Source organism: Bison bison, unplaced genomic scaffold (assembly GCF_000754665.1).
Source record: "Bison bison bison isolate TAMUID 2011002044 unplaced genomic scaffold, Bison_UMD1.0 scf7180017864531, whole genome shotgun sequence".
Taxonomy (NCBI): domain Eukaryota; kingdom Metazoa; phylum Chordata; class Mammalia; order Artiodactyla; family Bovidae; genus Bison; species Bison bison.
This window is the reverse complement of record NW_011495081.1, coordinates 8,866,939-8,939,027: the sequence shown is the minus strand read 5'-3', so window position 1 is coordinate 8,939,027 and position 72,089 is coordinate 8,866,939. Positions and strand designations below refer to the sequence as shown.

General features: G+C 43.0%; 1 protein-coding gene across 1 annotated transcript; it reads right to left on the bottom strand.

Annotated features, from left to right (window-relative positions):
* Positions 1-25,757: 25,757 nt before the first annotated feature.
* Positions 25,758-69,726, bottom strand: EHF (ets homologous factor). Its single transcript, XM_010831842.1, has 9 exons — positions 69,507-69,726; positions 47,423-47,522; positions 43,378-43,623; positions 40,872-40,934; positions 37,521-37,589; positions 37,333-37,401; positions 31,879-31,941; positions 29,986-30,181; positions 25,758-29,882 (listed from the first exon to the last, which is right to left on the bottom strand). The coding sequence occupies exons 2-9, from the start codon at positions 47,517-47,519 to the stop codon at positions 29,783-29,785; spliced, it is 903 nt and encodes a 300-aa protein (XP_010830144.1). The 5' UTR covers positions 47,520-47,522; positions 69,507-69,726; the 3' UTR covers positions 25,758-29,782.
* Between the last annotated feature and the right edge of the window lie 2,363 nt (positions 69,727-72,089).

Genomic DNA, 72,089 nt, shown 5'->3' with positions numbered 1-72,089 from the left:
CTGGAAAAGGGAATGGCAAACCACTTCAATATTCTTGCCTTGAGAACCCCATGAACAGTATGAAAAGGAATATTACCAGGCACAAATAGGAATTATTTTATAAAATTGATTAGATCATCAGAAAATGAAAGCCGCCCATTTGTGTCCGAGTCTTTGCAACCCCATGGACTGTACAGTCCATGGAATTCTCCAGGCCAGAATACTGGAGTGTGTAGCTGTTCCCTTCTCCAGGGGATCTTCCCAACCCAGAGATGGAACCCAGGTCTCCAGAACTGCAGGCAGATTCTTTACCAGCTGAGCCACGAGGGAAGACCAAGAATACTGGAATGGGTAGCCTATCCCTTCTCCAGTGGATTTTCCCAACCCAGAAATTGAACTGGGGTCTCCTGCATTGCAGGTGGATTTTTTACCAGCTGACCTAGCAGGAAAGCTGGAAATCATCAGAGTTCAGTTCAGTTCAGTCACTCAGTCGTGTCTCTTTGCCACTACATGGACTGTAGCAAGTCAGGCTTACTTGTCCATCACCAATTCCCAGAGATCGCTCAAACTCATGTCCATCAAGTCGGTGATGCCATCCAACCATCTTATCCTCTGCCGTCCCCTTCTCTTTCTGCCTTCAATCTTTCCCAGAATCAGGGTCTTTTCCAATGAGTCAGTTGTTCTTCATATCAGGTGGCCAAAGTATTGGAGTTTCAGCTTTAGCATCAGTCTTTCCAGTGAATATTCAGGACTGATTTCCTAGAAGACCTAAATAATGTTATCAAACTAACCTGAACTAACTGGGATTTATAGAACAACAGCAAAATATACTTTTTTAAAAAATATTCATGAAACATTCACTAGACCACATTCCTGGTCAGAAATCTGCTTCATTTATTTTAAAGCATTGAAATTATACAGAGGTTGTTTTTGAACAAAATGGAGTTAAATTGAAAATCATAATAAAAATATATGGATAATTTCAAGTTTGGAAATAAAGCATTTGGAAATTTTAAAATATATTTTAAATAATTGATGGGTCAAATAAGCTATCATAAAGGAAATTGGAAAATGTTTAACTGAGTAAAAATGACAACAAAATATATTAAGACCTGTAAGATAGAATTAAAGTAATGCTTAAAATGAAATTTTGGTGTCTCAGAAGATAAAGAATCTGCCTGCAGTGCAGGATACCTGGGTTTAATCCCTGGGTGGGGAAGATAACCCTGGAGAAGAGAATGGCAACCCACTCCAGTATTCATGCCTGGAAAATTCCATGGACAGAGGAGCCTGGTGGGCTACAGTTCATGGGGTTCCAAAGAGTTAGACTTGACTGAGTGACTAACACTTTCACTTTCACTAAAATGAAATTTACATTATTAAATGCTTACATAAAAAGGAGAAAGACCCGCTATTTGTCTAAGTTTTCAAATTAAGAAGATAGAGAATAAGAGTAAATTAAACCCAAAATAGCAAGAAGGAAGGAAATAATAACAATAAGACAGAAATCAATGAAATAGAAAAATGACAAACAATAGAGAACATCATGAAATCAAAATCTGAGTCTTTTGAAAAGATTAATAAATTTGGCAAATCTGTACTGATCAAGGCAAAAGAGAAAAAGTATAGATTATCAATATCAAGAATGCAAGATGGATATCACTGCAACTCCTACAGACATTAAAAATATAACAAGTTCATATAATAACCAACTGTAACAATAAATTTTAAACTAATCTAAAGCTACCAAAAGCATCTCAAGAAGAAAGTTTAAAATCTTTACAGTCCTGTAACTATCAAATAAGATTACTTTATAATTTAAAATGTACCCACATTTAAAATCCAGGCCCAGATGGCTTCATTGCTATATTCCAACATTTAATTAAGAAAGTATATCAACCAAAAAGCATGTTTCAGAAGGGCTTCCCTGGTGGCTCAGATGGTAAAGAATTTGCCTGCGATGTGGGATACCCAGGTTCAGTCCTTGGATCGGGAAGATCCCCTGGAGAAGGAAATGGAAACCCACTCCAGTATTCTTGCCTGAGAAATTCCATGGACAGAGGAACCTGATGGGCTACAGTCCATGAGGTTGCAAAGAGTCAACATGACTGAGTGACTAACACATTAATTCATAAGCATGTTTCAGAAAACAGACGAGGAGAAACTACTTCTCAATTCATTTTATGAAGCCAGCAGTACTATAATTTCAAATAGCTATTTCAAAGAGGAAAAGAGAGCAAAAGCAACAGATAAGTATTTCTTGTGAACATAGATGAAAAATCCTCGACAAAATTCTAACAGATTGAATTCAGCAATCTATAAAAAAGATAGTATATTATGACTATATGTGATTTATTCCAGAAAAAAAAAAAACACGATGCTATAGAAATGTGTCCATTTACATAGAAGTACATTGGCAAAGAGACTGGAGGAAAATATCAGGCCATAAAGAGTATCTCTTAAAGGGGAAAATATATAAATGTGTACAAACAGAAAAGAATCTCAGTGACTTCCATATGTTTGATGGAACTGTCTGATTCAAGACCAGAACAATGACTTTCCATATAAAAGTAAGTATTGGAAAGACACTGTAAAACTCAACAATAAGATGTACTAGAAACAACAAATGTAAAGTTATGAGTGTTGGTTAAAGTCAAAGATGAACTTGGTTTGGATCCTGAAGCACATAGTAACAGCTGAGTCTGTTCCTGGGAGGTAAAAGGAGCAAAAAGTTTCATCTAATAAGTATCACAGTACTGCATAATCCACAGATGGTTGAATCCAAGGATACAGAACTTGGGATAAAGAAAGTCGACTGTAGAATTAAATGTGGATTTTCCACTGTGTAGGAAATCAGTGCTCCTAACCCCTGAGTTGTTCAGGGTCAACTGTAGTTAGAAATATTGAATATAAAAAATAAATACAGTCACAAAGGAAAGAAATGCAAAAGATAGAATCAACTCTAAGTTAACACAAAGAGAGTGTCAGTTAACTATACTGTGCTGGGAAGCTCATCGAAAACATAGCGTAAAGAGACAAAGATCTGAAAAATTAAGAGAGGAGATAAGAGACATGAAAGATAGGTTGTCAAGCCTCCAAAGAGGAGAGAGAAAGAGGTAATAGTAGAGAAGCAATATTTGAAAGAATAAGAGCTAAGAATTTTCTATGATTGGAGAAGAAACTGAATCTTCACATTTGAGATTTGAATGTCAAGCAGGATAAATAAAGATAAATCTACCCTGTAGGCAAAATGTAGTAAAACTGTATAACATTAATGATAACTAAGAATATTAAAAGCTACTGAAAAAAACCAGTCTACAGCAATATTGATTTCCAGAAACAAAAGGGTAATTTCTTCCCACTAATAAGGAAAAATACCATTAATTTAAAATTTTATAAACAGTTAACAATTAGTTGAGTGAAAGCTAAATTAAGACATTTTTAGACACAAAAGTACCAAGAGAAACTACCTCACCAACCTCAAGAACTATTAAAAGATATGTTTCATCAAGAAGAAAAGCAAACTCATAGAAAGAAGGTCATTGACAAACACAAAACTTATAAAATATGTCAATAAATTTAATTAACTAATAACTTTTATTTTAAAATTGTATTTTTCTTATTTTAGAAGGTAAAAATAAAACTTCACACAACACAAACAAGATGAGGACTATGCAGTGGATAAACTTAAGGCATGCTTAGTTCTGAGTCTTGTGTATGAAAAAGCAGACATATAAGGCATTGATAAACTTTGGACTGTCAGAAAAAATTCACAGTTGTGTTTGTATGGCAAGTTGTAATTCTATTCAACAAAGTTTTTGCTTCTTGTGAGATTTCCCTGCCTTTAAAATAATAATACTTCTCTGAATTACTGACATTAGGCTTGGTCATTAGACTTCTTTGACCATTGCAATGTATTTGGTAATACTATACATTACTTCCAGAATCTTTCAGAACCATTGTGTACTCCATGACTTCTTTTCCCTCTACTTTCAAACTGGCATTGCCAGATAAACTGCAGGCTAGCCCATTAAATTTGATCTTCAGAAAAATAACCTACAAATTTTAGTATATGTCCCATACAGTATTTATGACATGCTTACACTAAAAAATTACTCATTGCTATCTGAAATTCAAATTTAACGGACATAAACATCCTTCCCCCAAATTAACTCAAAATGTGTCACAGAACTAAATGTAAAACACAAAACTGTAAAATTCCTTGAAGATAATGTAGAAGAAAACCTAGACAACCTTGGGTGTGGTAATGACTTTTTAAATGCAAGATCAAGGACCTGATTTGTGAAAGAAATAATAAGTTGGACTTCATTAAAATTTAAAACTTCTGCTCTGAAAAAAAAAAGAAAACCAGTGTCAAGAGACTACAAAGACAAGACAGACATTGGGAGAAAACATTCGTAAAAGACATTTCTGATAAAGGACTGTTATCCAAAATATACACAGAACTCTTAACAACAAATAACCTGATTTTTTAAAATATAAATTTGTTTTAATTGAAGGTTAATTACTTTACAATACTGTATTGGTTTTGCCATACATCAACATGAATAACCTGATTTTAAAGTAAATCAAAGATCTTAACAAGCATCTCACCAAAGAAGACACACAAATGACAACTAAACATATGAAAAGATGCTCTACATAATATGACATTAGGAGAACGCAAACCAAAACAATGAGATGTCACTACATATCTGTTGGAATGGCCAACATCCAGAACACTGACACCACCAGACGCTGACGAGTCTATGGAGCAACAGGAATTTCCATATGTAGAGCTGATCCACATTATCATACAGCAGACACTAACAGAACATTGTGAAGCAATTATACGCCAATAAAAAAATGTTTGAAAAAAAGTTGGCCAAGATTAAAGTGAGGGAGAGGAATGAATAGGCAAGCAAGAGACTTTTAAGGTCATGAAAATGCTCTGTATGATAATGAATATCATGAATATATGTTATTATACGTTTGTCCAAACCCATAGAATGTACAGCACCAAGAGTGAATCTGAAGGTAAATAATAGACTTTGAGTGATTATGATGCATCAATATAACAAATGTACCACTCTGGAGGGGATTGTTGATAACAGGGGAAGCTGTACATGTGTAGGAGCAGGAAATATATGGAAAATCTCTGTACTGCCCTCTCAATTTTGCTGTGAACCTAAAACTGCTCTAAAAATATTGTCTTTTTAAAAAACAAAAAAAGCATATACTGATTATAGATACATAGATACTTGCAAAGTTATACCCACAAATGGTTTCTATCCAGCATGTTATTTAAAATGCTTACAAATCAATAAGAAAAATTATCAATGCAATGAAGTATGTTCAAATGAACTGTCAATTCACAGGAAAGAAAACTTGAATAATAATAAATATATGAAAATGTACTCAACCTCATTAACATTTGTGGAATGCAAATTATAACAAAAATGAGATATAGTTTCACATCCCTCATATTCATGAAAATTCAAAATTTTCAAAATATATATTCAAAATTCAAAAAATATATATATGTAAAATATCAATTACAGAATGATACAGACAGCATAAAGCCATCTATATAAAATTTTAAATTGTGCAAAATTCGCTACTTGCAGCTTAGAGATGGATACATAGATAGCAAAAGTATTAAATTCAGCATGAGAATTAAGGAGAGTGGTTATCTTTCAGAAGAGAAAGAAGCTAATAGAATATGGGGTAGGTACCCAGGGGATTCCATTTGTATCTGTCCATGTAATTCTTTATTTCTCAAATAGAAAAAGCCTATATGCTTCTTTATATTTGAAATATTTCAATGACTTAAAAATTTAGAAGGAAAAGTAAAATCAAGGAATTGACAGTGCTTCTCTCTGAGTATATGAATTTATTTTATTGTTGTTTTAGGATTTCTCGTTTTCATTGTTGTTCAAAGAAGGAAATTCTTTTTTTTTCCTGAATATTAAATAACTAGGCTTTTCTCCAACCTGAATATTTTGGATGTGTATGTGAGCATATGTATGTGTGTGTGTGTGTGTGTGTGTGTGTGTATCTATATATATACACACATACATATACATGTGTGTATGTGTGATGTAACATATGTATATATGTGTGTATGTGTGATACTACACATATTTCTTAATAGTAACTATGACAACACAATTGGAGACATTTTTTTTCTCCATCAGTTTTCTGGAATGCTTGGTGGAAAAGGGTTTTTCTGGGCCATGCAGATGGTAACCTCACAAAGGTCGTGGCATGTGCAGAATGGCCTCACCCATGGTGGTTTCCAGGGTTTGGACGAGAACCAGTTTCTGGCTATTTCACCATCTCAGGAGAGGTGAGAGGTGTTGCTCTGAGACACCCAGTCAGCACCGCTTCTACCTGAGAGGCCCTGCCCAGCCTTGAAATCATTTCTGAAACTAATGAGATCAGCAGCTTTTCACGAAACCATGAGTCACCTGTTGGTGAAGATTTCCAGGAGCCTGAGGAGTGCCTTCAAGTGCTGGCTTCGCCAGATGTGGGAGAATCACCAACCCTCCCCAGCACCTAGCGCTGCATCCAGCCCATTGCCCACAGTCATGAGGTCACAGCTGCCAAAGAAGATGCCTTGGGTTTCAGGTGAAGACTGTAAGAGTAATGCAGTCCCAATAAAAATTCCAGTCAGATTGTTTTTCAGGAATTTTATCATTTAACACTTACATTAGCTCAAAACTAATTAAGACATTACTAATTTTAAGACACATTAGAAGACCAATAATAGAAACTGTATGGTATTCAACAGAAACAGACAAATCAGTCAGTGAAAGAGAAGGAAGTATGTCATATAAAGACAGATAGATAGATAGTCTGAAAGATTTATTGAGACACTTGCTTAATAAATAACATTGAGAAACTAGAAAATTGACTATTATAGGAAAAAATTCTAAAGCTAGATTACTAACCCCATTAATAAGGGTAGATTTTAGACAGATAAAAACCTCAGATGTGCAGATGACACCAACCTTATGGCAGAACATGAAGAAGAACTAAAGACCCTCTTGATGAAAGTGAAAGGAGAGAGTGAAAAAGTTGGCTTAAAACTCAACATTCAGAAAACGAAGATCATGGCATCTGGTCTCATCACTTCATGGGAAATAGATGGGGAAACAGTGGAAACAGTGTCAGACTTTATTTCTTTGGGCTCCCAAATCACTGCAAATGGTGATTGCAGCCATGAAATTAAAAGACGCTTGCTCCTTGGTAGAAAAGCTATGACAAACCTAAACGGCATATTAAAAAGCAGAGACATTACTTTGCCAACAAAAGTCCGTCTAGTCAAGGCTATGGTTTTTCCAATGGTCATGTATGGATGTGAGAGTTGGACTATAAAGAAAGCTGAGTGCCGAAGAACTGAGACTTTTGAACTTGGTGTTGGAGGAGACTCTTGAGAGTCCCTTGGATTGCAAAGAGATCCAACTAGTCCAGCCTAAAGGAGACCAGTCCTGAACATTCATTGAAAGGACTGATGCTGAAGCTGAAACTCCAATACTTTGGCTACCTCATTCGAAGAACTGACTCATTGGAAAAGACCCTGATGCTGGGAAAGATTGAAAGCAGGAGAAGGGGACGAGAGAGGATGAGACGGCTGGATGGCATCACCGACTCAATGGACATGAGTTTGAGTGAACTCTGGGAGTTGGTGATGGATAGGGAGGCCTGGCATGCTGCAGTCCATGGGGTCACAAAGAGTCAGACACGACTGAGTGACTGAACTGAACTGAAAAACCTAAATGTGAGCGCTAAAACTATAAAGTTAATAGAATAAACTGTAGAATATGGAGAGAATTTAAAGCACTATTATACCTATGCTACCCGCTCCAGTATTATTGGGCTCCACTGGTAAAGAATCAGCCTGAAATGTCGGAGACCTGGGTTTAATCCCTGGATTGGGAATATCCCCTGGAGCAAGGAAAGGCTACCCACTCCAGTATTCTGGCCTGGAGAATTCTATGGACTATATAATCCATTGGGTCACAAAGAGTCCCACACGACTGAGTGACTTTCACTTTCACTTCATTTTCATACCTAATGTAAAAAATAAAAAATTGAATGAGGTATATAATCAAACATAATTGACATAAAATAGAAATAATATACATAGTGTTAGTCGCTCAGTTATGTCTGACTCTATGATCCCATAGACTATAGCCTCTGTCCATGGACTTCTCCAGGCAAGGATACTAAAGTGAGTTGCCCTCTCCTTCTCCAGGGGATCTTCCCAACCCAAGGATTGAACCCAGGTGTCCCTCATTGTGGGCAGATTCTTCACTGTTTGAGACACCAGGGAAGCCGTACTATATAATCAAACATAATTTACATAAAATTGAAATAGTACACATACAGTATATATTTGAAGAACGCGTATTTTTTTAAAAACGTGAATGTGAACCACCACAAAAACACATAGATAGAATAGAATGGTTGTTCGTGGAAGTGGGTATGAAAAAAAAAGACAGTGAGTAAGTAAGTCAAGTAAAAAAGAAACCCTTGAAAGGCTACTAATAATTATGTCCCATAAACTGAAGAATGTGATTAACTCTGCAACTGAAGATACACTTGCCCTGTAAATGCTCATACTCTCATATGGAAAAAGATTCTACAAGCATTAAAGAAATTGTATATGTATTAAGGAATTCACGTGCTATCCAGCAGAGAAGAGACACTCATTATACAGATGCTCCTATTTAAGCCAGGCAGACCATAATAAAAGCCATCATATAGGATGTATTACAGCATAATAAAGAGTGTAAGTAAGTAAGTAAGTGTTAGTCACTCAGTCGTGTCTGACTCTGCGACCCCATGGACTGTAGCCCACCAGACTCCTCTGTCCATGAGATTTTCCAGGCAAGGATACTGGAGTGGGTTGCCATTTCCTTCTCCAGGGGATCTTCCCAACCCAAGGATCAAACCTGGGTCTCCTGCACTGCAGGCAGATTCTTTACTGACTGAGTGACTAACATCTATTTTTTTTTTTTTATGGACAAAAGATCTTAGATGTCTTCTTCTAGAAGTATATTAATGGAACAGTTTATTCAATAAAAATCTAAGCACAAATTACCAGAGGCAATGCATCACAGATGCATGTGTGGGAATTGATGGAACTGCATTAGGGTATTGCCATCTTCATCAGCACTTTGGATAATAAGTGACAGAAATGTGAGCCTATCTATCTTTTGCAGTATCAATAAACTTTTATTACTTACATTTATCTAAGTTTTTAGATTTTATGATTTTGTAGAAGAAAAAAGTACCCACAAAGAAAATGACCTTTCCTTTGCACTCTTTTCTCTCCCATCTCTAGAATTTCTCCCCCATCATCTTTTAATACTTTTCCTACTTTAATTAAATAAGAATAACCCTAAAGATTTGCTGGGCTTCCTTGGAAGCTCAGACACTAAAGAATCTGCCAGGAGTACAGGAGACTCAGGTTCAAACTCTTGGGTGGGAAGATCCCCTAGAGAAGGGAATGGCTACCCACTTAAGTATTCTTGCCTGGAGAATTCCTTGGACAGAGGAGCTTGGTGGGCTATAATCTGTGGGGTCACAAAGAGCTGGACACAACTGAGTGATTTTCACTTCACTCACTTCATTCACAATCCTAAAGGAAATCAACCCTGAATATTCTGTTGCTGTTGCTGAAGTTGAAGCTCCAATACTTTGGACACATACTGTGAAGAGCTGAATCATTGGGAAAGACCTTGATGATAGGAAAGATTCAAGGCAAAAGGAGAGGGAGGCAGCAGAGGATGAGATGGTTACATAGCATCGTCAACTCAATGGACATGAGTGTGAGCAAACTCTAGGAGATAGAGAAGGACAGAGGAGCCTGGCGTGCTGCAGTCCATGGGTTCGAAAAGAGTTAGACATGACTTAGTGACTAAACAATAATAACAACCTTATTTAAATGGTAAAAAGGTTGAAATAACAAAAATGCCCCCAAAATAGGGGACTAGCTAAGCCAATGATGTTTCCCATTTGATAGACTATTATAGACTCATGAAAATTATATTAAAGTAGAAGAGGAAGAATGAGCACTAAGGAGGTGCATTGTGGCTGGAAACACAGGTCCACAAGCAGAGCTCAGTTTCTCCCCATGAGTTGTTCTGGCTGGAATCTCTGGTGATTTGTCTCATCTGCACTGCAAGCATTATTTAATAAATTCCACACCTCTACCAATTCTTTAGGAATTCAGAATGGTTTTTGCTGACAATGGGAGGTCATGCAGGGAAAAATATTTTTTCAAAACTGGTTGGATGAGGGCATAGAGATTTGTAGAGGGGTCATAAGTAATTGGCATAGCACTACTTAATTTCATCTGTGTTAATTGTGTAAGATACTCCATTATTTTATGTATCATTAAGTAAGAAAAACACCGTCAATTTAACTATGACATAATGGAGTCCTGGTGCACTGGGACGACCCAGAGGGAGGGTACGGGGAGGGAGGAGGGAGGAGGGTTCAGGATGGGGAACACAGGTATACCTGTGGCGGATTCATTTTGATATTTGGCAAAACTAATACAATATTGTAAAGTTTAAAAATAAAATAAAATTAAAAAAAAAAAAACAATACAGCAGTCTGGAAAGCTGGGGTGTATGTCCCAACCCTTCTACTTCTAGCTGTGTGTCTGTGAACACATGAACTAACCTCTCTAAGCCTCAGTGTCAGCATTTGTAATAAGAAAACAGTAATAGGATCCACTGAGAAGTCTGTGTAGACATTAAACGAGAAGAAAACACAGTGTTTAGCATGGTGTCTAGAACATAATGAAACAATGGACTGGTTCCAAATTGGGAAAGGAGTACGTCAAGGCTGTATATTGTCACCCTGCTTATTTAACTGACATGCAGAGTACATCATGAGAAATGCTGGGCTGGATGAAGCACAAGCTGGAATCAAGATTGCCGGGAGAAATATCAATAACCTCATATATGCAGAAGACACCACCCTTATGGCAGAAAGCAAAGAGGAACTAAAGAGCCTCTTGATGGTGAAAGAGGAGAGTGAAAAAGCTGACTTAAAACTCAACATTCAGAAAACTAAGATCATGGCATCTCGTCCCATCACTTCATGGCAAATAGATGAGGAAAAAATGGAAATCGTGACAGACTTTACTTTCTTGGGCTCCAAAATTACTACAGATGGTGACTGCAGCCGTGAAATCATTGCTTGCTCCTTGGAAGAAAAGCTGTTACAAACCTAGATAGCATAAAAAGCAGAGACATTACTTTGTCAACAAAGGTCCGTCTAATCAAGGCTATGGTTTTTCCAGTGGTCATGTATGGATGTGAGAGTTGGACTATAAAGAAAGCTGAGTGCCAAAGAATTGATGCTTTTGAACTGTGGTGTTGGAGAAGACTCTTGAGAGTCCCTTGGACAGCAAGGAGATCAAACCAGTCAATCCTAAAGGAAATCAACCCTGAATATTCATTGGAAGGACTGATGCTGAAGCTGAAGCTCCAATACTTTGGTCACCTCATGCAAAGAACTGACTCATTTGAAAAGACCCTGATGCTGGGAAAGATTGAAGGCAGGAGGAGAAGGGGACAACAGAGGATGAGATGGTTGGATGGCATCACCAACTCAATGGACATGAATTTGAGCAAGTTCTGGGAGTTGGTGATGGACAGGGAAACCTGGCGTGCTGCAGTTCATGGGGTTGCAAAGAGTAGGACACGACAAGCAACTGAACTGAACTGAACTAGTACATACAGGCCATTGATACTTAAAATATATTAGAAATTTTAGGATGAATGAAAAGTTTGTAAGAATATAGAATGTGTTCACAGAGTTAGCATGCTCAGTCATGTCTGATTCTTTGTGATGCCATGGACTATAGCCAGCCAGGCTCTTCTGTCCATGGAATTCTTCAGCAAGAATACTGGAATAGTATTGCCTTCTCTAGAGGATCTTCCTGACCCAGGGATTGAACTTGGGTCTCCTGCATTGCTGGCAGATTCTTTACCATCTGAGCCACCAGGGAATCTCCAAAAGTTGGTAATAATATAGTATGTACTCATGGTATAATGTAGTGAAAAAGCAAGAGATAACATTACTATAATCTCAACTATTTATTTTTTAAGTAATGTATAGGAAAAATACTGCAAAGAAATATATCAAAATTTTCACATAAGTGTTAACATATATAACACACATTTGGAAGGTAAAACAATGGGTTATTTTTTCTTTTTTTTCCTTTTGTATTTTCCTGGCTTCCTAACTTCTCTATAAAATTAATTTTAATGGGAAAAAGGTATTTGATTACTTTTATGATTTATTCCTAGGTGCTTTTTTCATACTTGGGTACCACCATTGAATGAGGAAACAAATGCACCCTCAATGTGGCTACGAAGCATCAGTCCACCACTTCTTATTCTAGCCTGAGGACATTGCTGATTAAACAAAGCCTCCTGTGATTCTCGCCCTGAATTCTATTAATACCTGATATTTACAAGCCTTATAACAATAGTCCAGCTCTTTCCTTCTAATCAATTGAAATAGCACAAACTGGTAAAGCCTGTCTTCCGTCTCATGCATTATTCCTCCCCAGGATATTTATACATTAACTATTAACATATTTGATCACTAGGTCAAAACTTCAGGCTAAAGACAAAAAAGAAAAAATCAAGGTGGAATTTTAGGAGGCCAATTTTTGGGAAAGGAGATTTGGAAAGAAGGACCTTTCAACTGCAACACCTTCATTTTTCTTTTACCAAAAGACCATAGGCTTACCAGCAGAGCTTCATGTCCATAAACCTCTGGCAGGATTCCAGATTTTCCTAAGCAGTCCTACTATTGAATGTTCTACCATTTGTGCTGGTCAGGCACTGTGCTCCAACCTTGGTTTTACCTCTCAGATCCTGTGAACTCATCCCTTTTTATATTCCAGGCACCTGGCTCTTGGCAGATGTTAAATCAATTGGTTGCCCAGTGATCAATTTCTTCTAGCAAAAAGAAGACCTCTTCCCTTCCTAGCAAAGCCATAAATTTCCCCTCACTCTCAGACTTTGTGCCTCACCTCTTCAGACCTCTTCTACCAGGATGGCACAGCCCATCTGCCTCATGCGTGAACTAGACTAGTCCTCCCAGACGTGTCCTGGAGCCAGTTTCCCAGGAGATGAGAACAGGTGGTCAGGGCCATGCCATGCCCATGATGTGGAAAGCCACTGGAAATGACTGGTAAGTGAGTCATATAGCTGTGTCACTGTTTGTTTACAGAGACCAAAGCTACATTTGTCCCAAGCTTGTAGATTCAGAGAAGAAAAAAAATCTCAGGAAAAAACCAGAGGCTCATATTATTCCAAATTACCTGCAAAAGGCAGAGTGATAGGCGGCCTGCAGGTTGAGATAGGACAGCTCTTGAAATTCCACTGAAAGGCTGCACGCACCTGTCCCCAGGTGTCTTGGGTAGCTGACAGAGAGATGTTTCCCTATGAAAAGACTGAAGAAGAGATATTGTCTTTGATGTGCCCAGAGAAGGGGTTCTTGGACAGCCTTTGGAACTGTTGGTTGGTATAGCAGAGAAAACTTATGACTTGGTTTCAGAAAGCCTGCATTCAAGTTCTGCTTCTCTCACCTAATGATGGTATGATCTTGGGTGAGTCTCTTAATTTCCCTGAGTGTCAGTTTTGTCATCTGTAAGCTGGTGGCAGTAATTCCAGGGTGTTGAGATAATTCAGAGAGTTTACATGAATCTTCTGGCATATAGGAAGTGCTCAATGAATGTTTCATTCCTTATCCATTCTGTGGAAATTTAGGCTAGGAGAGATTCTATGATTTGCCAAAGGTCTCCCACATCAATGGTGAATGAATGACAGACCTCCATTTTCTGCCTGGAAAGTGGGAGAACTGGGACTCGAGTCTAGTTAGTTGCCTGTTTTAAAATCAAGGAATTTCCCTGGTGGTCTAGTGGTTGAAACTCTGTGTTTCTAATGCAAGGGTTTGGGTTTGATCCCTGGTTGGGGAACTACGATCCCAGATGCCATGCAATGTGGAAAATAATTACTTACAAAAATAAAATCAAATGCATTTTTCTGAAAATTCTTTTTGCCTTCTTGCCAGTCAATGCCAACTGGTGGAGGCCTAGTCAGAACCGAAGTTGAGGAGGGGAGCACAAGTTCTTAGGGCCGAGAGAGGAGAAAATCCAACAGGCAGAGCTCACTGAGAAAAGCCCTGAGTTCTGTGCTGCTGTCCTCCTCCTCAGCCAGTGAACCAGGTAGAGGTGGCACGTGGGAGGGTCCAGCCCAGAATCGTCACATGTGGGTGCTCCCTGCAGTCACCTGGCACTGCTGACCCAGGACCCTCTGACTGTAACAGCAACAGCCATACAACAACAGCTCCCACTTACTGACTGCTTCCTGTGTAGCCAGTCACAGGTAAAACATGTCCCTTCACAAGATTGTTGTGAAGACGCAATAAGGTACTGTCTACAACACTGGCCAGAGCAAGTGGTCTATAGTAAGTGTTCAATTAATGGTAGCTTTGGGCACTTTATATACAGTCCCCTTTCATCTTTCCAATGACTTTATAAATTGCTTATTATCAAACTCTCTGGGCTTTCCTGGTGGCTCAGACAGTAAAGAATCTGCTTGCAATTTGGGAGACTCAGGTATGATCCCTGGGTTGGGAAGATCCCCTGGAGAAGGGAATGGCAATCCACTCTAGCATTCTTGCCTGGAAAATTCCATGGACAGAGGAGCCTTGTGGGCTACAGTCTATGGGATTGCAAAGAGTCGGACATGATTGAGTGACTAACACTACCATTGAGGATATGGAGGCTTAGTGGATAAAGGAACTTGGTCACAGACAAAAAGCTGACCATCAGTAGAAATTAGGATTTAAAGTTGATATATCTGAGTCCAAAGCCTGTGCTTTTAACCATTAGGACATAGTAGCTCATAGGTCAGCTAGTGAAAGTTGTGAGTCACTGGATAGTCTCAGTGTAATGTTGCCAGAGTTCCCTCTTTCACAGGGGAAATTGTGCTGAGCCCTAAACAGCACAGCAGGAGGGAAGCAAATGCCCTGCCGGCTGGCTCCCTCCTCTGCATTGCAGGAGCCTCTCTGAGACTGAAGACTGGTGGCTAAGGAGAGAAATGAACTGGGTTTTTCTAGGAGAAACCTTAGAGGTTTCCTGATCTCAAGGTCAGTAGACTGGTTTGTCTGTTCCAGTTTGATTTGGTTTGATTTTGCTTTGGAACACTTTGCTCAAATGAAATTTTATAGGAAAGTCTGAAGTGTGAAGTCAACAAAAGTGAAACCACTCTGTTGAAAATGAATGGAAGGGCCAGAGCCTCACCTCCTCCAAGGAACTCTGATATGTGCACCTCTTAATGTGAGAAAGGAGGCCATGCATTTGGGGAACAAAGGACCATGCCCTCTGTACATGGATGGAGACAATATGGGCAGTGCAAAGTGTGTGGGGCTTTGAAATCAGATAGAACTAGGTTCTCATCTCTCTTCCTTAACCTATGTCTGATTTGAGCAAGGAAAATCATCCTTCTTAGCATGTTTTGTCCCACGGAAAATGGAGCTCTGATCCCAACCTGAGAAGGTTGTTGACAGAAAATGGAACAATTGGTGAAAATAGCCTCAAACAGTAAAAGACACAGAAAAGAAAGGAAACAACTGTTAGCTCTTGGATCACCAATCAGGTTTTGCTTCTTTTATTTTCATGAAAGGAAGAATAAATTTTTATGGGTTAAAATGAATAAAGAAAATATACCTTTTAAAAAAGCATATATAATCACAAAACCTGAAAAAATGCACATCCTGAGACTTCCCTAGTGGTCCAGTGGCCAAGACTTCCCAACACAGGGCACCCAGGTTCGACTCTTTGTCAGGGAAATAGATTCTGAGAGCTGCACCAAGAGTTTGCATGCTGCTGCGGAGAGATCCAGAATGCCTCAACTAAAAACCCGGCATGCCTCAATGAAGGTCGAAGACCCAGTGTGCCACCACTAAGACCCAGGGCAGCCAAATAAATACATAAATAATATGTTTAAAATCCACATCCTTGCCTTCATTCAACGTTTGCCACGTGCCCAGAACTGTGTGGTACCAAGATGGAACAAGGGGTACGACTAGCGTCTGCCCTGGAAGATCTTACAGTGCAGTGTATGCACAACCACACACACACAGAGGCGAAATTTCCAAAGTCATCCCAGTGTGGCGAATGCTGACAATGCAGCAGCTTGACGTCCTGAATCCTGGGAATCCCTCCTCTAGTTCTTGTCAGAGCAGGAAAAACACCATAGCAGTGAACCGTCCATCACCCTCCCAACTTAGATATGGTAGAATTCCAAGACTTTATGTACCAGAACAAACACATTTTTCTACTATTCTTCGTCCAGTGAGACCAGAAAGGCAAATATTTTAGATAAAATATAGTGACCATGCAACCCTTCATTGTATTTATTGAGTGCTCACTCTATGCAATGTGCAGACATTACCCGGATTATCTTTGGGCTCCAAACTACTTAAAAGCAGGGAGTTTTGTGTTCCCAGAGACAGAGCAAAGGACTAGACTTTTCAGCTCTTTCCAGACTGAAATAATTTTTTTGTCCCTGAAGAATTCCTTTCAGTATTTGTCTTGGTGTAGCCAAAAAATAACTAAAATTATAAAAATAATATAAAATAATTCCATCTATATAACCTATCCTTTTTTTTTTTTTTTTACTGAATAGCTCGTCCATTAATAAAATTTACATGTAAGGTTTCACAGTGTGAAATCATGCTTTCACCAAAATCCTCCAACCTCCCAAGTCCCAGCCCTTAATTCATCTATCTTTTTATTAGTCTAGAAGCCTGGAATGACATCCACCAAATGTGTACATGATTATTTGGAGTGGTAGGATTTGTTTTTTTTTTCTTCATGTTTTTCCATACTTCTTTTTTCAAATAGTGATCAGATATAGTTTAAATTCCACTGTTGTATGAAGACTTTGCTGACTGTCAGGACCAGAAATTATTTCTTTCTTCTCCATCATCCATATCCCTTACTCTGCAGCACTCGCACGTTATATATATACTCTCTGAGACCGATGCTATTTGTAGACATGCAATGCATTCCTGCTGTAGCAGCTCCCTGGAAGTCCAATCTGTGGTTCCACCATTAGCATTGAGTTCAGTTCAGTTCAGTCGTTCAGTCGTGTCCGACTCTTTGCAACCCCATGAACTGCAGCACACCAGGCCTCCCTGTCCATCACCAACTCCTAGAGTTTACCCAAACTCATGTTCATTGAGTCAGTGATTCCATCTAACCATCTCATCCTCTGTCATCCCCTTCTCCTCCTGCCCTCAATCTTTTCCAGTATCAGGGGCTTTTCAAATGAGTCAGCTCTTTGCATCAGGAGGCCAAAATATTGGAGGTTGGGCTTCAACATCAGTCCTTCCAATGAACACCCAGGACTGATCTCCTTTAGGATGAACTGGTTGGATCTCCTTGCCATCCAAGGGACTCTCAAGAGTCTTCTCCAACATCACAGTTCAAAAGCATCAATTCTTTGGCACTCAGCTTTCTTTATAGTCCAACTCTCACATCCATACATGACCACTGGAAAAACCATAGCCTTGACTAGACAGACCTTTGTTGACAAAGTAATGTCTTTGCTTTTTATGCTGTCTAGGTTTGTTATAGCTTTTCTTCCAAGGAGCAAGCAACAATTTCATGGTTGCAGTCACCATCTGTAGTGATTTTGGAGCCCAAGAAAGTAAAGTCTGTTACTATTTCCATTTTTTCCCCATCTAATTGCCATGAAGTGATGGGACCGGATGCCATGATTTTAGTTTTCTGGATGTTGAGTTTTAAGTCAGCTTTTTCACTCTCCTCTTTCACCATCAAGAGGCTCTTTAGTTCCTCTTTGCTTTCTGCCATAAGGGTGGTGTCTTCTGCATATATGAGGTTATTGATATTTCTCCCGGCAATCTTGATTCCAGCTTGTGCTTCATCCAGCCCAGCATTTCTCATGATGTACTCTGCATATAAGTTAAATAAGCAGGGTGACAATATACAGCCTTGACGTACTCCTTTCCCAATTTGGAACCAGTCTGTTGTTCCATATCCAGTTCTAACTGTTGCTTCCTGACCTGCATATAGGTTTCTCAAGAGGCAGGTCAGGTGGTCTGGTATTCCCATCTCTTTCAGAATTTTCTATTGTTAGCATTACAGGGACCAACTAACCTCAAGAAAAGATGATATCTATCATGAGTTTTGAGTTTCAAATTACACTCAATGCCCCAGGAAGCTGTTTATTTTTGCATTTTTGGCAAAATTCGACTTCCTGTTTCTAAGAAAGCCTACTCAACAAAAGAAGGGACTTTGCTCAGCTGTTTAAATTTCAGGACATTCTTCCTCTAGCAGCTTAAGGGTTCATGCAATAGAAATGTCATTGCTTGGGAGCTGTGTTCAAGTTCCAATTCTGCTATCCGGGCAAACTGTTTAATCATACTAAGTCTCCACTTCCTCCTCCCAAGGGAAAGATGGTAACAATGCTATTTACCTACTTCATAGAGTTAAATGAGATCATATAAGTAAAGTGTATGGTACGCTCCCTATCAGAGTAAGCACTCCATAAATATCAGCCCTCACTGTTACCCTTGAGTCATATTCCCAGGAGCTGCTTTCCCAGATGGAGATATGGTTCTTAGATCCTGAAGGGCAGCTTTCCCTGGAGTTGACCACATGTGTCCAAGGATCCAGGCTCTGCGGCTTTTGTCTCGACTCCCCTCACTTCCACAGCCTTACAAAACCATCAGAGATAATTTCACGTTTACCTTAGTTCACCAATGCTTCCCAGGGCAGAATCATAAATACTTAAATATATTTCAGATTACATTCAAACTTAATTTCATAAATTCTTGAAACTTTCTATTTGGGACAACCTCAGACATGATCTAGTTCAACCTGTTGACTTACAAATGAAGAAACCAAAGCAAGAGCATTTAAGAAACTTGCCTAAAGGCCCATGGCCAGTTAGCCATGCCTGGAACCCAGGTCCCATCTTCCTGCAAGTCCCTATTATGGATTGCTTTGCCATGTAATACGCTGGTTAATTGGCTGTCTCCCCCAGAAATTATAAGCACCAGCTTAGAACACCTGCTTGTTCATGAGGAAGCGGAGGTTTAGAGCTTAAGTCATTGGTCACCGAGGTCACCCAGCTGGCCAGTGAATGTATGAGATTTGGAACTTGGATTATTCCCATTCAGAAGCCTGTACTTTTTATTCTACTAGCCTGTTTTCCAGTCTCAGTGACTTAAAGATATCTCCTTTCTCAAGAAAGAAGGAACATCAATGGTGGATGCAGAACAGTGGTGTAATAACAGGAAGTCAAGGGGCTCATACACTAACCTGCTGTGTGAACTTGGACCAGTCATTTGACCTTGCCTTGTACTGTGTCTTAAGCAGCAAGACTGTGGCAGCCTCTAGTGCAGTGCATGGCACCCGGGATGCCATGGAGATCCATATGGAGCTGAAAATTGTTGACTGTGGGAAGCCCTTTTCCCCCAGTACCACATAGCCACCACGTTCTTTACTTCTTGTTTTCCCTCTCACAGGACACCTCAGTGGAGAGTCCATCACAAGCCCGGAATCCTGTGTCTCCCTCCCCACTCAGGTGAGGCGTGTCCTCAGGTCAAAATGAAGAGATCGCCTCTGTTTTCACAGCTACAGCAGGGATCACCGGCTCTATCAAGTGTGAATCCACTGTTTGCTTTCCTTTTTGTCTCTCTGTTTGCCATTGGAAAAGTCCATTAGTGCTGAATGACAAGACTAAATAGTCAAGGGGAGAACAGTTGATGTGTTAATAACTCTTGGGTAAATACCATTTGTTATTGTCACCACTGAGGCTTTCAGAGACATGGCACCATTCCGGGCCCTGGACTGGAACTGTCGTCTTGTCAGCTCCCCATCTTTCAGCAACCTGGAAAGACAGGTTTGGAGAGGGAAGGAGTCTGAAAGGGATTGGTGAGCAAGAGGAAGGGAAGGTATGGGAAAGAAACAGGGACTCTGAAAGCAATACAGAGAGTGAGAGAGAGGAGGGTAGGCTCATATACGTGCCCACACGTGCCTCAGCACACACGCACACACACACACACAGTGATGCCAAGATGTGAAGTCAGAGAGCTGGTGATTAATGGAATTTTTACCAGATTTCATAATCTCTTATATTCCTTCCTTCCCAGTGCTAGGGATCTCTGCATTCATCACATTTTAGCAGCTCTGACTTTGTTCCTTTGGTTCCACATCTGCTCTTCTACTGACATCCAAGATGTGCAATTTGTCCTACTGAGCCTGTCTGGGACCCAGAGGGGAGGTGATGTTGAAGAACCAGTGTAAGATTCAAAGGGTCAGCATAAGAAGGTCACATGGCATTACCATGGAGGTCAGGAGAAAAAACTTTGTAAAGGATATCTCCATGTTGCGGAGGATGGTGGAATCCACAATCAGGAAAGCTCACATTTGCATGAAAAGATTCGTGAACAGAAAAATTGGGAAACTGGCTTCTGCTCTTAGTTAAGAGGCTGGGTGACCACCTTGGGTCTGTATATTAAGTTCTCTGCACTTGTATTATGGTGTGTGTGCTCGCGTGCTCAGTTGCTCTGTCATGTCCAATACTTTGCAACCCCATGGACTGTAGCCTGCCAGGCTCCTTTTTCCATGGGGTTTTCTAGGCAAGAGTGCTGCAGTGGGTTGCCATTTCCTCCTCTGGGGTTTCTGATGGCAGTTTGAACCAAATGATCTTCCAGCTCCAAGCATCTCTGGGACTGAGATCTTAAGGCAGATCAGACACTGAATACTCTTTGAATCATCATCTCTGGCTAGGAATGATCAAGTATGACTTTAACACAAGGTAAAATGGCTTGAAAACAACCGTGTTGGTTAGAGATCATTGGGTTCCCAGACTAAAGACCTTAAATACCTATCTTAGAGTCGTCACAAATTTAGTAATAATTCGTTTACATTTCTTAGTGGTTAATTCTTTTCACAGCACTCTCCAAGAGAGGCAATAGAGCATCAGATTGAGACACCAACTCTGGACTCAGCCAGTGTGTGCGTGCATGCTGGGTGGCTTCAGCTGCGTCCCACTCTTCATGACCCTATGAACTGCAGCATGCCAGCTTCTTCTGTCCATGGGATTCTCCAGGCAAGAAAACTGGAGTGGATTGCCATTTCCTACTCCAGGGCATCTTTCTGACCCAGGGATCAAACTGGCATCTCTTACATCTGCCTGCATTAGCAGGTGGGTTCTTTACCACTCAGGCAGAGGTTCAAATCTCAGCTCTGCCACACACCGGCAGGGTGAAGTCAGGTAAGATTCTTTGCCTCTCTAAGCCTCAGTTTCCTCAACTACGAGATGGAAATAACAGTGAACCTATCTCATGGGCAAAGATTTAAAGAAACAAATAAATAAACAAATGCAAAGTGTTTAGCACAGTGCCCATCTGTATAAACCCTCCATAAATATTAGACTCTGTCCACTCCATTCCCACAGCACTGCTGCGAATTAAGTGTGTATTTCCATTTAGGAGAGTAAGAAACTAAAAAATGGAGAAGTTAAATGACATGACCACAGTCTCCAGCCAGTTAGAGTTGAAGCCAGGACCAGAAAGAAAATAGCCTGTTCATCCCTCATATCACAAAGTCTCTAAACTGAGCTTTCAAGAGCCTAAGCTTTGAGGGTGAGAATGTAAAGAGACGAGGGTAAGGGCTAAGGATCTTATCTTGGGGAACACATGTCGTTAGAAGGATGGGAAGGGTAAGAACTGAAGAATGAGGAAAGCAAGAGAAGAAAACTGTTGCAGCAAAGGAAATGCATCTTTTCCAAAGTAGAGAGGGAGGTCCACAATATCAAAAACCATCAAGTCAAAAGAAAGGTCTTGGAATTCGAAAACAAAAAAAGTCCTTCATTTATTCAACAAATATTCATTGAGCCAGATACATATGTTAGGCACATCCTAACGCTAGGAATATGTTGGTGAATGTGGTGGACAAGATACCTGCTCTCTTGAAGCTTCCATTCTAGCAGGGAATATAAATACTGTAAGAGTAACCTAATGTCCTAAAAATATAATTTCAAGCAGTGATAGTTCTAAAAAGAAGATAAAATAAGGATAGTACAATAGCAAGTCATGGAGAAGGTGGGTGAGGACCTAAAGCTCAAGTGATTAACAAAGGTGGCTTTAGGAATCTACCAACCACAAGGCCGTCAAAAGTGTATTTTAGGTGAAGGGAACAACTGAAACCAAGCCCCAGAGGTATAGATGAGTTTGACTATGACCTTCAGGGGGCATTTTCAGTGACTTGAACAGGGGCCAGATTATGGGTTAACAGAAGAGAATTGACACATAAGGAAATAGAGTCTATAGGTCAACGGGGCTTCCCTAGCGGCTCAACAGTTAAGAATCCACCTGCTAAGGCAAGAAACACAGGTTCAATCCCTGGATCAGGAAGATCTCCTGGAGAAGGAAATGGCAACCCACTCCAGTATTCTTGCCTGGGAAATCCTACGGACAGAAGAGCCTGGCGGGCTACAGTGCGTGGGGTCACAACTGAGTGACTAAACCACCACCACCATTGGTCAACTACTCACTCAAGAAGTTGGTCTTGAAAAGTAGGAAGAAAATGGTATTCATGGCATTTATAGCTGACAGTGGCAATATCAGCTATTCCTATTTTGGACGTTTCGTTTCCCTTCCCATTTCAGTGATATCTCCTCACTACCAAAATTTTCAACCAGAGAGCCACATTCTTGGAACATTCACATTATAGATGGGGAAACAGTGGCTGACTTTATTTCTCTGGGCTCCAAAATCACCGCAGATGGTGATTGCAGCCATGAAATTAAAAGACGCTTCCTCCTTTGAAGGAAAGTTATGGCCAACCTAGACAGCATATTAAAAAGCAGAGACATTACTTTGTCAACAAAGGTCCGTATAGTCAAGGCTATGGTTTTTCCAGTGGTCATGTATGGATGTGAGATTTGGACTATAAAGAAAGCTGAGCACCAAAGAATTGATGCTTTTGAACTGTGGTGTTGGAGAAGACTCTTGAGAGTCCCTTGGACTGCAAGGAGATCCAACCAGTTCATCCTAAAGGAGATCAGTCCTGGGTGTTCATTGGAAGGACTGATGTTGAAGCTGAAACTCCAATACTTTGCCACCTCATGCAAAGAGCTGACTCATTTGAAAAGCCCCTGATGTTGGGAAAGATTGAGGGCAGGAGCAGAAGGGGACAACAGAGGATGAGATGGTTGTATGGCATCGCCAACTTGATGGACGTGGGTTTGAGTGAACTCCGGGAGTTGGTGTTGGACAGGGAGGCCTAGCGTGCTACGGTTCATGGGGTCACAAAGAGTCAGACACAACTGAGCGACTGAACTGACCTGAACTGAACTATAAAATATTTGTGGGACTTGGAGATAAGCATACTCAATTCCTCCCACTCCAAGACTCCACTGACAGCATGGAACTTGTTTGCACTCGTAGATAACTGTCACCATTCCAGCAAGCACAGAGATATTTGCTTTGGATCTTTATTAATTTTTTGTTCTCTAGAATTCAGGGTCACCTCTGGTTTCTAAGGCTTAGTGGATCTTATTTCACTGTTGATTATTTTTGCTCACTACCCTTTCCCCTTTCCACCCTTACCCCATCCTCCCAAGTCAGATTCTAGAGCAGTGCTGTCCATTGGGACTTTCTTTGATTATAGAAATGTTCTATATCTGTTTATCCAATAGAGAAACCTTTAACCATATGTGACTATACATATGGTAGTGCAATTAACAAGCTACATTTTCATTTACATAATTTTAACTAACTTAAATGTTAATCACCACATGTGGGTAGCACCTATAGTTTTGGACAGACAGATATTTCTAAAGATTAAAATTCAGGAGAGTTCCTGTTTCCCAAAGAGAAGACACTCCGCAAGATCTTCATGATTACTGAGAAATGTGTCAGTGCAAATAACTCCCAAGGCAATGAGGGAATTTCTCTTCCTTGGAGAAAAATGGAATTTATATAAAGTGGGCCGAGTTTGATGTGCTTGAATATTATCAGCATACTAATTTGGCCTGAAAATGAACATACTGCTTCTTGTAGCTCAGAGAGGTAATCTCAAAAGATCATCATTTCCCTAATAGTGTTCCAAAGGGTGCTGATTTCATGAAGTCTTCTTTGATGAAAAAGTTCCATTGTCAAATAAGCTTGGAGAATTGGGAACACTTTTTTACCTCTCTTACAGATTCACAATGCACGTCATAACACAAAGGCTCTGGAAAATCCCACAATAAATAACTCTGTAATACATCATTTGACTCAGTACTATTTCCTCAATGTCTTTAACCATGAAACTCTGTGTGTGTGTGTGTGTGTGTGTGTGTGTGTGTGTGTGTGTAAGACAAGACATTAATGTTCTGACACACTAGAGAAATGTTAGGGTTATGAGTATGGACTTTGGGGGAATGCCCTGGTGGCCCAGTGGTAAGGACTCGGTGCTGTCACTGCCACAGCCCCTGTTAAGTCCCTGGTCAGGGAGCTAAGATCCTGCAAGTTGCCTGGTACAGCCAAAAAAAAAAAAAAGAACGTGGACTTTTGGAAAAAGAGAGCTGAGTGAACAATACCAGTTCTACCAATTACTACTAACTATGTGACCTTAAGAAAGCCACTTAACCTTTCTGACCTTCATTTCCTTCAGTTGAAAATTGAAGATAATATTTATATATAACAGGAAAAAAAAGGAAATTATATAAAGCGGGCCAAGTAGATTAAATGCAATGTAGATTGCATGTAGATTAAATGCAATCATGTATACAAAGAACACATCCCAGTTCCTGGGATCAACTGCTTCTTCCCCAAGTTATTTTCATTGTGACTTATGAATTTAAGTGACTGAAGGACTGCAGACTCCGCACCCCCAGGAGAAATATGCTATGAACTGGTAGAACGCATGTCCTGCCTGGAAATATTTTTAAGTGTGGTATTGGAAAGCTGGATGTGACAGTGGTCTTTCCCGCCTCCCTTTGTTCATCCTTCACCAAGAATGTACACTCAGCATTGAATGGCTTCCTGCAATTTATTCTTAACAGAACAGCTAGAAGGACCCTTTCAAACCAGCAATGGAGCACGGCATTCCTCTCTGGCTCCCCATCTCACTCAAACTAGAGCCTTCAGCATGGCCTCCAAGCTCTAACATTATTTCCTACTATTGCTGAGTCTATCTTGCAAACAGACTACCCTCCTTTTCTTTGGATATCTCAGGAACAGGTGTCAAGAACCTCAGGAACTTTGCATTTGAGGTGCCTCCAATAGGGTGCCATCCCCTTCCCCCACCCCCGCCAGCCCCAGCTATCTCCACGGTTCCTTTCCTTCCATCTTTCCTAACCCTGCCAAAAGTTGCAAGCACCCCCCCATACTCCAGCACACTCTACTCCACTCCTTGCTCTACATCTCTTGACTACACTTCTGATACTCCATGTTGTGTTTGTCAATATCTTGTTTCTTGTCTGTTTCCATCCAATAGAACATGTCACGAGAGCAGAATTTTTTTGTCTCTTTCATTCTCTGCCGTAATTCAGTGCCTAGGACAATGCCCGGCCCATAGGAGTAGATGCTCAGTAGATGATTATTGAGTAAACACATGCAGAAACTGCCTACGTTGTGTTGCTACAGACTAAGTGCATTCCTCTAAGCCTGGTTTTGGATGGCTTGTTGAAGCATCAAACACACGGTTACAGGCTGGTCTCTGTAATTTTTATTAGTGTTTTCTGGGACCCATCAAACAAACAAACAAACAAAAAAACCTGTATTTTGAAAAAAATAATTCTTTCATAAAACAGAAATACTCAGTTTTAATTTAACGCAGTTTCAAGGGCAAGGTTTCTGATTGTTAAAAAAAATAGCGGCAGTAGGGTTGCTTCCCCAAAAAATGTCAACCCAGAAGCCAGATGGGAAGAAAAGCAAGAAATAGGTAGACAGTTACAGAAAGATTAATCCCAATTAAGCTAAACTCATGAAGGCTTACACATTTCAGTGGTTTGCGACACCCAGTCTCAACACGTTTTTATTCAATGTTCTCTCTCTTATTCCAGAAATGGAATCCTGAGAAGCAATGCTGAGGCTAATTCAGCTCACGTACTTTCTTTCACACAGGAAGTAGCCATTCCATGGGCTCCTCTGGAGTTTCTTACACCCCATATAGTTAGATAAACTCCTCCCGAAGATGGTTCCATGCTGTGCACACAGGTAGGCACTCAACAAACTTTTTTTTTTAACTATAGAAGAATAATATAACTGCCTTTTTCTCTTACTATTTTAACTTCTCCTATATTTTATACATTTGAAAAACAACACACTTGAAAACTAAAATCTAACATGCATGACTAACCTTATCAAAAGATCCCTCAATATTTTTCAAAAAGAAAAAAAAATACAAACCAACCCCAAAATACTAAAACTTAGAACTGCTTTACACTTAAATAGAAATTTACATCATATAAACATTCATAATCTTCATCGTTTAAGACAGGTTCAAGGTTCATGACTGGCTTCTCATATACCGGGTAATTCTCACAGTTCCCAGTGAGGTGACAGAATTCTCACACAACATAGGCTGATTTGCAGAACCAAATAACCTGTTTTGGTTTTATTTCAGCACAGGTAGGAAGGCAAAGTAAAGAACCTCACAGTAAAATGTTCATCTGACAGATAGTAAGTCCTTGAAGTTTTGGCTGTTGTGCTCTTTGTCCAGTAAAGAAACAATTTATATCACAATTATGGATATGGGCTCCCAATCCGAGGAGTCTTCCAGAAGACATTTATTCATTACCTCATCATATAGTTACTAAGGACCTATCTCATGTAGGTATTGAAAAAAACAGTATTGCTAAGATATCATCCCTGCCCTCACAGAGCTTACAGTCTAGAGAGAGAAGAGTTTGAAAAAGAACAAGCACATTTCAAAGAAAAACTCACTGCCCTGGTCTGTGCTGCTCAGAAAGCAACTTCCAGAAGTTGTAGGCACGTTGCTGGGGGTCAGGGCTTTGCTCGTTTCATCAAGTCAATTATCTAGAGGCCCCAGATGATCTGAATCTAGTAAAGTCTTAGCAATACATTTCCTTCCTCAGGTTCCCATGCAAAAATAAAATAAGAGCCCAAGCCTTTAGTGTAAGAGGGGTTTAAGGAGGCCATGTGTAGTGATCTTAGGAGTGTTGGCGCAGATGAGAGCTTCTCAAGTGAGAAGCTGTGAGTTGCCAAAAGAAGGGGGCTTCTCAAGTGAGAAGCTGTGAGTTGCCAAAAGAAGGGGGCTGGCTTGTTGCTGAGATTTTGCTCTCCCTTGCAACACTGGGGTGGGAAAGATTCTGTTCACACCCCAGGTTGGCATGGCTCAATTACCTTGAGTTCTCCAAGTCACGAATAGCACATAGAAAATGCATCAAACTCAAGCCAAGACAATAGAGATATACGCTGAGAACTTAATACGCCAACCTATTTAAGTAGGAACCAGGTGCCAAGAAACCGTCACTTTCAACAAATAACACAATCTGCTAATTATCTGCAGTGTTCCAGTCAGTACATCCCAGACTTACTACCTAGCAGGGGTTGCTCTTCAACAGAGAGGGTGAAGAAACAGCCAAGACCAATTTGGAGGAATAGGAGAAACTTACAGTTTTGAGGAAGGGAGAGCTCAGAGAATGATCCAGGCAGCTTAGATGATGAATAGGCCAAGCCAGAGGACAGCAGAGAGCAAATTAGCAGATGTCTCTTAATAACTACACACAGACATGCAAACATTCACATGTTTACATTAATTCAAATATCTGGAAGTTTAATCTCTTCTGTGGAAAGTATGGTCAACTGCTGGGAAAGCCTCAGTTCTATAGCCTTGCTTGGAGAGCAAGGTTTGTCTTTCTTGTGGGAATGTCTCAGATTTGTGCTGCTCATCGTCCTTCTAATGAGAGCCATGATGGCCAGTGACCTTGGAACACAGCTTAGTGAGATGAATGACCTTCTGAAGGTACAACTGAGTTGTTTTTCTTTCTGCATGACTTGGTCACCTCCAGAGGTGCTACTCAGCATTGTCAAAGTACAGATACTGAGGAAAGTCTCTAACTCCTTCCTGGCCACAGCTCCTGAACTGAGTTTTCTGTTTTTCTCTTCCATCTTTCTTTCTCTTCCATCTTCCTTCCTTTCCATCCTTCGTTTTCCTCTTCCATCCTTTCTTGCTTCTTCCTTTATTCCTAAGGAAGTCTTTTTTTGTTTGTTTGTTTTAACATTCCTCTAGATCCAAATCTAGGCAAGACAGCATTCACTTTGGAATGAGTTAAAATGCGACAGGAAGGTTATCCCAGAGAGGAAAGATTATAAGAAGCAATATCTGCGAATGTGTCTCCCTGGCACTAACCTCTCTCTGTCGGTCTCCCTCTCTCTCCTCTGTGTTCCCTTCCACAATATTATTTTTTCTCTGTTTTGTCATTCTACTGAAAATGTGTTGTATTGTTAGCTCTTGTTTAAGTTATCTGATTCTAGCTTTCATCTGGGGTTCTGAAAAGAAGTCCCTCTAGCGATTTAAACTCACTGTCACAACATTTTAAAAATGAAAAATAAGTTGACTTTAAAGTCTTCACTCCAGGGATTTTTGTTGTTGTTGTTCTGAGAGTAAATCACCATCTTCATCTTGACTGGCTAAACCAGTGGTTCTCAGTCAAGGGCAATCCTCCCACCTAACCAACCTGCGGGACATTTGGCAATGTCTAGAGACATTTTTGGTTGTCGCAACTTTGATGACCACAGTGCTATTGGCATATAGAAGGTATAGGTCATAGATATGCTAAACATCTCAAAACACACACTACAGCCAAAATAATACACAACGAAGAAGAATTCAGCCAAAAAATGTCAGTTGTGCCAATTTTGAAAGCACAGACAATGGGAATACAAGAGAAAACTCATCATCTCCTTTTCCCACTTATTTTTTAAGCAATTAATATAAAAATAACCAAGGCCAGACCTTCTCTTAAATAACCAAAAGTAAGCAGAGGTGGCAATTGAAGTTTTTCACCAATGAGTCGAGAAGGAGGAGGGAAGATAGACTTCACCCCAGGTAAATCATTCCTGAATGAGTATAAAGCCCCCTGCACCATTATTCTTCTCTGATTTAAACAGGAAAGTTATGTGATTATGCAGTGATTACAGTCCACCCTGGACTGTGGAAGTCCTCAGTCTCCACTCGCTCACTCCTGAAGGTCAAGGTAAACATCCCATGCATCCTTCTGGTTCATCCCATCAATCTGAGACCCTGAAGTTCATCCTGGCGACCACATCCACCTCACTTGAGGAGGCCACATGAATGCTTACGTGTGGAGGACACGTCACCTTTTCCTAAATCATTTTGCATATAAAAACATTTAATGCCCTCTGATTATTTTTCTTTCTCTTAACAAGAAGCACAAGACTCTGTCCTTCTTGCAGCAGAAAAAAAGTTCACAATAGAGTCAAAAATTACAACCAGACACAGCGTCATATTTCACAGAAAACTGTGTACGTTTGTTCCCCATATAGGACATACTTCAAAAGTAACAAAATCATTTTATCAACTGTCATGTTCCTTCTTCCTGTTAGAAGTAGATGTATTTTTTCCCCCTCGTGGTACATAAATATCAGAAAACAAGTAGTCTTTGAAATATTTACGTCCGGGAACTTCATGGTTGGTTATCATTTCGGGGGTTATTTAGCTTTATGTTCAGAGGTGTCAGCAGCTTCAGTTTTCATTTTCCCTCCATCCACGTGCATTCTTGCCAAATTTATATACCAGTCTTCGTCCATCCACACGTTCCAGAATTTCTCTTTTGTAGTAATATCTGTAACAAAAGACATTGCGTAAGGGGCCTGGTCTAATTAAGATGGCTGCGGGAACAAATGGTCACGTGGTCTTATCATGTTCGGAGACGTGAAACTCCTAACCTCATGGCTCGGCTGAGTTTTTCGTAGGTCATGCTGCTGTTGTTTTTCTTTTTCCCCCATAGCTGGGCCACAGCCTCTGATTTCAAGAACCTGAAGATGCCCTCAGACCGGTCTTCCCACTTGATTAACCCTGGATTCTTGTCTGGGTTTAGCAGGATGTCGCGGATGAATTCCCATAAGTGAGTCCCTCTCGGATCTGAGGCCAAGTGGAAAAGAAGAGTTTATTCACAGCTTAAGTCACAGCGAAGAACAGCTCGAGGAAGCCTAGAGTTGAAACATCTTCCATCAAGTAAGAAATACTCAATACCTTGCTACCCACCAATGACACCATGTCACAGCATCTCCAGTACTGAGTATTTAAGAATGAACTAGCAGAATTTTTTAATTTTACAAGTCAGAAAGCTGAAGCATGGAGAACTTAACTGACTTGACCAAAGTCACACAAGCAAATTAGCGGCAAAGCCAAGACAAAAGAATAGGTCTTACCTAGAGAACAGATTTGTGGTTGTCAAGGGGAAGGGGTTGGGGATGGATGGAGTGGGAGGTTGGGGTTAGCAGATGTAAGCTGTTATAGATAAAGTGAATAACAACAAGGTCCTACTGTATGGGACAGGGACCTATATTCGATATCCTATAAATAAACCACAATGGAAAAAATATTTTTAAAAAGGATGCAGAGGGAGGGGATATATATATATATAGATAGATATAGATATGACTGATTCCTGTTGATGTACAGCAGAGACCACCACAATATTATAAAGCAATATCCTCTGGTAAAAAATAAATAAAATAATAAAAAGAATGTGTGTGTATATACATATATATATATATATAACTGAATCACCTTGCTGTACAGCAGAAATTAACACAACATTGTAAATCAATTTCAATAAAAAAAACAAATGTAAAAAATCAGTCCTAGATCACCTAGGCTAGTGGGAGTATCTTCAAAATATGGTTGACAGATTGCTGGGGACTCATTTCAACTTGTTACTTCCCAGGAGAACAATGCTCAACCACTTTTATTTATTAATAGGACCTCAACCAATTTGACGGCTGCAACCCAACAATTGTGTGTCAGCCAAATGCACAGGGTTCTAGAACTCTTAGGCCTAGAATATATTGCGGTGGGGTCTCACGGGGGTTGAGGGAGTCAATCTGAAAATAAAACAGCAACTGTAATGACATTAGCAACCAAATTCAATTCTGTCCCCATTGGATTTGTGACACACAACTCCCTCCCCAAGCCCCAGTTAGCGAGGCTGTGTTCCTTCAGTCCTTCAGGATGACGTGGAGTAGCAGATAGCAAAGATGTCCAACCACTACAATTTCCAGATTATACCACCTCGATCTCTTTTCCCCACCAACTCCACATCTCTGATATTTCATACACTTTCATAAGATTTTATTATTGGGGGAAATATAGCTCCACAAAAGCACTGCTGATGCTTAAGAATAAACAATATTTCTTGGAACAGTAACTCAACAAAAGAAAGAAGCCAACATTCAGCAAAAGGAAAAAAGAATATACCTCAGCTGTTTCTTCCCACCTTTCTCCTCATCCCATCCCTTTTTTTTTTATTTTCTGGAGAAAGGGAGATAGCCCACTGCATGCCTGTAAGAAGTTCCCATTCACAGAGGTCTCAGTGTTAGAACAAATAGAACAGAGTGAGGAGGAAATATCCATTGAAATTCTACTTTGAGAAACCACTGCAGAGGGGTTGCGTGGCCAGCAAGTGATGCCTCTCTTTTCACACCCCACCCAGTCTGAGGTGAAGAAATGCAGGCAGCAGGAAGCGGCAGTGTTTGCCTTAAAACTGGTGGCCTCCAGCAACCCTCCACTTGAACGAAAGGAATGGCCAGGAGGCAACTGAAAGCCAGCCAACTTACTGTGCTTTTTGGTGTGGGGCTTGGTCGGGTGGTCTTGCTCCTTTTTCGTATCAGGTGACTCTGCTAAAGAGAAGACAACGAGAACTGCTTCATTTCCCTGTTTCCTGCAATTGTCATCTCCATTCGTCCATTCATTTCATCAGGATTTATTAAACACCTACTACATGCCTGGCACTGCTCATGTAGTTGGGCATGATCAAAACAGAGCAGAGATGATAAGTGCTCCAGAGAAAACATTTCAGGATAAGCAAAAAAGGGTAGACATGTGGGAATGGGAATAATTCGCAATTAAATATAAGGTGGTCACAGAAGAACTGATAAGGGGACCAGAAGGGTGTGAGGGAGACAGTCACACAGAGAACTTGTGGAAGAACCTGCTGTGCCTGAGAATAGGAAGTGCAAAGACCCTGAGGCTGATGTGCACAGAATAGAAGGAAGCCAGTGTGGCTGTGAGCAAGGGGCAGAGGGGAAACAGTGACATTCAGATCACTAAGGCCTGATAGGATATTATGAGGATTTTAGTTTTTATTCTGTGAGAGATAAGAAGCCATTGAAGGATTTATGTCATCAGTTTTTTTCTTTTTTAATGAAATACCAAAATGTAAACATTTAAAACAAAGAAAGATGACTTTTAAGCCAAAGGAGTGCCTTTTTTGGCATGCAAAGTTACATTTTAATCAGCCAGACAAAGGTGCCATTGACTGGCCTGAGCTCAGCACAGAGAGCCACAGTGGACTGTGGAAACACAAATTAGTTTAACAAATGACTCATTATGGTGACCCTTGAGATTATCAACAAGAGAAAATTACAGAGGCAAATTTGTGAAATAAAACTTGTTAAAAAGAAAACTAAATGACTTAGCAGTGTGTGTGTGTCTGTGTGTGCCTGTGTGTGTGTGTCTGTGTGTATGCCTCTGTGTGTGTGTGTGTGTGTGTGTGTTTGTGTCAGTGGTCATGTCCAGTATCAGGAGAACTAAAGCAGATCTTACCAAAAAAAAAAATCCCACCATCAAAAATCTGCCAACTTGAATACAGAGCTGCTTGTAAGTGGTAGCCAATCCCGATAAGAAATTGGACCAGTATATCACATCTCTTCTGTGGGCATTACATCAGAGTTCCCTCACTTAGGGTTTGCTGACCCACGTGTGGCTTTCAAGAGCATTTTCATCAGACCGACACTGCTGGCAAAGGAAGAGGATCCAAGCATTCGAGATTGTCAAGAGTGGTCCATTGTTCAATAAGGTTTGAACATCATTAGATCCTAATGAAAATGGTAAAGACTAACTCTTGTTTCTTTAGCGCTTACTATGTACCAGGCACTGTGATCAGTACTTTACATGAAGCACCTTATGTGATTCACACAATAACCCTATGAGGAAAGTGCTAGCAGGATCCAGAGGTTTTACTCATAAGCACTGTTCTATGCCATTTACAAAGATGGTGCCACATAACAGATTTCATAAATGCCTTCCCTGCCAAGAATCAGGTTCAGTTCTGCAACACTCTAGTCAGTGGGGAGAAGTCATTCCAATTTGATGATTCTGTATTTCCCAACGTGCATAGACACATTCACCTATCTGAGCACCCAGACTGTCACAACTCAGAGCTCCCAGCAGCTTGAAAGTCGTGGTGGGATGGATGAAAGAGTTTTAATAAGATCTGGTTAGAAGAGAAACCTCTTTTTCTGGTGGTTAAATGCACCGCCACCCTCCACTCACCCCCGACTCCCTCCCCACTACAACAATGTCAGCAGGAGGGTTTGCACCTGACTCAGATTTCTCTGAAACCTGGAAAAACAAATTCACAGAAAATGCAAGGAGACTCCACTCTCTCTCTCTGTAGGTTTCGCAGTGAGGTTGCGACATCCCATCAGGATGTGACAATATTGCGGCAGGGTGGCACCCACCCCGGTTTCCAAGTGATGCATCACTCTGACAGGGCCACGTTGTTCTGTAGACAAAGAGTGGCATTTACCCAGCAGGCCACAAGCAAAGCTTATTTTCAAATGGCATCCAGGAGTGGTGCAGGGCCATTATTTCAGAGCCAGGGTTGAAGTCAGAAAAACCCAAGTGTAAGTGTCTCTCAGCTTATTGGCCTCAATCCTTACTTAGGGGTTGCAAGCACATGTAATGCAAGAATCAATTACTTTGGGAGATTGAAGTACTTTATGAATAAACTGGAAACCTTGGACCGTCTCCCCAGAAAAAGGCACATATGTGTGTGTACACTCATGAAATTCTGTAACAGTTTCAGGAGTTTGTGGGTCATTTAGCTGTCCATGGATTCCAGATTAAGAACCCCCAGACCAGCTACACCAAGAGGAAATGTTCTCTTTAAGATGTCAACCATTTACCCAAGCTAGACTTCCATCCATCTTAAGGAAGAACTTCAGCCAAAAAAAAAGCCCTCAATAGAAATGTGACCATCATCGTATGGAAGAATATGCAGCCACAGGCAAAAAAAACTCGAATTTCTTCCAGCCTCTTCTAGTCCCCAGTGTGTGGGGGGCAAGCTGTAGAATCACCCACCTGCCTCAGCACTAAAGTCTTTTGATCTGAAACTTCACCTTAATATGATGACCTCTCCCCCTGGCTCTTCCCCTGGCCCTCAAATAAAAGTCAGAACCTTTGAAGTTAGCCGTGTGGTTAAGTGACTCATCCTTATAAAATAATAGTTTGCTCTGAGGAAGTTGTCCAGCTTGGTTTTCTCCTGCTCTGCTTCCAGGCACCTCAGGCCAAGGTCCAGTCTGGACTGGGGCAGCACCAAGGCACAAGTTTATGAAGAGCTCCAGAGCATGACTTCAGCTAAGTTGCTTCGCAAGAAGCAAAGATTAGAAACATTTGCATATGATTCAGCTGTGAGCCATTTCTTTACGGGATATACAAATTTCAGTGTTATAATAGACCATGCCACCCTCGCTCTAGGCTCAGCGAGTCGGTGAATAAACACATCAAGCCTGCATTGGCATGATTGGCTTGAGGACTATCGGGCAGATCAGGAACACTGGCGGCAGCCATTTTATGAAATGAGCAGATGACAGAGAAATCAAAACACGGCCACTTCCCCACCTGTGTTTATCAGTGAGGGCATCAGTTTATGTGTGGCCTCGCCTCAGTGTGGCTTGTAACTTGCATTAAAACACAAAGATACTTAACTGCCCTCCATTTCATGGGAGCTGGAAATTTGAAGACTCGGACGAATGACAGGTCTTTGGGGCAGGGCTCAGGGGTTGCGGCAGGGTGAGGGGGTCCTGGTCCCATTCAGTAGAGACTAAACTATTCTGAAAGGGATTGATCCTTACAAGGCTGTAATTAACTATTCTACCTGGAGGGCTTGTTACCCCAAAGAATTTACCAACCCAGACACTGAATTGATTAAGTGATCATTCTGATAGAGCTCCTGAATGGCTTATCTCTTTTTTCAGCCTGTGTTACAATTTCAGGATAGGAATCCAGGATAAAGAGATTAAGAATCAATGAAGGGACTTCCCTGGCGGTTCAGTGGTTATGTCTCTGTACTTCCACTGCAGGGGGCATGGGTTCAATTCCTGGTCAGGGAAGTAAGATCCCCACATGACCAATACCAGAAAAAAAGAAAGGAAATTTCTTGAACTGAATAAAAATGAAAATACAACATATCAACTTAAAAAAATTTTTTTTTAAAAATCAAGGGATGTGAAGGAGAGTAGATTTATAAAGCTCATTTTAAGGACTATTCAAAAGTTGAGTAAGGGAACTCAGAAGGCAGTGAGTTCTCAGAAGGCAGTGAGTTCCCCGTTACCTCCAGGGGATCTTCCCCACCCAGGGATCAAACTCATGTCTCCTCCACCTCCTGCACTGCAGGTGAATTCTTTATCCCCGAGCCACCAGGGAAGCCCACAAACATGAAGACAGACATTGGTCCCTATTGACTCTGAGATTCTAGCAGCTAAGTCAGGATGCAAAAGAGAGCCCAGCAGAGCTGTGAGGACTGCTCTTGGTTCCCCCGGTGCCTCGAGATCTAACTACCCCTGAGGCTCGGGAAGTGGCTTGTTTAAGTTCATTCTTAGTTGCAATCTTCTGCCCTAAGCCAAAGACTCAGGACATGGGATCAGTACCTTAGGAAGCGTGGCAGGAAGTCAGAGGGTGACGAGGGTGGTCTCTTCAGCTCTGAAAACCTTAGTCTTAACTGAGTGACAACAAAATTTTACCCTGACTGGCTCAATTCCTCCAGAATGGCAAATCCACCACAGAACGCTTCCAGTGTTTGATCTAGTTCCCTAATTTCAGCAGATATTTAGAGTGACAGACAATGGGATGGGACACCGGGGCTCCGGAGGGGGAAATCAAAAAATGAATCAACCTTCGCTCTTCACCTCGATTCCAGAAGCACTTACCCTGGCTCCCAGCCCTGTCTCATTCAAGGGGCTTGAACTGAACAAAACCTCAAACTGAAAGCTTTCGTTTTTTCAGTTCTCAAAAACACACTCAACAAAAGCCAAAAAAAAAAAAAGAGAGAGAGAGAGAGAGAGAAGGGGTTGTTGTTTGACTCTTGCCTTTCACAAACACTCTTTTTAAATCCCAGTTCTGAAGCTGCCCCAAATTAAGTTCCAGGAAAAGATAGAGTCACTTGTAACAGGTCTAAGCTCTATTTTACAGAGCCAGACAGAGCCACAAGTTTGCAATGAGATCAAGAGTTGGCATGAAACCATCTCTTCACTTTCCCAGTGCGCTCATTTCTACCAATGGATCTATTTGTAAGTGGATGAAGAGTAATAATCTGAAAGCCCCTCTCCCAGACTCCCAAAAGACCAACCCTCTCACTCATTTTGACTTTGACTGAGTCACGGATAGCCTCCAGACACATCCAATCTCGAACACAACTAATATGAACATAACTCATAATGTGCATGTGGTCTGACTGATTAGAGAGTCCTGATGAGCCTTCAAGCACAGACTTTAAAACTGACCCATGATTCCCAAGGTTCTAGAAGTTTTCAGCAGAAGTGAAACTCACTTCAGTTTTCAGTGAAGGTGCAGAAGTTTTCCGGCACCTTCAACCCAGAGACCATCTTCCTAAGTTCACTGACTTCTGGATTCCACTGTGAGACATTCTTTTTCTAAAGCCAAAGACAGCTTGTTGAAAATTAAATAGAGCCTTCTCCCCTAATATACCCACTTAATAATTTTATCACATGATTTCACAAAAGCAAGTTTTTATTGAAAAGAGGGTTTTTCTTGTCACAAGAGAGTGATTTGGATTCACAGGAGGAAAACACTTTTTCTAGAGGCATCTTTGATGATCATTTTCAATAGATAAATATGGTCTCAAAAGCAGTTATTTTATAAACCTTTCCCAGACCTTCACTGGGAAGGACCCCAGCAAAGCTGGAAATGTATAACATAGGTAATTCTCGTTAATTCTCAGTAAGCGCTTGTATGAGGTACACTCAGCCTTGGGTGTCAGGACAACTTACCAATGGGAAGGTGACCAGTGGTTGTCATGGAGATCTGGGCCCGGCAGAAAGTTTTGCTGTCCAGCAAATCTGTGGCAGTGAAAACATAAGGGACATTAAGATCCCCCTCCTTACAACATAAAGTTTTGGCTTTGAGAAAAACAGAATCAGAATGTAAAGGGGGTCTTAAGTGCTGGGGAGTTAGTTACCTACTGTGCTACCATAGTTGGTGTCGTATAAATAGTTTTCTTCTTTCCAGGTGTTCATGATGGAAGGGTCTACAAAGGACAGAAAATGGAAACGTCAGCAGTCACCTTCCCCAAGTGGGGAGTTTGCCTGTTTTTACTCACTGTTCTTTATCAAAAAGGTGTGGGACAAGAAGGTGGCTTTCAGAGAGAAGAGATCAGATTCTACTTCAGTCACGTGTTGATTTACGATAATGTTAGCCCAGTTTTTCTTCCAGCGCCCTGGGGGAGATGGACTTTGTTACAGCCTCATCCAGGTGTTCTACACCTGTTGCATTTTGAGGGACGTGAGAGCAGTTGCAACAGTGGGATCCTCTCCTAGACCAGTGTTTTCCTGGGGATGTTTCCAGTCTGCACGTGGGGGTGGGGGAGCTCAGGGGCCTGGCATTGTCATACATTCTACTGTACTGTCACCAGAATACTTTTATACTAGTTTAAAAAAATGGTAAGGACAAAAAATTTCATGATGAATGAGCATCTTTTCCAAATAATATCTTCCTGGGAGAATTAATTATGTTTCTTTCATAAAAAATCTGCTCAGTCTTATCATGGAATCTTTATTGCTAAAATCCAGAGTGAAACTCTTAAGTTGGGTGACAGCTCCCTCCCTCCAGGACATCTCCAATAGTCTTAAGGGGTGGACATAAAATTTTCAAAATAAAACTGAAGAGAAGAAGAGGAGATTGTAACCGAATCAAATAAACAGCTTTTAAGAGTAGAACCTCATTAGAATGGATAAAGAAGATGCAGTACATATATACAATGGACTATTACTCAGCCATTGAAAAGAATGAAATAGTGCCCCTTGCAGCGACACAGATGGTCCTAGAGAGTGTCATACTGAGTGAAGTAAGGCAGACAGAGAAGGAGAAATGCCGTATGACATCCCTTATATGTGGAATCTGAAATGAGCTTACAAAACAGAAAGAGACTCACAAACTTAGAAAATGAATTTATAGTTGCCAGGAGTGGATGGGATAGTTAGAGAGTTTGGGAAGGTCATATACACATTGCTGTATTTAAAATGGGTAGTTAACAGGGACTTATTGTATAGCGCATGGAACTCTGCTCAGTGTTGCGTTGCAGCCTGGATGGAAATAGGGTCTGGGAGATAAGGGACACATGTGTATGTGTGGCCGAGTCCCTTCACTGTCCACCTGAAACTATCACATTGTTCATCGGCTCTGTCCCAATACCAAATAAAAAGTTAAAAAAAAAAAAAAAAGGGTAGGGCTTCATTGCCTCATCTTGGAAAAGAAGTTCTTTCTTTCTTCAGAGTACTGGATAAGCACATCTCTTGGCTCTTTAGATTTCAGACTCGAAGGAAACTCCCCTCCACCTACCCCAAAAGCAGCCCAACTCCTACACCCCCCACATCTGGGCTGATCTCCAACAGAAGATCTCTTTTTTTCCTGGCCGGGCAAGAGCTGAGCAATCTGGCAGGAGCTGTCACCTCATCCTCACCAGGAACTTCCTGCTCTCCCCTCCTCACAGATGGAGATGCCCTCAGCTCCCTCCTGCCCAGCATCTGAATTTCAGGGCTGGGGTGGTAAGCCACTGGCCGAATTTCATTTTGTTTTTATAGCATAAATGGTGTAAAACCTGACTCACTGGCTAAGTCCTCTTGTTTACGACATAGGGATTTAGCTGGTATTTGAACTAATAGCTACGTGCTTGGGCACCCCAAGCCCAGTCTCCTGGGGTTACACCCTCTCTCCTCATTGGGTTGCCTCGTACACCTGTTGTTGTCTCTGAAAACAAACTGAACCAAAAGAGGTTTGGGGGTGTTGGCCCCTGCATGAGCCTCCTCTCCCCTCCTCCCAGGGTGCACCTTCTTCCCCACCCTTCAGCTCAGCTTTCCTGAACTGGCACCACAAGAATGTCTGGATGGTCGAGGAGGAATTGTCAAGTACTTGGGACCTCTCTGGTACCACCTCCTGGCTCTTGCACTAGGGCTATCTGTCTGGTCAATAGCGGGGGTTAGAGGTGAGGGGGCACCATCCTCTTGGCCAAGTTCTATTCCTGCCTCTAAGGCAGTCAGGCCCATAAAGCACAAACCATCTGGGTAACTCAACCCCTGGTCTCTGGGGTGGCGTGGAGAGGGGGGGTGGAGGGGGAAGGGCAGGGCTGGAAAACCTAATTAACATGCTTAGCAGCTATTGTTTTTTCTTTAATAATGGTAGACCAGCCCCCTTATACAAGAGTAAATAACTGCATGGGGACAGTTTCTGCCCCTAGTGACTCACAAATCACCCCAGGTCAAATTCTGTCCTTGGTGACTGGCACGCAAGCCTCAGGGAGGCCTGTGGCCGACTGTGGTTGGCCCATGTGGCCCATATTCTCGCTGATGTGGGCATGGGGAGGGACCCTGGGGCGGGGGCAGTTCCTGTGGACTTGGGCGACTTGCAGAGTTCTCTAGACTAAGAGGTCATAGAAGGGCAATATGCCAGGAAACTGATTGATACCAGGCTCTGGGACACAACTTCTGGAGGTAGTTACTGTTCTCTGCAGGTCCCCTGGAGGGGAGGTGGGGAGACAGAAAGTCCCCAGGGGAGAGAGTTCAGGACAGAGAAAGGAGGGATGATCGGGCAGAAGGAGGAGTACAAAATGAAAGTAATGGCTCTGGGGCCGCAAACTCTACTCGGAGCTCAGAACATCAGCTTTTGTCTGAAAATGCTCTTAAAGCAGGAGTTGGTTCCACAGCTGCTTGGACATCCTTACAGAAACTCCAAGGTCCCCAATCTCTCCTCAAGCCCAGTCTCTTGGGATAACACCTTCTCTCCTTGCTGGGTTACCTCGTACACCTGTTGTTGTCTGTCATAGAGTAACTACGACACCCAGGCCGGTGCTTCCTCTTCTTGATGAAACACACTGCCTTCAAGGGAGAAGAGGGAGAGGAGACACTGATGCTTCCTCTTCTCTCCTCTTGCTTCTCCTGACTTGGCCAAGTCCAACCCCCTGACTCTCTGCAGTGAGGAGGATGCCCACTTAGACTCTGCATTTTTCTGGGCTCCTGGATCAGAGCCTGGATGCGCCCCTGACCAACCACAGGAAGCAGAGACGTGTGGGAGGAATTAGGCTCACCACCAGTCTAGAAGTCAGAAAGAGTTGGCGGTCATGGTCCCAAGGACAAGGAATGAGATTTGTGGCAGGGGGGGTGGCCCATTGGAGACAGCCAAGGAAGAGGCATCCCTGGATTTCCTGCCCAAACACCGGCTCCATCCTGCTCCCACACTCTCCCTCACACTCCCTCCCAACTTGTGTTCCCCAGACCTTTGCTTCCCACGTTGGCTCCCTTTATCTACCACGACTCACCGGTTTGTTCAGTTTTGACAATGACGTTGTGCGTGGACTGGAACAGGTCACTGCTGCACTGGCCTGTGAAGGGCAGATTGGGAAAGTCAGAGCGGGCCCACATGGAGCCAAAATGTGTTGCTTGGCTAAGGACAAAGCTGGCTTCATGCAAGAGTTTCTGCTAAGCCCACTGCCTGATCATTATCCTTTGCTTCTGAGAGGGGGCTTCCCTCTCTGCATCTGTAATCTCAAGCCTGGGGTCCTTGGCCCAGAAAATCAGTAGCTGGGGCACCCACCTCAAATGGAATTATTTAGCCTTTCAAAGAGAAGACATCCAGTATAAGGGAACTAGAAGTTTAGATGTTAGAAGACCAGTTTCTCCACTAATAGCTGCAAGTCACTTCAGCTTTCTCGGTCTTGGTTTCCTCAACTGAAAATTTAGGGGATTAAACTAGATAAAGTCATTAGATAGCCTCTAAGGTGCTTTCCCATACTAAGATCTGACACAAAATGCAAACAAAAACACAAAGCCATCTTAATCCTTTTCTGATCTTAAATGTAACTCCTTTTGGTTAGATCTGATCTGTGAGGCACGTCTAGATACGTGCAGTGATTCTTCTCTTACGTATGCCTTACAACTTCTCTTCAGATGTATCATATATAAAAGCACATGCATGCGTGTGTGCAAAGTAGCTTCAGATGTGTCCAGCCCTATGGATTGTAGCCCGCCAGGCTCCTCTGTCCATGGGATTCTCCAGGCAAGAATACTGGAGTAGACTGCCATTCCCTTCTCCAGGGGATCTTCCTGATGCAGGGATCGAACACGTGTCTCTAATGTCTCCTGCATTAGCAGGAGGGTTCTTTACCACTAGCACCACTTGGAAAGCCCCATTAAAGCACATATATACATGTAAATTCACTTTGTATGTTTGTCCTCCCCAGCCAGATTACAAATATCTCAGGAGCAGAGGTCACGCTTTAACGTCTCTGACCTTCAGTTTTCCCAGATGAAAACTTCCCCTATCAAATGGCTGTGATGTTTATTTTCTCATAAGGTCACCAAATGAATCTATTCACTTGGAGTCCTTGTATAAGTAAATACTCAATAAATGTAAGTTAGTAGAACGTTTACAAAAAGGCAAATGACAAAAACAAGGTGAGAAATCTGGCCAGGAGGCAGTCAGAGGCACCGGCTGTACACAGTGGGACCAGACAAGTCATGGAAGGCCAAAGATGGAAGGCCAGAGCTGGGAAGTCAAGGGTGACCACATCCCATCCCACGCCTCCCTGTCTTAAGCTTCAATCAGAGCAAAGCTTTAAAGGAGTGGATTTAATTGGAGGTGGGGAGGTAAATATTTTTAATTCTTCAAGTATAAGTCTGCTCTTTCTGAAGACTCCTGGATGTTATTTTTAGAGCCTTGTTTGGTTTGGTTCTAGTAAAAGAAAAATGAGCAACCACCTCTGAGGTGGGCGGGAAGCAGGGAGTGCCCCAGAGCTGAATGAGGTCATCTCAAACGGCCACCATGCTGCCAGCTCAGTGGCCAGACATTGGGTCTCTTCAGTGTTGATGGCAGCTGTAGGGATCTGAATCTGGTCCATAGCCCTGGAGCTCATGCTTCCCACAGCCCCAGCTCCATGTCCAAACACAGGTTCTGCTTGGATAGATGTGCCTGCTCCAAAGTAGATAGGCCAGCCCGCTATTCATACACATCACTGCTTCCCAAAAGGGTTCTCAGAGAAGCTAGTTTTTTAAATAACCATTATCATAAGAACTTCAGGCCAGTGTCAAGGGCATTCTGCAAGATAGTTGTCTCCCCTACCAAGCCTTCCAAGCCAGTGTAGCATGCATGCATGTGTGAATCAAATATCACTGATGGATAGCCTTTGAATGCTTCCTGTCTATGCGCTGGGTGGAGCGTCAGAAGAGACATCTGGGGCTCTAGGATAGCCCCAATCCCAGAAACTGCAGAAACATACCAAACCTGTCCAGACCATTTGTTCTAACCCTTTTTCATTTAGGACCTTTTAAGAATCTGTTGTAATAACATAAGCTTTCTCTCCTCCCCCAGAACAAACTAGAAGTAATTTCACCTATTTTTTTTTTTTTTACCATACTTATGTCTCATTGTAAGAACCTAAGTATAGAAATATTTTTTAAAATAGCCATGGCGATCTTAACCAGCAAGTGATTGGGAATGAAACAATCAAACCCCATTTGTAAGAGAAAGAAGTGGTTTTCTGAGAGCACCAAGTATTCTGTAACTACCCAGCTAACCCTTGTCTCCTTGGAAATTAACCATAAGGAGAGAATTACATTACCCTAGATTTGTATGGGATTTGGCACACCTTGTCCCCTAGGCTTCAAGCCTATCCCCTCTCACCTCCCTTCTACTTCCCTGTCTTGGGAAACAGTCATTTGGAGGTAAGACCATCCTCAGATGTCCCTAAACAGGAACCCTGCCAGTCGTGGAGTCTCTGCCCTTCCCAGCTGGCTCCCAACAGGGTAGAGAGAGTGAAAGAGAGTCACCATTCCACTTGAGATGCTGCAGGTTGCTGTAAAGAAGCTGCCCGGCCGTCCCTGCCGCCCGGGTGAACTCCTGCAGACTCATGCTGCAGAGGTGCTCGCCGTTGACGTCAAACTCCTGGAAAGGGATGCAGCTGGCATCCAGCTGGTTGGTGTCCAGGAGATGCTGGAGCCACTCCCACACCTGGTACTTGGTCCAGTACTGAGGATGGATTTCATGCCACTGGCCTCCGAAAAACCCACTGGAAACTGCAAAAGAGGAGGCAGCCCTGTGAGTGAGCCGTGTTTGTTTCTGAGCATGATCCCAGACAGGAAGGTGCACCGCCAGAAGTCACAGGGATCACAGCCGAGGTGTGCACACATCAGCAGAGGTTGGATTTGGAGAGGAGGCTCTGGGAAATGCAATTCCTTCCCTAGTTGTGGTAGGAGCCAGTCATTCAACCTCCCTACATCTTCCTGTTGTTCCTCATATACTCACCCCTGGGCTCTGGATAAGGACACAAGACTTGAAACGCTCTGAGATCATGAGCTTCTTCCCCATCTCCCACAAATTACCATGAGAGCTAATGCATTGCTACAGTTTCAGCAATGTATTGGCTTCCTGCCCACACCCACATAGTTCCCATGTTTTTTGTTTTTTTTTTTTCCCTCTCTCTCTCACACACACCTATATACACACATATACCCCCAATTCAAATCATTTTTAACCAGAAGCCTGAGACTTGGGTTCTCTTCTTTATGATGCCTTTGTTTCTCCCCAGAGTGGTCCAGATGATTCATCTGCTCGCTATGCTGATGTCCCCTGCCCAGTACTGGTTATTACAACCACTATGACGTCACTTCCCTACCCAGTTACCTTCAGCAACTTCCCTTTATCCAGTGAAATTAGGTCCAAAACTTCCAAGCCAGGCATTGAGGCTCTTCACTATTCCTCAAGTGACCCTTTGCCTTTTTTCTATATTGTCCTTTAGGACAGTTTGAGGTCTACCTGTGGCTCCCTATTGAATTCCTGCCCAACTCACTGACTCCGACCACCCATAAAGCCATCAGAGACTCCCCCGATCAACTGCTGAGGGCTGCTGTCTTTAAATCTCCAGGAAACATACTTCCCATTTCTCCTCATGACTTCTGTCCTGTTTTGCCTTTTTTGATGGGTCTTTACAGTCCTATTCTTCTTTGTAAACTTTATGCTCAATTTAGCGACTTCACTTTCACTTTTCACTTTCATGCATTGGAGAAGGAAATGGCAACCCACTCCAGTGTTCTTGCCTGGAGAATCCCAGGGACAGGGGAGCCTGTTGGGCTGCTGTCTATGGGGTCACACAGAGTCGGACACGACTGAAGCGACTTAGCAGCAGCAGCAGCAGCATATCCATCTTACCCATCCTTGTATCTCCCATAAAAACTACTTAGAGATTTTGCCATTATAAGTACTTTCTCTCCATTTCTTCAGTAAATTTATTGTTGAAGAAGAAATAACATTGGAACCTGGAAGAGCCTATGAGATCCATTCACAAGATGGCTAATTCAAGTACCAGTGAAGAAGAGGAGTTCCTCCAATCCAATAAATATTATTGAGCTCACTATGGACTAACCATCTATGTATGTGACTCTCATACTCACTTAAGAGAGCATCACTAAATCAACCCAGAGTCCTGAAGGGATGAAGAAGAAAGAGCCAGCTCCTGTTGGCATGTGACCAGACTGAGAGCTCTTACAATCCCTTCTAAAGCAGGGACCAAGGGAGGGAGCACTCTTTTGGAAGAGGTGAGGGGTAGGAACAAGGAGGAGACCCTATTATAGCCCACCAAGCTGAAGAAGGAGAAATCTAACTGAGCATGACACACAGATATTCCCACCAACTCAAGGATGGACCAATAAAGGAAAATGTAGCGCAAGAAAATAGTCCCTAACTTTTTCTTCAAGGTCCTGCTAGATCAGTACTTCTCTAAACTCTAAAGCGATTATGAATCACCAGGGAATGTTGTTCAAATGCAGATTCTGATTCCATAGACTTGGGGTGAGGCCTGAGGTTCTGCATTCCTGGTGAGTGTCCCAGGAATGGGGATGATGATGATGTTTGTCAGTGGACACAGTTTGCGTGGCAAGGAGATACAGAGCTCCAAAAGGTCTGATCCCCCATAATACCCACAGCCTGGCCCTCAACACTCCCAGAGGAGAAGCTGAAGGGTGAATGCTTCCAACCCACTCCCGTTTTTGCTCACCCTCTTGGACTTCATCCACTGCTCGCAGACTTAAGGATTGCTAAGAGCAGGAGGTCAAGATGACGTGGCCACAAAGATACTGTCCTGTGTCATACCTGCCGCTCACATTAGGTGCCATATGCCTCATATCTCATAACCACACAAAAGCAGGCCTGAACCCTCAGCTGGGGTCCTAAAGGGGAAGCCAACAGTGAAGGGGGAAGCAATAAGGATTGGAGGAATCTAGTCCCCAAATTTAAATACATAGAAATATTCCCAAATATACTAACAGACTGAGCCTAAATGGGATGTCTCTCATTTCTCCCACTTTTTTTTTTGGTGTCTCACCAACCAATACAGCTGTTGAAGAGTGGGCTATATTTTTTGCAGCTCCCCCAAGTCTCTGTTCTTTTATTTTTAAATTAATTGTTTTGCTAATTGTGCAACTCTGAGTTTGCAAACAAGAGACAACAACTCTCAATAACCCCACACCAGGCCCACAGTACTTTCTTCTTTCAATGTCACATGATTCAGAAGAGAGGAGGGTTCCTGATAGTGCAGCCTATTAGAACTTGGCAGAACCAGAGAATTTTGTCTGAAGTTGAACGGAGCAGACTCCCCAGTAGCCTCCAGAAGTTTGGGGAGAAGCATTGAAAAGCCTATGAGTTCAGCTCCTCTCTGGCATTCAACTGGTCTCCCCAGTCCCATCAATCAAGACCAGGAGCTTCTGGAAGTGAGAATGTAACAGTGATGAATGGATTCTACACCCTGCGCAGCAAACAAGAGGAATGCTGCCATAATGGAGAGTCCAAGGGCTTGGGATGCAAAAGACTTTCCACCCTGAAGAACTGTTCCCTGTTTAGAATTATCCTTCAAGGTCCCCACAGGGAAGCTCATGCCCAGAAAAGACAGCAGTTCAGGAGGATAAATGATCAAATAAGAGAAGGTCTCCCCTTCCTGTTTTCCACGCTGTGTGTCTGGGGATTCCAAATTGAAAGGTGGAGCTGCCCAGGAATCGGCTGCTTCTTGGAGAATGCAACCCTTGCATTAGCATCCCACTCCTGCCTCCCAGACATTGTTCACCAAGAGCCACTTCCATGTGGTTCAAGGGAAGCAAGAGCAGCAGGTGGGAGAAGGCCCGGACCTCCTTACACCCACTGTGGTTCAGCGCAAAGGAGTTTGCCCCAGCTGACTGCCTTCACAACGAGGTGCACGGCGCTGATTAGCAACCACTGTATTCAGCCTGGCTTCTACAGTAAGCCATGGGCTGGATCCACCCTCTGTAGGCGCCAGACTAAGCCCTCCCTCTTCTAATCCACCAATCTTAGATTAAAGCGCCACAGGCAGGCACATGGTCTCCTAACAAATCTACCCGCCCCTTACAGAGGGAAGTCACTGGAAGATGAAACAGAAGGATGAAGCTGCTCTAACTCTCTTCTCCTTAATGTCCATGCTTCTACGTGACACACAGACACACACACAAACACACACACACAGAGTTTTCTCTCCTATCCATCTTCATATCCCAGCCAACACTATTCAAATGGCCTTACTTTGGGGTAGCTCTTCTCTCACCCTCTCTGTCAGCTCGCCAACCTGGAACTTTGAATATTGAGAGGAAACCATGGAATATCTCGAGTGGGCTTCTGGCTGGGGCTCCGGGGACCTGTGGGGATCTCCTGCTTGAAGAGTTTTCTCCAGTCCCCCCAGCTCCCACATCCCCTGTATTTCCCACAGGCCTCCTGGCTCCCACACACACTGTATACTTCATGAAGTTGGGGAATGAAGTCTAATCAGAGCAAAGGAAGAAGCTGCATGAGGAGGGACATGCGTAGCTCCCTTACCATTGCACGTGGAGTAGCTGTCTGTCCAGGCCGGCTGCTGGTGGAGAAGATTGTTGCTGGGGTTGAGATTCATTACACCACTTCCTTCCAGAATCATGATCTGTAAGGGGATCAAAAAGGCCGTTCCATCAGTGCCTCTGGGACAAACGTCATTTCAGAGTATGGATCATAGAGCAAATTTAGGAAGGAAGAAAGAACGTGTCCTCCCGTCCACTGCCTGCCAAGCATGTTGCCACAGCCCTTTCAGTAAAAGTAAAACTGACTGGCAATTAAAAATTTCCAGGTTCAATTTTCATATGCATGAGGCAAGTTTTTACAGCCACCCATTCATAAATGAATAATCTCTGATCGGGAATGAAACAGGAGGAAAATGTAATACCTGCTCACCGGGTGAGTCTGGCTAGCGGCCAACTTTTTTTTTTTTTTTACAAAAGTGAAAATGTCAGAGAGATTTTGTTTAAAGTGGAATTGCCATTCGGTAAAATCCCAAATGGGTAGCAGAACAGACCCAGCACCTGTGTGGGAACCCTGACTTGAAATCAGACATGTACGAGTTCTGACACACCTGAGCAGCCCACACCTCAGCATCCAGTAAATTTCCTCAGTGAGGATATCTGCCAAGAGATGGGCTGGTCTCGGGGGACCTCAGCCATATTTGACCTAGAGCTTTTCAAGCACTTAGCTCTGTGATAAGGTTATAAATCAACGGGTTTCTCCAACAAGACACTGACCCTTCCTTCTCGGTAAAACGTTCATCCTCACATTCCCTTTCCTTTTAGTTGTCACCCTCAGTCAATATCTGACTCTCTGCAACGCCACAGACTGTAGCATACCAGGCCTCCCTGTCCTTCACCATCTCCCGGAGTTTGCTCAAACTCATGTCCATTGAGTCGATGATGCCATCCACCTGGAGGATACTGCAAGCTTCACAGCTGACCTGAATGGGACTTTCTCAGTATGAGGCTCATTTTCTCAGTAAAGGATCAAGGAGAAGAGCCTTTCTTCAGTGAGCCTGTTTTTGGATTTTTTTGAACTGTATGAAAATTTTATGTTTTAGAAATATTCACCTCGGTCCTCCAGCACTTACAATGTTCTTACCCTCATGCCAGACTCAAAGCCTCAGAAGTGCATTCAGTCATTCAAAGGATAAACAGCCTGTTTCCAGAAGGTGACTGAGCCTTACCCGGGACCTCTAAGGGTAATTTGCTCTTTCTAAATGTTGGACTGGGGAGAAGCTAGAATTACAGTAGAAGATCATGGAAAATTCTCTGCCTGTTTGGGTGAAAAGTTGCATCTTCATGTGTCACCAACATCCCCAGGATGGAAATTGCCCAACCAGAGCCATTCCACTCTCTCAAAACCCCTTCCTCTAATTTAACTACTGCTTTTAGGTCAATGTAGGGCTTAAGAGGGGAGAAAAGGGGTCTGGAAAAGACATAAAAATTCATTCATGTATTCATTCATTCAACAGATATTTATTAGCCTTGCAATGGGTTGGGCACAGTTCTAGGAACAGGGAGTAGAACAGTGATTAAGAGTTGAATTAGGCTAAACAGAAACATTTATGATGATCATTAACATCATCATCCTGGTTGTTCGGCAAATAATTAGGCCTGAATCCAGCCTGAGTAGAAGGTAGGAGAGGGCAAGATGGGGTGGCAATGATGAGCTCTGTAACAGACCACCAGGAGGAGAGGTAGCAGAGCTGAGTTTTATGAGGTGATGCCATAGAGATGAGTTTCGACATCAGAAAGAGCTGGAGTTTATCCCAAGTTCCACCACTTAATACCAGCTAAGTTCTTAGCTGGTTTGTACTAAGTCAAACAAGTTATTAGCCTCTCTGAACCTGTTTCCTTTTATGTAAAATACAGACCATTGTACCCACTGTATGTATTGGTTGGGGCTTAAGTTAGTCTCCATACCTCAAGCACTTGGCACCAAATAGGACATAACTGCATAGCAGGTATGTTATGATGAGGAGGGGCACTATGCCTATGGGCCACCTGAACCAGAAGTAACCATGGGCCTCAGTTTCCCCGGGCAGAAATTGAAGAGCTAGTAAATTGCTTTTGAAGTTCATTTCCAGAAATGTCTTGGATTCTCACTCTCAGAGAAAACCAACCCAAGTCAAACTTTCTTTTCTTTTCCCATCGAGCTTTCTAGAGCAATAGCCCTAAGCTAAGAAATCAGATGGGGGACTTGAAGGCAAAAGAAATCTTCCAGGTCCCCAGAGGGTTGGCTGGGAGAGGGAGAGGGCATGGCACCAGCTCCTGTTTGCTCAAGGCTAGGCTTGTTCCTTGCCAGCATTTGCTCAACTATAAGCAGTAGAAAGGTTACTGTTTAACCCTGAAAGGGCTGAAGCTCAGAACCCAGTCCATGTGCCCTCCAGGCTGGGGGTAGGGGTGGGTGTGCAGGGGAGGCTTCCCTGAAATTCTTTCACAAGGGTTTGCCTGCAGGGCTGTTTCAAAGTGGCTATTTCAGTGGAAGTCAGATCTGCTGGGGCCAACTATGACCTACTTCCTCAGCCGGCTGGCTCAGGGCTTCTCTTCACCAATTCCCCAAAATCTAGAAGGAAGAGTAGGGTGAGGACCGAGCACCCAGCTTTGGAGTTGGGGAGAGGTGGGCTCAGATCCTAGTTCTCCTGCTCCCCGTGGGTGACCTTGAAACAAGTTCAAGTCTGTCCAACCTGAATCTTTCTGATCCTCACTTTCCCTGCTTGTAAAATAGGAACAACCCAAACTCAAAGGGCTGTGGGCATCAAATGAGCTTGTGCATACAGAAAGCTCAGCAGGTACTAAGAATTTAATAAATGTCGCAGGAACACGTGGGCCAGACTTCCTCTTATGACTAAATGCCCAACAAGCCCCAATCCTCCAGGCGGACATCATTCCTCACCGTGAGGCATCCAGAACTACTCTCAGCCAGAGAGAAGTCCTGAGGATTACAAGGTCACAGCTGCCCCATTGCCATCTGGGCCCCCAGGAGGCTGAGCGCACTCCCTGCTGGCACCCCCTTTCCAAGGGAAAGCAGCCAGCACAACGAGGGGCCCTTTTTTACAGGGCCCAGTAAATGGTTAGCACCCATAAAAGAGTTTATGTGGCTTATTCCTTAGTGAGTCAGAGTTCACTGAGCTCACCCAGGCTGCTGAGGAGAGAAGGTCAGTGTTCTCAACCCAGCTTGGGGCGGCAGGGACCATGCCCTCAGGGTGGGCACGGAAGGCCCCTGGGGCCAGCACGGCTGAAGGCCTTTCACCAAGTTCCAATCCCTTGGAGAACCAGCTTTTCAAGTGTGAAATAAGGACATTTGCCCCCCAACAGCCTCACAAGATTGTTGAGAAGATCAAATGAGATAATAGAAAATAAATGTGCCTTGAGAATGGTAAAAAAAAAAGAAAGAAAGAAAAAGCATTATCATAACCAACTCACCGACACTCCCATATACAAATGTAGACTTTCCATGGTACATGGTGATTACCTTCTGCTGTGCTTAGTCGCTCAGTTGTGTATCCAACATTTTGTGACCCGTGGACTGTAGTCTGCCAGGCTCCTCTGTCCATGGGATCCAGGTAAGAATACTGGAGTGGGTTGTCATGCCCTCCTCCAGGGGCTTGGAATTCCCAACCCAGGGATCAAACCCAGGTCTCCCACAGTTCAGGTGGATCCTTTACTGTCTGAGCCACCAGGGAAGCCCAAGAATACTGGAGTGGGTAGCCTATCCCTTCTCCAGGGAAACTTCCTGACCCAGGAATTGAACTGGATTCTCCTGCATCTCAGGCAGATTCTTTACCAGCTGAGCTACCAGGGAAGCCTAGGTGATTACCTGATGGAGTATGAAAAGCAATCCTTTTAATTTAGAAGTATTTAATGCTTCTCATTGGAGAAGGAAATGGCAACCCACTCCAGTGTTCTTGCCTGGAGAATCCCAGGGACGGGGAAGCCTGGTGGGCTGCCGTCTATGGGGTTGCACAGAGTCGGACACGACTGAAGTGACTTAGCAGCAGCAGCAGAACGCTTCTCGTTAATCTTTTTACTTTACCTTCAGCATAACTTTTATTATTTTCTTTAACAAAAAGTATCAATTATGGGAGGTTGAGACTTTGGAGACTTTGAGGGCTAGGTTGGAACCCAGACTCCCCATCTTTGTATTTGAGCTATGTGACCTTGAGTGTGTTACTCCTTCCGAGCTCAACATCTTTACTGATTCCAAAGAGGGAGTCAGGGGACTGTGGATGTCCTCCAAGCTTAAGGGCTATTTGGAAGGATAGGTAATGCTATGAAGTTAAAGATCCCTGGGCTTCCCTGGTGGCTCAGATGGTAAAGAATCCACCTGCAATGTGGGAGACCTGGGTTCAATCCCTGAGTCGGGAAGATTCCCTGGAGAAGGGCGTGGCAACTCACTCCAGTATTCTTGCCTGGAGAATCCCATGGACAGAGGAGCCTGGTGGGCTAGTGTCCATGGGGTCACAAAGAGTGGGACACGACTGAGCTACTAAGCACAGGACAGTGTACAGCACCAGCACACACGCTCTTTTAAAATGTTTCTTTTCCTTTTCTTAAACATCAGTTTTCAAGATATTTCTCTAACACATTTTACTTCTTCCAAGATTGGAAGCAGTAAATTCAGAGCCTAAGGAAAAACAGTTCCACCCTTTGAGCTAAAAGCAAGCTGGAAAAGGATCCACTTCACCCCATTTCAAGCTAGAGAGAGAATTCTAGGGTGAAAAGTAGAGTTTCTCAGCCTTGGCGTGACTGGCATTTTGGTCCAGGATGGTACTTGCTGGGAGGGCTATCTCGCACACTACAGGATGCCTAGCTGAATCTCTAGCCTCTTCCCACTAGATTCTAGCAGCATTCATGCACCAACCCTGGGAAAAAAGCCCCGGAGCCAGATCACGCCTAGTCATGAGCACCCATCAAATCAGAGCCTGTGGAAACAACAGCTCAGATTTTGCTCTTGCTGGTGTGGCGACTTTGGACTAGCCTTTCTGAGCTGCTATATCCTGTCCTGGGAAACTGCCACCTAGGCTTGCTGGAGGACTGAAGGAGATTCAGGACCATGGGGCCCCTGGGGCCCCTGGCACAACGCCTCATCATACCCATACCCGGTAAGTGCCTCCCAGGTGGAAGTTTATGAAAACGCACTGACTATTGGACCCCCCTTTGTCTATTCTCACATAGTATGTATTCTGGGAACACAGCATAAATTGTTACTTGGGGTATTGACAAATGCCCATCAAAAAAAAGAAAAAAGCAAGTTTTAATTCAAACCGAAAGATTGAAATGCACTGAGATATACAAGGTTTTTCCATCTGCATTCTCTTCACTGATTCCTCCACATGTCACCCTTTGCACCACAATTCTAAGACTGACACTTTGGATGACAGAGTCTGCTCTTTATTTCAAGAGGAGGAACCATGGGTGGGATCCAATCAATGACAGCAGATGGCCCCTCGTGCCAGCCTTGCAGTCGGACACTCTTCTATCCTAGGCAGCGACTCCCTGGGCCACTAGGGTTTGGCCAATCCAAATTCAATTTGGCAGAGAGGCGGCACTGTGCTGTGCTGGGGCGGCCAGAATCACTCTTTATTCCCCACTTGGTTAAGGGGCTCCTTGGGATTAAACACAAGCACCCACAGGGCCCTAAGTTGCTACAGACTCAGACTACTTCTGGGCCACCCACATATAGAGACATTCCAGTACATCTGTACCCACCCTACCAGACCTTCCTCAAGGGTGGATTCCCTTCCAGCACCAGCTTGACCACCATGCACAGGGAAGAGCAATGGATCGGGGAGGGGGCCAGCAGAACACCTAGCCTGACCCTAAAGTTTAAGAGTCTCACATTTTAACTGTTGCTCAGAAGGCAAGGGCACCCCACTCCAGTACTCTTGCCTGGAAAATTCCATGGATGGAGGAGCCTGGTAGGCTGCAGTCCATGGGGTTGCTGGGAGTCAGACACGACTGAGCGACTTCACTTTCACTTTTCACTTTCATTCATTGGAGAAGGAAATGGCAATCCACTCCAGTGTTCTTGCCTGGAAAATCCTAGGGACAGGACAGCCTGGTGGGTTGCCGACTATGGGGTCGCACAGAGTCAGACACAACTGAAGTGACTTAGCAGCAGCAGCAGCTCAAATGGGAGTGGGTGAGACCAGCCACAGAGACAGAATCTCATTAACATCTGGGTTGAAAGGACACACTCAAGGTGTGAGGAGCTTCAAACCCAGCCCAATGTTGCTATGCTTCTGGAGGGCAGTTCTCATGGTGACTCAGATGGTGAGGATTGAAGTCTTGATTCTGCTCCTTGGCAGGCTGTGTTGACCCTGGGGAAGTACCATCCTGTTTAAAGTTTCACTTTCCCCCATGATGAAAAGTGGGAGAAATGGAGTTGATGTGTGGATCAAATGAGAATGTTTGTAAAATTCTCACACAGTATGTCAGGAAATGTTAGTTGTCACCATGGGGTCTGCCCAGAAGCTTCTCTCTGAACTGTGTTGGTTGGCTTGGGCAATATTCTTAAGGTTGAGGGAGACTCTTCAGAGGCAGGATGGTACAATGGTGGGAAGCACCAGGTTATGCAGTCAAATGGCCATGGTTCAATGCCTGGTTTTGCCAACCAGGCCAACTTGGACAAGTGATTCAACTTCTTTGGGTCTCAGTTTCCTCATTGATAGAATGGGGATGATATGAAAATGGTTGTTGAAAGACAAAATGAGGTGATACCAGTAGAATGCTTGGTACATATTACACATATCATAATACACGTATTAAGTACTTGGTGAATACAAGCTAATAAGTGTCAGTTGCTCAGTCATGTCTGACTCTTTGCAACCCCATGGACTGTAGCCCGCCAGGCTCCTCTGTCCATGGAATTCTCCAGGCAAGAATACTGGAGTAGATTGCCATTCCCTTCTCCAGGGGATCTCCCCGACCCAGGGATTGAACCCAAGTCTCCTGAATTGCAGGCAGATTCTTGACCATCTGAGCCACCAGGGAAGTCCCTAATTATTATTATCTTTTATTTGTTGTGTTGTGACTTATTATTTCATTGAGTCTCCAAGGTGAATATTGAGGGTTAAGTTCATTTCAAGCAAGGCTTCTAACTTCTACCATCTATATTATGTTCAGCAGTCCCAGTGAGCTGGCACACTCTAGCCTAGGGCTGGACTCGGGCGCCCCAGCCCCATCCTGCTCTGCTGGGTGACACGCCATTAGGCTGAGCGATGGACAGCATCTCTGAGCCTCTGCTCACAGAAGCTGTGCTCTGCCCCTCCACCCACTTCCTCCTCCCCTTCATGCCACCAGACACACGCTGCCTGAGGCTGCCAGCATCAGTGGGAGGGCACACCTCTGTAGACCCTGGGTTAGTGCCCCAGCATTTTGCTCCCACACACCATGGCTGGTTTGCGGGTGCACAGACGAGCAGCCCGTCTAAGATGGGAGCTCCTGGCGGAAGACAGCCTGCGGATCTCTATCCTACAGGGTCCCTTAGCACACGAATTGATCAATTACTAGAAGAAAGGGGTCTGGGATTTGACGTGTTAAGGACAGAAAAGTGAGCAGAAGGAGGTGCCCTTGGAACTTTGGCAAAGGACCAGAGCCAGGCCTTCCAGAGCCCAGGAGGCTCTGCCCAGCCTCAGGACTCCTAACAAGGCCAAGCCCTGCTCCACTGGTCTCTCTTAAACACACACAGAGGACCTGCCAGCAGAGACAGACACAGCCCAGCTTGGGCTCGCTCATCTGGAGCAAGGTGTGCCTTTTGCTCTGTGGTGGGGCTACTGAGACCTAAGACCAAGTGCTGTACTGCTACTACTAATAGTAGCTATATACTATAGTAGCTAGGGCTTATTGAACGTTTAAAATGTGCTGCCTCTTTTCTCATAGTTTTAAATCCATTATCTCAGTCAATACTCACAACTGCTCTGTAAGGCATTATGTCATTTAGCAGATGGTTCATCTGCGGCTCCAAGAGGTTGTGTCACTTGTTCAAGCTCACACAGTTTTGAAAGAACTGAAACTAGCAGAGAATTCAAACTCTGAGTGTCTAGCAACAAACCCTGGGCACTTTCTGCTGAGATGGGGTGCTTTGCCACAGAGGAAGATGCCCTCAGCTCATCCTCAGCCCCAGCCCCATCCTATACATCGTCACAGCATTCTCCCTGTGCCACCTGGGGCCTCACACCTTTACCAGTTTCTCCTGGATTTCAAAGCTCTCTGTGTCCATTCAATCATGCAGGGACCCTGATTGAAACGTGTTTCTTTTTTGCCAGAGCAACCTGAAGTCATCTCTCTTCTCAATATATTTAAGAATTCTTTTTAGAATAAAGGGGAGAAGTCCGTTATCATTTTTCCATACCTACAGTATATTCAGGTAGGAATATTTAGGGCCAGTTTTATCTATGATATACTCTTTTAGCCATTAAAATAGATTTATGTGTGCTAAGTTGCTTCAGTTGTGTCCAACTCTTTGTGATCCTATGGAGTGTAGCCCGCCAGGCTCCTCTGTCCCTAGGATCCTCCAGGCAAGTATACTGGAGTGGGTTGCTGTGCCCTCCTCCAGGGTATCCTCCCCGATCGAGGGATCAAACCCAGGCATCATAAAAGGAGTATTTATATATTCATGCAAATATATTAATCTATACATGCAAATACATGAATATATTTGCATACACATATGAATATTCCTTGTATGATTCAATAAAACGATTTTTAGTTTATATTTTAGAAATAAACCAATCCACAGTGCTTTGTGCTTCATCTGGATTAGAACTGAATTAGTTCAAAAAGTAGTGTTTTCTTCTGTTGGGTGGGTGAAGATACACTGGAAGCCACCAGGGCCACAGAGCAGATCATAAGCAGGGCTTCGCTTACATTCCCTGCTCCCAGCCCTACGGGACTGAGAGTCAAAGCCACAATCTGCCTTCTTACCAGATCCTTGATTCATTCAACCACATCATCCCCAAACTGCCTCAGAATACTGTCTCATGTGGGTATTTTTACTCCTCAAGCCCAAGGAGCAATTAGGCATTTTAAATAATCACTTTTGCAATGACAGCACTATCCAGACCATTCTTGATCTTTAATCAAAGTTACCAGCAGGTGAATTCACAGCATTTGCCCGAAGGATGTTGCAATAGCTTACTGACTTCCTGTTTCAATATGACTGTCATTTCAAGAGAACTACTCCCAGTGAGGAGAAAAGAAAATTCAAGTATGTGTGAAATCTAACTGAATGTAACAAAGATGATAATTCATGTTTTCCAAATGAATCAAAATATGAATCAAGCTTGGGGAATGTATTTGATCCTCTCAGGATTACATCACAGGTAATTTCATGCCCTCATAATGTGTTTCAAGACAGACATTTCATGTTCCCAGGGGCAACATCAGAAGCATTATTCCTGGGCTTTCAAGTGTCTACATGAGCAATGATGCCATAGTGGGAGCCCGAGAGTTGATTCATTACAGATACACTTTACTAACTATAAGCCAGTTGAAAATACACATCTTATGCTGATTTTTATCAGTCTCAGTGACAGTTCAGACAAGAAACAGACACTGACAGGAGACAGGAACCAAAATTGATCAAAAAACAAGATTCCCTTACATGACCTCAGAGGCCTTTATCAATCGTGTTCAGCTATGACAAACTAAAAATAGAGCAAGCTTTGAAACATGGATGTCACGGAGTCTTTTCAGACCTCAAGAGAAACTATGGTTCTCTCCTCCCCAGACTTCACACTCACACCAAGCTTTGCACATATTTTGTGCAAAAGGCCCTCCAAAGACTATCCACTGACCCCTATAAATCTATTGACACCGTGGATCTTTAAATCAAAATCTCTGTTGCACTCATGTAGGATTGAAATGAAAAGAAAACTTGTAATGGAGTCAGGGTCAGAAGAAAGTCTACCCTGACCTCTGAGAGAAGCCCTGAGAGTTTTTATTCTTGCTCTTACTTGACATGAGTGTGGCATAGTTTTCCTACAATGGCAGCAGGAAGGGCCTCCCCTTTCCCTCTCTATCAGCAGCTGAAGGAGGAACCATGCTGCGTCCAGGACAGTCATTCTGGACCTCTGTTCAGCAATGTAGTAAAAAATTCACCGTATACCCTACCACCCTGAACCTCAGTATTTCTCTCCTGACCAATCCTTGATCTCTCTTCTAAAACAAAGTAGCCATAAGCAACACATAGCAAAAAATAAAAGCAAAAACAAACAAACAAACAAAAAAAAAACGCAGCCTACTTTTACAACCGAGGTCTCCATAGGGCTTTGGAAAGGCGTAGGTATGGGAACTGGGAGATTACGTTTACAATGCTTATTTTCCTACTTGGCTGAAGAGGCCACATGATTGGTCTATGGGCCACTTGTATCATCAGCACCGAAGAAGAAGTTAAACTAGGAGTTTCCTGAGGTCCCACCCAGACCTGTGAATCAGAATCTATGCTTTTAAGACCCCACCTTCACCAATCCTTAAGCACCCTTGCCATTAAGAGCTTCTGGTTAAAGACTCATCTACTTGAGTTTTTTCAAGTTCCCAAAACAAGATAACGAACTCCAGCAGATATTGGCCCTAAAATAAACATCCATAAACACCAGGAAGTCCTCGTAAAGTCAGAGGCAATACATTTCAATCCGAAGAACTCAAGCTTCAGTTCATCTGCGGAGATTCTCTCCCTGTCTTATTGCCTAACTTGAAGTAAAGCAGTTCCTAACATCCGGTACCACCATGTTCAATGCAACAGTGCTCCGCAACTTAACAAGTATGAGTCTGTGAAGGCCAAACAAAGTCCTCAGAACACAGCATTGTGGAGGACTTTTGTAATGATTGTTTTCATCGAGGGGATTTCATAGCTGGCTGAGTCACCCCTTATTCCATCCCACCCCCACCACAGCTCTTCCAAAGATTACTTAACCACCCTGGCTTTTAGACCTCATACCAAAGAAACCTGGTATCTTAGCCTTCAATGGAGAGAAACAATCATCAAGAAATGTTTGCCCTGCTAGTATATTGATCCCTTCCAATTAATAGATATTCATTGATGAGCTACTAAACGTTGGCACTGTGCTAGGTGCTGGGGGCATAACAGTGAACAAAACACAGAAGCTGCCCTGCTCAGCTGGACTGTCCAGTAAGGTCACCACTTCTGAAAATGATGTAATAGCTTTTTCCAAGGTCATCTGGTCTCATTGGCCATCTCCTGCTGGGGTTACAGTAGAACAAGAGCAGGGAGAGCCAGGTGACCTGCTTTGGCATTTGGAAATGACCAAGCTTGGAAAGAACTTCAACTCCCTTAAAAAACAGGGTTAGGGCAAGAATAGAGATGCAGATGTAGAGAAGAGACTTGTGGACACAGTGGAGGAAGGAGAAGATAGAACAAATTGAGAGAGTAGCGTTGACATACGCATATACTACTGTGTGTAAAATAAACAGCTTTGATGCCTTGTGATGACCTAGATGGGAGGGACGGGGGATTGGGAGGGAGGCTCAAGAGGGTGGGAATATATGTCTACATACAACTGGTTCACTTCTTTGTACAGCAGAAACCAATACAACATTGTAAATCAATTATCATCCAATCAAAAATTAATTAATTAATTAATTAATTAAAAAAGGAAAACCAGGACTGGTCCTCCTTTCTCCAACAACCCCAAGCCCTTGCCTTCATGGGAAACCCTCACCAAGACCTGGAGTTGGCAGCCATGAGTTTCACAAAGCAGCCTCAGCCAAAACCAATCTCCACGCAGGACAGAATAAAGCAGCTGGTTGTCTGGATGGCTGCATGTCTCTCCCTGAGACAATAGTGTGTTTATGTGTCAGAGGGTTAGGGGCAGGTTAACATAAAACCCACCGTAAACAGAGCTGTTAATTCAGTTGCTGGCAGGGGCTTCTGTTATCTTCTGAATACCTCCCAGAGGGTATAAGCCCTACCTTTTCATTTGAGTTGGCAGCAGAGTTATTTTTTTGCACCTGTTGCTCTGCTCCAATAACAACGCAGTTAAGCATTGATTTGTTGGAAAATAAACAGAAAAAAGCAAAGAAAGGCATCTGCCCAAACAGCCTGAGCTGGTTTGACAGAGCATTCATGCCAATTTGTTTTTCCTATAAAAACCAAAGAAAAACCTGCGCTTTCAGTTTGAATGCTGTCCTCCCACTCCCTAAGAAGAAAAGGTGGTATCGAAGAGACCAGCCAGAGCTGGCAGGGCCCAGGAGCCAGAAGACACTGTACTTTTCCATTGGCTGGTTCTACGAGGGCGCTGAGGGGTATCTGAGATCTGTAGAATGACATGGCCAGCCTCCAGCCAGCCCAGGTTAAGATCCTGAATCAGATTAACAAGGCCAGAGAAGGGGCTGCCAGGGTATGATCATAACCCAAACCACACTCTTCCAAATGGTTGATTTCCGAAAGTCAGTAAGTTCGGGGAGTAGGTGTGGTCTCTGGGTTACCTCCCTGAGCAGAAACTCAGCGTGGCTCTCCCAAAGGCTTCTTTCATCCAGCCCTGGGCGATGAGCATAATTTGAAAACCCCCAGTCCCTGGACCGTAGCTTTCCCAATGGGGAAAGGAGGTTAGCCATACCTACCTCCAAGGCAAGCTGTGTAGACTCACTCATGTCCTGCCAAGTGACTTGAGATCCCAGGTGTCCTGTCGAAAGGACCTAAGATGTTCACTGTATGATGCCCGCGTTAATTCAAGCATCACCGCGCTCTCATTTCCCAACAGTTTGTCAATATCACATGATGTGCTCAAGCCAGAAAGGGCTACAAAGAGCTAAATAAATCACTCAAAGGGAGATCATGACAACACTAATTAAGCGGTGGCATCATCACCCAGACTTCAACACACACTGTCAGGCGAAGCCTCTTAATATCTCTTTTTTAAGCCTTGAGCAGAAAACCTGGGACATGCGGGCAATGCGTGATGTTCCCCAAGATTACCACCTCCCCGCAGCTTTCTCTCAGCCACTGGGCTTTCATTATCACCACACCATTGGCTTAATGGGGAGGGGAGGTCACAGCAGTGGGGGAAGCCTCCGAAACGCCTCTTCTCAAGGAGCGTTAAGAACAGGGTGTTCTGACAGAGGAGGGATACGGCTGGCTGAGCATTCCCAAGCATTCTTGTCATGAGCAGGGCAGGGAGTGGACTGCCTCGGAACCAAATTGGGCAGCCAGAAAAATAAAAGATTTAACAACACCCTCAGTTGACTGAAAAATAAATAAGACCCAGGACGCAGGAATGCGGGAAGGGTGGAGGGAGGTTAAGAGGCTGGAATCGGAGCCAGGGAGGGTTGGGATGGACTGGGACAATGGATTTGACCAGGTCGAGATTAAAGTTTCTTCCCAGAGAAAGACTGAAATGCCCCAGTCAGGGAAAGATCAACAGCCACCAGTTTGGGATCTCCAGATCATATAATTACAAAACAGCAGTCAAAATTATGACGAGGATGACAGTTTATATTTATTGAGTGTTTATGATGTGCTAGGCATTGAGCTAGGCTTTACAGGAATTGTCTCATTCACTCCTTGCAAAAACTCCAGATATGGATACTAATATTATCTCCATTTTTACAGAAAAGGAGGCACAGAGAACTTGAGTAACTTACTCAAAGACACAAAGCTAGTAAATGGTTGGATGTATAATAACAAATGCATTGGGGTGTGGAGGGAGTGCCATATAACTTTTCGTAGCTTTGAAATGGACTCTTGTATTTCCAAAGACAAGGTGATTGTCTTTTAGGATTGCACACTTTTATTTTTGAAACTGAGCTCCTTTAAGTACAGCTGTATAATTTTTTGTTCCCCAAATGTGAGCGTGAAGCATACTAAGCATCCTTGTGCCCTTAGTTAAAGTTATTTTAGTGTGCATCTGTGTGGATGCTACAGAAACACCCGTTCATGTCCACCCAAACCCATCTGTCAAAACTTCAGCCTGGCTTCCAGTTGAAAGCCCCAGATTGACTCAGCGATTGGGTTTGGCTGCTTGAAGTCACCTCAGACTTATTAGCCATGATAAAAGAGCAGTAATAATCACAAGGAAATTGAAAAATTAAGGGGAAATTAGGCCTCCTTTGGAAAAGCATCTGACAACTAAGCCATCACACACGAGTCCTGATGTCAGACCTACTGTGTTATGGACATCACGCCAATGAGGGGAGGGCTCTGGGAGCCTGCATTCCATCCCTCTGAGAAGTCTAGGAAAGTTCTCCCCGACCTCCATCATACCCATGACCCTGCAACTGTTTGTAAAAACATAGCCATAAAACAGATAGGACTTCACTAGACTCATTCCAGCATCATCTTTGCAACTTAAGAAACAAATAATACATGAATTTTCTCATGTTGTTAGAGCATCTCCTCTTTAGAAGAAGTAGGGTTTTCTCTTTGTACAGACAATCATTAAACAACCATAAACAAAAAGTCGTATTCCTTTCTAGAGACTTGCTGCAAGACCTATAGACTCTAGGCATACCAGATCTCATTTTCCCTTCCAGAACACACTTCATTCTGCTTCCTCTAGCTCCCTGACCTGTAAAGTAAGCCCTCTGGAAAGTAACACATGAAAATACTCCTCAGCAAGGCAAGCGACTTCTAATCAGAAAGGTTTTCCCAGGGATCAAATCCCTTCCAGCTGATTATTCAGGTATTCCTCCCCTTGCTTCAGTGGACATCTTTGACACTCAAAATGATCAAATCAAAACAGCCAAGGTCAGCTAGATGAGCATGATAAGGAGGAGCCGGGGTTCTCCCTGCAGAGTCCCAGCATCAGGAGTTGTCACACATTTGAATAATTTCATCATATCCAGCTACGTGACTGGCAGGACTCAGTGCAAAAGGAAAATCCAGAGCCCCTTGTCCCAAATGTGTTAAGAACTTCAAGACAGCAAAAACAGAGTGCTAAGCCAAGCACAGGTGCTTTCTAGGTGTTGGATCCTGTATGACCGAGGTGGCTGTATTTCGCTGACCCCAGCCCTGTCCCAGGGGTCAGTCCCAACTCTTGCCTTTATCCATGCCCTTGCTCTTTCATCATGGAAGGCAGGGAGACACTTTGCTGTCTAAAGCTCCTAAAGGAGTTAGGAGAACCAAGCAAAATATGACATGGAACATGCCTGTAATAGCACCTGGCTTACGGCAGCACTCAACAAAGGTTAGCTATTATTAGCATGATTATTATTATTGTTATTATCTTCATGATGCCAGGGTCCTTTGACAACTCCAAAGCTATCCATAGACAAGAACGATGGGTGGGAAGAAAACACACCCCACTCTGATAGAAACTATTTATTAGCTACTGCTGTTCATCAGTCGTGTGTGAGAGAGTGCTATAAGTTAGGGACTCTTAGCCTTCTCTTTATACTGTGAACCCATCTTGCAGTCCACTGAGGATTATGGACTCCTCAAAATAACACTTTTGAAATGACAAAGTAAAATACTAAGATTAGAAAGGAAGTTTATATTGAAATACAATTTTCAAAATACTTTTAGAAATAAATGTGTGATAACATAAAAATATATGTGCTTCTCTGCTGTTGTTCAGTCACTCAGTCGTGTCTGACTCTTTGCAACCTGATGGACTGCCGCACTCCAGGCTTCCCTGCCCTTCACCGTCTCCCGGAGTTCGCCGAAACTCATGCCCATTGAGTTAGTGATAGTGTACTAATGTACTAAGCTTCTTTCTTAGTACATTAAGCAAGAATAGCTAGTGCAGGTTCAACAACTTCCATGACATCAAAGTAGTGATGAATATTGATATTTTAAGACATCTGTAGCAAGTGCAATGTGATATAAAAATATCTGTAATTTCTCTGCGTGATAATCAGTTACAGCTATTGCTACTGAGGAGTTTAGTATGCCACACTCGTACTGAAATTGAATCGAATTCACATTGAATATTAAATTTTAAATTACTGAAAGTAAAAATTTTATTTGTTTTCACATCCAAGTCCACAAAGCCTCTGATTTCTCCCATGGACACTAAGAGATCCTTGGATCACGGGTTAGAAACCTTTCCTGTTTTTGTAGCAAGGGCTGCTTGTTTAATTCAAAGAGCCTCTAGCTACCACCTCTACATGGCCAGAAGCCTCATTTGAACAATTTACAGGAGGTAGATCCCATACTGCCTTGCCAAAATAAGTAGGAATTTTTTTCAAAGCCTCTAGAATACCCAGAGTAATTAATGCCTTAACTGCCGTGGCCAGTAAGTATCTGGAGACTCTCAAGAATTTAAGGGGTGGGCAACATATATAAAGTTGTGACTAGTCATGTGGACTGCCGGGAAGGAGATCAGTTTCTTCTGGAGGCCTCTACATGCCAGACATCAAGACAGGATAAAAAAAAACGTGCTATGTACCTATCCCAAGTCTTCCTTGAGGCTCCCGTGGGTGGTGGTTTGCAGCCAGCTTAATACAAGGCTCCACTAAGAGACCCCCCTCCACATAGCTCATCCTACCTCCTTGCTGCCCACCTTCCCCACTGAAAACCCCGCTGCCTTTCTTCCCCAAGGTCACAGCACAGAGCCAACGTCGATCATTTTGACAAACAAAATCCCAGAATTATCCAGCCACTCCTTCTCAAGAGAGACTCACTGAAAACACCCAGGTTGAGGACTGATCCTCCAACTCCATTCCACAATTACTAATTGTTTACTCACAAGCATGGGTCCAGATGCTTTCAGATTCTTTGTCTAATTTAATCCTTATAACAGCCTGTGCAGATGTTATTACCCCCATTTTCCAGATGAGGAAACTTATATTCTGGAGCTTAGATAATTCATCCAGTGTCATTCAGCTGCTCAGTGACAGAGTCGAATGTGAACCCAGGTGTTCTGACTTTAACCTCGTGTTCTTTCTACCACATTCCAACTGCTTGCAGGCAACAAAAACCCATAGCCTCCTGCCTCTTGAGAGACAGAAGCAGCCAAAGTCTACATTTCAGCCATGTTCCTCAAGCCACAGCCTCTGGTCAAGGGCGTTAGAAAGGTAAGCTAGGTGTCCTCTGATTTTCTCAGTGGACATAATTGAGGCAGAGGCTGAATTGAGGCCAAATCTCAAGTCCAGCTGCGAAGAAAACAAGTCTTGTCAGTAGATACCCATGGAGACAGGCTGACATAATCTTCACCTTTCAGGCCCCACTTACCTCCTCCAATAGAATATATCATTAGTCTTTATGAGAGAATTTTTTTAAAGGTTCCTCAAAGGGACCCCCCAAAAACTCTTTGAGACAGTCATATGCTCCAAGCCCTATTGTCATATTTAGAAATAGAAGACCTCTTTCATATTCCAACAGATACTTGATAGACTTTGGGAAAAAGTCTGCATGAGGTCAAGAAAGGGATGGCAGGTGAGCTGAAATTTCTCAAATCCACAATGGGACCAATAAAGGTCTAGCCCCAGAGGCCCTTTATGTGGTGTCTATGACATAGAGTGAGGGGTATGTGGCTGAAGAGGAACTTCTAAATTCCCCACAATCACACCCATAAAGCCCTAACCCCCAAGGCCGTTTGTGTGGTGACTATGATACAGAGTGAGGGGTACGTGGCTAAATAGGAACTTTTAAACTCACCACAATCACAACATCAAAAAAAAAAAAAAAGTGTGCATCTGGACAAGGACCTACAAAAGTAAAAATAAGTAGTTATTATAATAGTGGGGTTCGTGCGGTAGTCTAATAGTCCAGTAATCAAAATATTATAGTAGGCCTGTTGGCTCCTTTTGATTTGGGACTTGGTTTTCATCAGGGGCATGTTTGGAATGTATGAAGCATGTTTAAAATGCTGGTCATATTTAAAATAGACAGATACCCTTAATAATAACAAAGATGCTGCTAAAAAAGGACAGGAAGGAAACTCTTAGGGCCAGGGTGTTGGGGAAAATTGGAAGAGAAGACATATGAATCCAATGAACCAGAACAAGGGGCTCAGCCCCGTAAAACAGACCAAAGACAGAATGTGGTTAGGTACTAGTGAAATCAATTTTCAAAGGAGTATTTTACAGGGTATCTCTTTTAAAACAAGGCCAATTAGAGCCCTGGGAGCCTCTTTAAATGGGCCATCCTGCTTGACTCTATTACAAGCTCTGATTTTTCCAGACTTAGGCCGAGGGCCTCTGTAAAGACTGGACTCTCCAGGTGGGCTGCTCAGTGGCTGGGCCAGCCATGTTCCTCTTCTGATGACCCCTCAGGTCTTCCTCTGTAGGAGGTGAGCCCACACCCATCCAATCTACCCAGTAATTCATGGACAATCAGTCAAGTGAGCTGACCAGCACCACACAGTCTGAGTGGCCTCCATGGGGGCCTGAATATCCACCTTTCAGCCAGCTGCTTTGGGGTTTTACAGAAGAGGGCATTAGAGTGCCTACCCGGGTACACCAGCGGCTTCCAGTGGTCACAAAACAGTCAGCTGCATCTGCTTCTATACTCACACTGACTCCAGATAAATGAGACAATTGATAAAGACGGGATATTGTCATGGGAACTGACTCAAGCACCCCTAGGAAAGTCGCCCGGTATCCAGTCTGCAGTACCTCCACCAGGCATATCCCTGGGCCAAAATTCTGAAGACCCCAAGGAAGCCGTTCCGACTTGAGTTCCGACTGGTCTTCTTTCCTGTCCCATCCTTAGGAGGGCATCTCTCATCCCATTCTCAGCTTTCACAGCCTCAAGTTAAACCTGCTGACCTCTAGACGTAGCTAGCTTTCCCCAGTCACCAGGTTCTGAGGACCGAAGTGTATCTTCAGGATGATCAGGTTTCAAAATGAGGGATCAAAAGCCCAGAGAGGTGGTGTGTGTTGCTATGGGCACATAGTTTTGCTGGGACTACAAAAACCAGGTCTCCTCAATGCCAGTCCGGGACTGTCCTACACCCTGCCTTGTCTACATTGTGCTCCCATCACTCAAAAACATGAGTCTGGAATTCTTCAAGGAGAATTCGTAAAGACATTTTTTTTTCCTTCTGAAGTCCAATAATTCTTTAATCAAATAACTCTGAGGGATCCATGAAAACTTCTACTCTGGCACATCTTAGCTTCCTGACGTCAAAGCCACTTGGCTTGAATACACGTTCCATCTGAACATGACCCAGTCTCCCTCACTGCACCGTATTTCCTGCACAGCTTAATAGCCTGGGGCTCTAAAGCCCTGTCTGATTTAAATAAACATAATAGTCACACATATCTAATAAGAGCACAATTGCTGCTCCTCAAAACAAATCATATGATTTAAAATCCTATTATGAAAAATTAGATAAGAGCATATTAAATAAAGTTTATTATCTTCCCTGTCGCTTCAGTGATTGTGCAACAGATTTAAGAGAACCCCAACATGACAGGGCTGCCGTCCTCAGTCTTCAGACGACCACCCGCCGCGCACTGCCAGCGTGCCTCACCCTGGCTAAGAGCTCAGCATGGTCGGTTACCCGGTAACACAACCAGGGTGAGAAGCCAGGTCTCCAACACCAAAGCTGCATGGAGCTGAAGCCTCCCAACTGGGGCCTCACCCACAACAGAAATGATTGTCACTTCAATTCTACCAGAGAGGGATCTTAACAAGAGAAATGGTCTGAAACGGCAGAAAAAGGTTATCACCGAAAATCACGTTCCGACTTTGTATTTGATTCCTCCAAACCGTGGCATTGCTTCTCAACTGTGTTAGCAGTTTCTACCACGGCGTTCTCAGTATCCACCCCACCCATCTCCCAGAGGTCTTTGAAAATCCCATCTGTTCCAAAGCACTTAGGGAGGACTCTAACTGGAGGAAGCGAGGCAAAGACTGAACCACTTTTGAATGATTCGTGTAAACCTCTGCGACTGGGCTTAATGCTTGAACATTAAACAGGGTTCCTACACTGAGTTTTCAAAAAGCAAGATGGTCTAAAGAACACAATTCAGGGCTAACCTTAATTTAGGGGTGGGGAGTAGGTGGGGATAAGGAAGAAATAAAACCTTACAAGAATCCACAACACTAAATTCTACTTCCTAGAAGTGAACTTTGACCCACAGCACTCACATTCTGGCCTAGGACCTGATTTGAGTCCCTTCTAGTTTCTGGTTAGCTAACTGAATGCAGTTGAGTAAATAGTTTAGCCTCTCAGTTTCCATTTTGTCTCGGCCTTTGAAATCATCAAAAAGGTACTGAAAGAGGATCTGCATAAAGTTAGTGAGTTAAAGGGAGCACAAATGTGGAATCATGAGTGTGAACACAAGACTTCTCAGAGGTCCAGAAAGACCCAAGGCATTTCCATCTGGGGGCACTCACAGTATATTTTTTTTAAAAAAGCAAAAAAAAAAAAAAATCAAAAGGCATTGTTTGAATTTAACAAATAGATGCTTTTTAACTCAAAAGAAAAAATATAATTGAATTTGAGATTTTTCATATGTACAAGGCCTGGATCTAAGGCATCACACTCCCCACAATCACCCTAAAAAGTTTCCAAATAATGCCGCCATCTTGAACAGTAACGCACGAGAACTGAAAGCACAGTTGTTCCCTCAATGTTTCTTTCTTCTAAAGTGCCTCTATAAAATAGTTTGGAAATATGGAGGATTATCTCCATTATATTTATTATTCTTTCAAATGTGATCACACATTTTCAAACGACCTTCATTTCATGTTCCACTGTTTTTTAAAGTCTGTCCACATAAGCCATTAGTGATGGTGCAGAAATAATGTAATCCTACACAATTTCAGGTTATAAAAAAATGAATCTGATGAGTTATTTCATAGTCTTTGGACTCAAGTCCTCAAAAAGAAGATTAAATGCAGCCTTCTACAAAATCCAAATGCAGCTATTAAAGTCATTCTCCTTTTTTTTAGAATTAAAGATTATTCACTTTTATAGGGCTACATAAAATCATTCTTAAAATCTCTTAAGAGCCTTTCCTGGTAGTATCCCTTACCCCTAAAATTCTTCCTAATAACACAACTTCATCTCTCCTGTTGGAAATCAACTCTTCCCTTGACTTCAGTGGAATTAGCACATGGCCACTCATGAGCCCCAACTACACTTTTATGCAATGAAAAGCTCTATCTAAACACATTCTCACAATCATGCCTACAGAATAAACTCCTGAACTAGACATTCCATTGAAAAGTTCTCCAGTCCAAACATTCACTCCCTTTATCCCTGTTGTTAAGGTCAGTGTCACGAGACACCTGTGAACTTAGGCCCAGCAGCTTATGCTTCATCGTAACAAGATCATGCGCCCACCATCCCAGCAATATGCTAAATCTTGCCAAAGACAGATGGTGAAAATGTCACTTTCTGACTCGGCATCGCCATTACCAACAAAAAGATGGTCTACCCACCGTTTCCAGTTCTATCCACATGGAGGCCAATACTTCTCCATTGTGACCAAACAAAATCAAAAGAACCCCTGTCTTAGAAGACATTTGGTGCCGCTGACTCACGTCTGCCTGTCTGGTCACAGTGTCCCGTCATGGAACAAAGGGCTGGTCTGTCCCCTTATGATATGGCAAAACTCTTTGCCAAAATTGTTATTGTTTTCAGGACAGAGGTGTGCCACACTCCCCAATACCCTTGCCTACCCACGCTGCCTGAACACTTTTTCTAATTTGAGTGCATACACCTTTGCCTGTTTCCAGCCATTTTCCAACACCAGAATATACTGAAGATGAATCTGCCTTTGCCTACAACTAATGGAATGAGTCAGGAAAATCACCAACAGAAGACATCTCTAGAAAATGAGAATGTGTGTTCTGAGCCCCAACAGCAATTTAGCCAACCAGTTCGTCACTGAGAAGAACCTGTCCCAGCTTTCAGAATTTCACAATTCAATCCAGGGAAATGGCTTTGTCACAAAAAGAGAGGGAAACCAGGGGACTTTTAAATTCAGTGATTGGAAGCCCAGACTCCATGCAGGGAGTTCAGATAGCACTCAAAATCAGCCTGCCGCCCTCCAAAATCAAATCCTAAGACAACCCAGGGAGGTGAACAGAGCTGAGGCACGTTCACTTCCTGCCAGCTGCCTCCGGGAGTCTCTTATTTACCTCTGTCTGATTCAAGGCAGGTTTCTCTTTCCACTCAGGTATTTAAATTCCAAACTCCAAAGAAGGTTTAAAAGTAAGGACTTACCTCATCTACCTAAAGATTCTGGGTGGAAAATCCAATAGCTGTGGCGAATGGAGGGAAGACTGCTAGAAGCACTCACGCCAGCTTGAACGGGGACAGGGAACCGGGAGTGTTATCACGTCTGAGCCCTCATCAGAGTGAAGATCAATGCACATGACAATAATTTTAAATCATTTTGTAGGATGTTAAGCAATAAGCCACCAACCGGGAATTCCCTAAGTCACTTCCCCCTCTTCTGATTGGCTGCCGGGCCCTTTAAAAAAATAAAATAAAGGATTACAAACATTTGCTCATTTGCATTTGGCCAACTCACACGTTAGTGTTCAAACAAAACAGGTCTAACCAGGTTATGCCTGTGTCTCGAGAACAGAGAGACAACCTGTTAATGGATGAGGAATTGATTTGGTGGTGACTGTTCTTTTCAGCTTAAAGGGTGTTTCAGGTGAAAAACACCAGGCTTGCTCCCCAAAGACACCACCAGGAGGGGAGAATGTAAATGCGATGTGAGCAGAAGCTCAAATCTGGAGGAGATGGTGGTATAGGGGATTCAGGGGCTCTCTTAAACCTCTGTCTTCATATACTAATTTGTGTTCAGTCCACTCTGCTTCATCATCAAGATCTTTTCCCTGCCACACAGACAGCAAGTTTTTATGGGGCTCCCGGCCAGGTTGCTGGAAGCATAAATTCTTTCTCCAGGCACCATGATTACCTCCTTGACATGGACCCTTGGTAATTTCAGTGGACTTTGAAAAGCCCATCGCCCTGGTCCCAGTAGTGAGCTTTGGAAAATTTGAAGGAAGGGTCCTGGGAGGGAGAGTCTACCCTGAGTTGACAAAGTAGAAGAGTCAGCTGTCAACAATGCAAAAGCCTGACTATCTGGTTGTCTGCTTAGCCAGATTCTTCCTCTTGACACTTCCGTGGTCTTTTGTTTTTTAACTATAAATCAACCCTCCCTATAGGAGCTTGAGAGAGAAAAACCAAGATGCTGAAACTAGAAATATAACAACACACTTTGGGCAAGAAGACGGAATTTGAGGGAGGATCCATGGATTTCAAATATCCACACAATTCCCACCCCCCTGGCCAAGGGCCTGCTTTACTGGCTCACAGACGCCCCTCCTCCAATTTAGGTGAGTGTCAGCTCCTGGCAAGGAAAAATACTATGAACTTTCTCTCTTGGGTCTCCTTGGACACCGGCCTGGCATGAGCTAAGTGTCTAAGCGGATTTCTTTAACTCACCAGGCCTCCCCTCTATGGGAGGGGAAAGGGAATTTGGGTTTTGGCAAAGAGACAAAGATTTTGTGATCAAAACCAAGAAGTTCCTTGTACAAAAAAGGAAAGTCTGTATATGGGCAACGACTGAATAGAACAAAAAGTAAGCCATTGCCCAACAGGAGATGGACTAGTAAGTGGACGGTAGCAGTCTTTTTTTGCTGGTTGTCCTAGTGTGGGCACCGTGTTTGCTGAGGTTCTGGAAGGTGTCAAAGACTTGGTGGGAGGGTAGGTCCAGGAGGGTCTCAGAACTCAGGCAGGTCCTGAAGATTTTGAAAGTTTTGGAAGTACAGTTTAAGGGGGCTCTGAAAAACGCGTCTATCTCCCTGGCTTTCACTAAACATTCCCACCATTCCCTACCTTCAACCTGCGTGTTTTCCAAAGGCCTTGTTAAAACACAAATATCTGATACACATAGTAAATGTCATTATTGCCCATTATCACATTAGCCCTAATTAGTCTATCAGCTCCAGATCTGAGAGCAAGGCCCTCAGGGAGCAGACTGGGTTTTGCTTAAAGGATGAATCATGAGCAATCTGAACTAGCAGCCCCACCCACTTCAGGGGGGTGCCGTGTGTATGTGTGCACATGTGTGTGTGCAGGTGTGCGTGTGTGTGTGTGTTCGTGGGAAGGGGTGGTGGGGTGTTATGAGTACCAGTGTAATGCCAGGAAGCAAACTTGATCTTCTTTACAGTTTTGCCTGATATTAACCAGGGGCATATGTGGGAGGTAGGGGGTGTGTAATCAAGAAGTGGTTAACTTCAAAAACAACTCCAAAAGTGATGTGATTCTCAGGTCTAGTCCCAGCCACTTTTAATTGCAGGCTCTTTTATTAATATTTCTAGTTGAAGAGTTCCAGTTACATCTCCAATGTCTTCATCCACTCTTACCCTGCTCATTTTCTATCAGAGGACTACTTCATTAAAGGCATTCCTGAAAAGAGTCATTTGAGGATGGAAATGATGAAAGGAGAAGGAACAATGTCACCCCATTCTCATAAACCACTTTATTTGTGGAGTCTTTATGTATGTATCAGATCAGATCAGATCAGTTGCTCAGTCGTGTCCAACTCTTTGAGACCCCATGAATCACAGCACGCCAGGCCTCCCTGTCCATCACCAACTCCCAGAGTTCACTCAGACTCACATCCATCAAGTCAGTGATGCCATCCAGCCATCTCATCCTCTGTCATCCCCTTCTCCTCCTGCCCCCAATCGCTCCCAGATCAGAGTCTTTTCCAATGAGTCAACTCTTCGCATGAGGTGGCCAAAGTACTGGAGCTTCAGCTTTAGCATCATTCCTTCCAAAGAAATC

Bases quoted from the DNA above. Each gene is read 5' to 3' on its own strand.
- EHF (XM_010831842.1), bottom strand. From the start codon at position 47,519: ATGATTCTGGAAGGAAGTGGTGTAATGAATCTCAACCCCAGCAACAAT. The intron at 37,590-40,871 runs GTGAGTCGTGGT...TGTCCTTTGTAG, and splicing joins TGTCAAAACTGAACAAACCG to ACCCTTCCATCATGAACACC. The intron at 31,942-37,332 runs GTAAGTTGTCCT...TCTTCTCTTTAG, and splicing joins CACTGGTCACCTTCCCATTG to CAGAGTCACCTGATACGAAA.